Source organism: Salvelinus alpinus, chromosome 12, assembly GCF_045679555.1.
Source record: "Salvelinus alpinus chromosome 12, SLU_Salpinus.1, whole genome shotgun sequence".
NCBI lineage: Eukaryota > Metazoa > Chordata > Actinopteri > Salmoniformes > Salmonidae > Salvelinus > Salvelinus alpinus.
In genome coordinates this window covers 43,454,504-43,526,592 of record NC_092097.1, presented here as the reverse complement: position 1 = coordinate 43,526,592, position 72,089 = coordinate 43,454,504, and the positions used below count along the sequence as shown (strand labels likewise).

General features: G+C 44.8%; 3 protein-coding genes across 3 annotated transcripts; all 3 read left to right on the top strand.

Annotated features, from left to right (window-relative positions):
- The first annotated feature begins 30,769 nt into the window (after positions 1 to 30,769).
- On the top strand, positions 30,770 to 45,265 carry LOC139536196 (transmembrane protein 128-like). The gene is made up of 5 exons (XM_071336516.1): positions 30,770 to 30,957; positions 40,213 to 40,345; positions 40,793 to 40,954; positions 43,732 to 43,840; positions 44,487 to 45,265. The coding sequence occupies exons 1-4, from the start codon at positions 30,858 to 30,860 to the stop codon at positions 43,829 to 43,831; spliced, it is 495 nt and encodes a 164-aa protein (XP_071192617.1). The 5' UTR covers positions 30,770 to 30,857; the 3' UTR covers positions 43,832 to 43,840; positions 44,487 to 45,265.
- A 4,450-nt stretch (positions 45,266 to 49,715) lies between these two features.
- Positions 49,716 to 57,364, top strand: LOC139536195 (proton channel OTOP1-like). The gene is made up of 6 exons (XM_071336515.1): positions 49,716 to 50,828; positions 51,145 to 51,281; positions 52,081 to 52,139; positions 52,384 to 52,514; positions 54,034 to 54,944; positions 55,230 to 57,364. The coding sequence occupies exons 1-6, from the start codon at positions 50,450 to 50,452 to the stop codon at positions 55,398 to 55,400; spliced, it is 1,788 nt and encodes a 595-aa protein (XP_071192616.1). The 5' UTR covers positions 49,716 to 50,449; the 3' UTR covers positions 55,401 to 57,364.
- A 3,190-nt stretch (positions 57,365 to 60,554) lies between these two features.
- Positions 60,555 to 63,482, top strand: LOC139536194 (D(1B) dopamine receptor-like). Its single transcript, XM_071336514.1, has one exon. It carries the CDS (start codon positions 60,840 to 60,842, stop codon positions 62,217 to 62,219), a length of 1,380 nt encoding a protein of 459 aa, XP_071192615.1. The 5' UTR covers positions 60,555 to 60,839; the 3' UTR covers positions 62,220 to 63,482.
- Positions 63,483 to 72,089: the final 8,607 nt, after the last annotated feature.

The following is a 72,089-nucleotide window of genomic DNA, read 5'->3' as shown; positions in this document are numbered from 1 at the left end:
GAGATCAACATGCGAGCTGTATAAGTGAGAGAGAGAAAACATGCCCAGAGAAAGAGGGACAAGAAACAGATCCAGAGAGAGAAGGACAGCGAACAGATGCAGAGTGAGAGGGACAACAAACAGATCCAGAGAGAGAAGGACAGCGAACAGATCCAGAGTGAAAGGGACAACAGATCCAGAGAGAGAGGGACAACAGATCCAGAGAGAGAGGGACAACAGATCCAGAGAGAGAGGGACAACAGATCCAGAGTGAGAGGGACAAGAAACAGATCCAGAGAGAGAGGGACAACAAACAGATCCAGAGAGGGAGGGACAACAAACAGATCCAGAGAGGGACAACAGATCCAGAGAGAGAGGGACAACAAACAGATCCAGAGAGGGAGCGACAACAAACAGATCCAGAGAGAGAGGGACAGCGAACAGATCCAGAGAGAGAGGGACAGCAGATCCAGAGAGAGAGGGACAACAAACAGATCCAGAGAGGGAGGGACAACAAACAGATCCAGAGAGAGAGGGACAACAAACATATCCAGAGAGGGAGGGACAACAAACAGATCCAGACAGGGAGGGACAACACACAGATCCAGAGAGAGAGGGACAACAAACAGATCCAGAAAGAGAGGGTCAACAAACAGATCCAGAGAGGGAGGGTCAACAAACAGATCCAGAGAGAGAGGGACAACAAACAGATCCAGAGAGAGAGAGACAACAAACAGATCCAGAGAGAGAGGGACAACAGATCCAGAGAGAGAGGGACAACAAACATATCCAGAGAGGGAGGGACAACAAACAGATCCAGAGAGAGAGGGACAACAAACAGATCCAGAGAGAGAGGGACAACAGATCCAGAGAGAGAGGGACAACAGATCCAGAGAGGGAGGGTCAACAAACAGATCCAGAGAGAGAGAGACAACAAACAGATCCAGAGAGAGAGGGACAACAGATCCAGAGAGAGAGGGACAACAAACATATCCAGAGAGGGAGGGACAACAAACAGATCCAGAGAGAGAGGGTCAACAAACAGATCCAGAGAGAGAGGGACAACAGATCCAGAGAGAGAGGGACAACAGATCCAGAGAGGGAGGGTCAACAAACAGATCCAGAGAGAGAGGGACAACAGATCCAGAGAGGGAGGGACAACAAACAGATCCAGAGAGAGAGGGACAACAGATCCAGAGAGAGAGGGACAACAAACAGATCCAGAGAGAGACGGACAACAAACATATCCAGAGAGGGAGGGACAACAAACAGATCCAGAAAGAGAGGGTCAACAAACAGATCCAGAGAGGGAGGGTCAACAAACAGATCCAGAGAGAGAGGGACAACAAACAGATCCAGAGAGAGAGAGACAACAAACAGATCCAGAGAGAGAGGGACAACAAACAGATCCAGAGAGAGAGGGACAACAAACAGATCCAGAGAGAGAGGGACAACAAACAGATCCAGAGAGGGAGGGTCAACAAACAGATCCAGAGAGAGAGGGACAACAGATCCAGAGAGAGAGGGTCAACAAACAGATCCAGAGAGGGAGGGACAACAAACAGATCCAGAGAGGGAGGGTCAACAAACAGATCCAGAGAGAGAGGGACAACAGATCCAGAGAGAGAGGGACAACAAACAGATCCAGAGAGGGAGGGTCAACAAACAGATCCAGAGAGGGAGGGTCAGCAAACAGATCCAGACAGGGAGGGACAACAAACAGATCCAGAGAGGGAGGGTCAACAAACAGATCCAGAGAGATAGGGACAACAGATCCAGAGAGAGAGGGACAACAGATCCAGAGAGAGAGGGACAACAAAAAGATCCAGAGAGAGAGGGACAACAAACAGATCCAGAGAGGGAGGGACAACAAACAGATCCAGAGAGGGAGGGACAACAAACAGATCCAGAGAGGGAGGGACAACAAACAGATCCAGAGGGGGAGGGTCAACAAACAGATCCAGAGAGGGAGGGACAACAAACAGATCCAGAGAGAGAGGGACAACAAACAGATCCAGAGAGGGAGGGACAACAAACAGATCCAGAGAGGGAGGCACAACAAACAGATCCAGAGAGAGAGGGACAACAAACAGATCCAGAGAGGGAGGGTCAACAAACAGATCCAGCGAGAGAGGGACAACAGATCCAGAGAGAGAGGGACCACAAACAGATCCAAAGAGGGAGGGACAACAAACAGATCCAGAGAGGGAGGGTCAACAAACAGATCCAGAGAGGGAGGGACAACAAACAGATCCAGAGAGGGAGGCACAACAAACAGATCCAGAGAGGGAGGGACAACAAACAGATCCAGAGAGGGAGGGTCAACAAACAGATCCAGAGAGAGAGGGACAACAGATCCAGAGAGAGAGGGACAACAGATCCAGAGAGGGAGGGTCAACAAACAGATCCAGAGAGAGAGGGACAACAGATCCAGAGAGGGAGGGACAACAAACAGATCCAGAGAGAGAGGGACAACAGATCCAGAGAGAGAGGGACAACAAACAGATCCAGAGAGAGACGGACAACAAACATATCCAGAGAGGGAGGGACAACAAACAGATCCAGACAGGGAGGGACAACACACAGATCCAGAGAGAGAGGGACAACAAACAGATCCAGAAAGAGAGGGTCAACAAACAGATCCAGAGAGGGAGGGTCAACAAACAGATCCAGAGAGAGAGGGACAACAAACAGATCCAGAGAGAGAGAGACAACAAACAGATCCAGAGAGAGAGGGACAACAGATCCAGAGAGAGAGGGACAACAAACATATCCAGAGAGGGAGGGACAACAAACAGATCCAGAGAGAGAGGGACAACAAACAGATCCAGAGAGAGAGGGACAACAAACAGATCCAGAAAGAGAGGGTCAACAAACATATCCAGAGAGGGAGGGTCAACAAACAGATCCAGAGAGAGAGGGACAACAAACAGATCCAGAGAGAGAGAGACAACAAACAGATCCAGAGAGAGAGGGACAACAGATCCAGAGAGAGAGGGACAACAAACAGATCCAGAGAGAGAGGGACAACAAACAGATCCAGAGAGGGAGGGTCAACAAACAGATCCAGAGAGAGAGGGACAACAGATCCAGAGAGAGAGGGTCAACAAACAGATCCAGAGAGGGAGGGACAACAAACAGATCCAGAGAGGGAGGGTCAACAAACAGATCCAGAGAGAGAGGGACAACAGATCCAGAGAGAGAGGGACAACAAACAGATCCAGAGAGGGAGGGTCAACAAACAGATCCAGAGAGGGAGGGTCAGCAAACAGATCCAGACAGGGAGGGACAACAAACAGATCCAGAGAGGGAGGGTCAACAAACAGATCCAGAGAGATAGGGACAACAGATCCAGAGAGAGAGGGACAACAGATCCAGAGAGAGAGGGACAACAAAAAGATCCAGAGAGAGAGGGACAACAAACAGATCCAGAGAGGGAGGGACAACAAACAGATCCAGAGAGGGAGGGACAACAAACAGATCCAGAGAGGGAGGGACAACAAACAGATCCAGAGGGGGAGGGTCAACAAACAGATCCAGAGAGGGAGGGACAACAAACAGATCCAGAGAGGGAGGGACAACAAACAGATCCAGAGAGGGAGGGACAACAAACAGATCCAGAGAGGGAGGCACAACAAACAGATCCAGAGAGAGAGGGACAACAAACAGATCCAGAGAGGGAGGGTCAACAAACAGATCCAGAGAGAGAGGGACAACAGATCCAGAGAGAGAGGGACCACAAACAGATCCAAAGAGGGAGGGACAACAAACAGATCCAGAGAGGGAGGGTCAACAAACAGATCCAGAGAGGGAGGGACAACAAACAGATCCAGAGAGGGAGGCACAACAAACAGATCCAGAGAGGGAGGGACAACAAACAGATCCAGAGAGGGAGGGTCAACAAACAGATCCAGAGAGAGAGGGACAACAGATCCAGAGAGAGAGGGACAACAGATCCAGAGAGGGAGGGTCAACAAACAGATCCAGAGAGAGAGGGACAACAGATCCAGAGAGGGAGGGACAACAAACAGATCCAGAGAGAGAGGGACAACAGATCCAGAGAGAGAGGGACAACAAACAGATCCAGAGAGGGAGGGACAACAAACAGATCCAGAGAGGGAGGGTCAACAAACAGATCCAGAGAGAGAGGGACAACAGATCCAGAGAGGGAGGGACAACAAACAGATCCAGAGAGAGAGGGACAACAGATCCAGAGAGGGAGGGACAACAAACAGATCCAGAGAGGGAGGGACAACAAACAGATCCAGAGAGGGAGGGACAACAAACAGATCCAGAGAGGGAGGGTCAACAAACAGATCCAGAGAGAGAGGGACAACAAACAGATCCAGAGAGGGAGGGACAACAAACAGATCCAGAGAGGGAGGGACAACAAACAGATCCAGAGTGAGAGGGACAACAGATCCAGAGAGAGAGGGACAACAAACAGATCCCGAGAGGGAGGGACAACAGATCCAGAGAGAGAGGGACAACAAACAGATCCAGAGAGAGAGGGACAACAGATCCAGAGAGAGAGGGACAACAAACAGATCCAGAGAGGGAGGGACAACAAACAGATCCAGAGAGGGAAGGACAACAAACAGATCCAGAGAGAGAGGGACAACAAACAGATCCAGAGAGAGAGGGACAACAAACAGATCCAGAGAGAGAGGGACAACAGATCCAGAGAGAGAGGGACAACAAACAGATCCAGAGAGGGAGGGACAACAAACAGATCCAGAGAGGGAAGGACAACAAACAGATCCAGAGAGAGAGGGACAACAAACAGATCCAGAGAGAGAGGGACAACAAACAGATCCAGAGAGGGAGGGACAACAAACAGATCCAGAGAGGGAAGGACAACAGATCCAGAGAGAGAGGGACAACAAACAGATCCAGAGAGGGAGGGACAACAAACAGATCCAGAGAGGGAGGGACAACAGATCCAGAGAGAGAGGGACAACAAACAGATCCAGAGAGAGAGGGACAACAGATCCAGAGAGAGAGAGGGACAACAAACAGATCCAGAGAGGGAGGGACAACAAACAGATCCAGAGAGGGAAGGACAACAAACAGATCCAGAGAGGGAGGGTCAACAAACAGATCCAGAGTGAGAAGGACAACAAACAGATCCAGAGAGAGAGGGACAACAAACAGATCCAGAGAGGGAGGGACAACAAACAGATCCAGAGAGGGAGGGACAACAGATCCAGAGAGAGAGGGACAACAAACAGATCCAGAGAGAGAGGGACAACAGATCCAGAGAGAGAGGGACAACAAACAGATCCAGAGAGGGAGGGACAACAAACAGATCCAGAGAGGGAGGGACAACAGATCCAGAGAGAGAGGGACAACAAACAGATCCAGAGAGCGAGGGACAACAAACAGATCCAGAGAGAGAGGGACAACAGATCCAGAGAGAGAGGGACAACAAACAGATCCAGAGAGGGAGGGACAACAAACAGATCCAGAGAGGGAGGGACAACAAACAGATCCAGAGAGGGAGGGTCAACAAACAGATCCAGAGTGAGAGGGACAACAAACAGATCCAGAGAGAGAGGGACAACAAACAGATCCAGAGAGGGAGGGACAACAAACAGATCCAGAGAGGGAGGGACAACAGATCCAGAGAGAGAGGGACAACAAACAGATCCAGAGAGAGAGGGACAACAGATCCAGAGAGGGAGGGACAACAAACAGATCCAGAGAGGGAGGGACAACAAACAGATCCAGAGAGGGAGGGTCAACAAACAGATCCAGAGTGAGAGGGACAACAAACAGATCCAGAGAGAGGGACATCAAACAGATCCAGAGAGAGAGGGACAACAAACAGATCCAGAGAGAGAGGGACAACAAACAGATCCAGAGAGAGAGGGACAACAAACAGATCCAGAGAGAGAGGGACAACAAACAGATCCAGAGAGGGAGGGACAACAAACAGATCCAGACAGGGAGGGACAACAAACAGATCCAGAGAGAGAGGGACAACAAACAGATCCAGAGAGGGAGGGACAACAAACAGATCCAGAGAGAGAGGGACAACAAACAGATCCAGAGAGGGAGGGACAACAAACAGATCCAGAGAGGGAGGGACAACAAACAGATCCAGAGAGAGAGGGTCAACAAACAGATCCAGACAGGGAGGGACAACAAACAGATCCAGACAGGGAGGGACAACAAACAGATCCAGAGAGAGAGGGACAACAAACAGATCCAGAGAGGGAGGGACAACAAACAGATCCAGAGAGGGAGGGACAACAAACAGATCCAGAGAGAGAGGGACAACAAACAGATCCAGAGAGAGAGGGACAACAAACAGGTCCAGAGAGAGAGGAACAACAAACAGATCCAGAGAGAGAGGGACAACAAACAGATCCAGAGAGAGAGAGGGACAACAAACAGATCCAGAGAGAGAGAGGGACAAAGAACAGATCCAGAGAGAGAGACACAACAAACAGATCCAGAGAGAGAGGGACAACAAATCCAGAGAGAGAGGGACCACAAACAGATCCAAAGAGGGAGGGACAACAAACAGATCCAGAGAGGGAGGGTCAACAAACAGATCCAGAGAGGGAGGGACAACAAACAGATCCAGAGAGGGAGGGACAACAAACAGATCCAGAGAGGGAGGGACAACAAACAGATCCAGAGAGGGAGGGTCAACAAACAGATCCAGAGAGAGAGGGACAACAGATCCAGAGAGAGAGGGACAACAAACAGATCCAGAGAGGGAGGGTCAACAAACAGATCCAGAGAGAGAGGGACAACAGATCCAGAGAGGGAGGGACAACAAACAGATCCAGAGAGAGAGGGACAACAGATCCAGAGAGAGAGGGACAACAAACAGATCCAGAGAGGGAGGGACAACAAACAGATCCAGAGAGGGAGGGTCAACAAACAGATCCAGAGAGAGAGGGACAACAGATCCAGAGAGGGAGGGACAACAAACAGATCCAGAGAGAGAGGGACAACAGATCCAGAGAGGGAGGGACAACAAACAGATCCAGAAAGGGAGGGACAACAAACAGATCCAGAGAGGGAGGGACAACAAACAGATCCAGAGAGGGAGGGTCAACAAACAGATCCAGAGAGAGAGGGACAACAAACAGATCCAGAGAGGGAGGGACAACAAACAGATCCAGAGAGGGAGGGACAACAAACAGATCCAGAGTGAGAGGGACAACAGATCCAGAGAGAGAGGGACAACAAACAGATCCCGAGAGGGAGGGACAACAGATCCAGAGAGAGAGGGACAACAAACAGATCCAGAGAGAGAGGGACAACAGATCCAGAGAGAGAGGGACAACAAACAGATCCAGAGAGAGAGGGACAACAAACAGATCCAGAGAGAGAGGGACAACAAACAGATCCAGAGAGGGAGGGACAACAAACAGATCCAGAGAGAGAGGGACAACAAACAGATCCAGAGAGAGAGGGACAACAAACAGATCCAGAGAGAGAGGGACAACAAACAGATCCAGAGAGGGAGGGACAACAAACAGATCCAGAGAGGGAGGGACAACAGATCCAGAGAGAGAGGGACAACAAACAGATCCAGAGAGAGAGGGACAACAGATCCAGAGAGAGAGGGACAACAAACAGATCCAGAGAGGGAGGGACAACAAACAGATCCAGAGAGGGAAGGACAACAAACAGATCCAGAGAGGGAGGGTCAACAAACAGATCCAGAGTGAGAGGGACAACAAACAGATCCAGAGAGAGAGGGACAACAAACAGATCCAGAGAGGGAGGGACAACAAACAGATCCAGAGAGGGAGGGACAACAGATCCAGAGAGAGAGGGACAACAAACAGATCCAGAGAGAGAGGGACAACAGATCCAGAGAGAGAGGGACAACAAACAGATCCAGAGAGGGAGGGACAACAAACAGATCCAGAGAGGGAGGGACAACAGATCCAGAGAGAGAGGGACAACAAACAGATCCAGAGAGGGAGGGACAACAAACAGATCCAGAGAGAGAGGGACAACAGATCCAGAGAGAGAGGGACAACAAACAGATCCAGAGAGGGAGGGACAACAAACAGATCCAGAGAGGGAGGGACAACAAACAGATCCAGAGAGGGAGGGTCAACAAACAGATCCAGAGTGAGAGGGACAACAAACAGATCCAGAGAGAGAAGGACAACAAACAGATCCAGAGAGGGAGGGACAACAAACAGATCCAGAGAGGGAGGGACAACAGATCCAGAGAGAGAGGGACAACAAACAGATCCAGAGAGAGAGGGACAACAGATCCAGAGAGAGAGGGACAACAAACAGATCCAGAGAGGGAGGGACAACAAACAGATCCAGAGAGGGAGGGACAACAAACAGATCCAGAGAGGGAGGGACAACAAACAGATCCAGAGAGGGAGGGTCAACAAACAGATCCAGAGAGAGAGGGACAACAAACAGATCCAGAGAGGGAGGGACAACAAACAGATCCAGAGAGGGAGGGACAACAATCAGATCCAGAGTGAGAGGGACAACTGATCCAGAGAGAGAGGGACAACAAACAGATCCAGAGAGGGAGGGACAACAGATCCAGAGAGAGAGGGACAACAAACAGATCCAGAGAGGGAGGGACAACAAACAGATCCAGAGAGAGAGGGACAACAGATCCAGAGAGAGAGGGACAACAAACAGATCCAGAGAGGGAGGGACAACAAACAGATCCAGAGAGGGAGGGACAACAAACAGATCCAGAGAGGGAGGGTCAACAAACAGATCCAGAGTGAGAGGGACAACAAACAGATCCAGAGAGGGAGGGACAACAAACAGATCCAGAGAGGGAGGGACAACCGATCCAGAGAGAGAGGGACAACAAACAGATCCAGAGAGAGAGGGACAACAGATCCAGAGAGAGAGGGACAACAAACAGATCCAGAGAGGGAGGGACAACAAACAGATCCAGAGCGGGAGGGACAACAAACAGATGCAGAGAGGGAGGGTCAACAAACAGATCCAGAGTGAGAGGGACAACAAACAGATCCAGAGAGAGAGGGACAACAAACAGATCCAGAGAGGGAGGGACAACAAACAGATCCAGAGAGAGAGGGACAACAAACAGATCCAGAGAGAGAGGGACAACAAACAGATCCAGAGAGAGAGGGACAACAAACAGATCCAGAGAGAGAGGGACAACAAACAGATCCAGAGAGGGAGGGACAACAAACAGATCCAGACAGGGAGGGACAACAAACAGATCCAGAGAGAGAGGGTCAACAAACAGATCCAGAGAGGGAGGGACAACAAACAGATCCAGAGAGGGAGGGTCAACAAACAGATCCAGAGAGAGAGGGACAACAGATCCAGAGAGAGAGGGACAACAAACAGATCCAGAGAGGGAGGGTCAACAAACAGATCCAGAGAGAGAGGGACAACAGATCCAGAGAGAGAGGGACAACAAACAGATCCAGAGAGAGAGGGACAACAAACAGATCCAGAGAGGGAGGGACAACAAACAGATCCAGAGAGAGAGGGACAACAGATCCAGAGAGAGAGGGACAACAAACAGATCCAGAGAGAGAGGGACAACAAACAGATCCAGAGAGGGAGGGTCAACAAACAGATCCAGAGAGAGAGGGACAACAGATCCAGAGAGAGAGGGTCAACAAACAGATCCAGAGAGGGAGGGACAACAAACAGATCCAGAGAGGGAGGGTCAACAAACAGATCCAGAGAGAGAGGGACAACAGATCCAGAGAGAGAGGGACAACAAACAGATCCAGAGAGGGAGGGTCAACAAACAGATCCAGAGAGAGAGGGACAACAGATCCAGAGAGAGAGGGACAACAAACAGATCCAGAGAGAGAGGGACAACAAACAGATCCAGAGAGGGAGGGTCAGCAAACAGATCCAGACAGGGAGGGACAACAAACAGATCCAGAGAGAGAGGGACAACAGATCCAGAGAGAGAGGGACAACAGATCCAGAGAGAGAGGGACAACAAAAAGATCCAGAGAGAGAGGGACAACAAACAGATCCAGAGAGGGAGGGACAACAAACAGATCCAGAGAGGGAGGGTCAACAAACAGATCCAGAGAGAGAGGGACAACAGATCCAGAGAGAGAGGGACAACAAACAGATCCAGAGAGAGAGGGACAACAAACAGATCCAGAGAGGGAGGGACAACAAACAGATCCAGAGAGGGAGGGACAACAAAGAGATCCAGAGAGGGAGGGACAACAAACAGAGTGAGAGGGACAACAAACAGATCCAGAGAGAGAGGGACAACAAACAGATCCAGAGAGAGAGGGACAACAAACAGATCCAGAGAGGGAGGGACAACAAACAGATCCAGAGAGGGAGGGACAACAAACAGATCCAGAGACGGAGGGTCAACAAACAGATCCAGAGAGGGAGGGACAACAGATCCAGAGAGAGAGGGAAAACAAACAGATCCAGAGAGAGAGGGACAACAAACAGATCCAGAGAGGGAGGGTCCAAACAGATCCAGAGAGAGAGGGACAACAAACAGATCCAGAGAGAGAGGGACAACAGATCCAGAGAGAGAGGGAGGGACAAACAGATCCAGAGAGGGAGGGACAACAAACAGATCCAGAGAGGGAGGGACAACAAACAGATCCAGAGAGGGAGGCACAACAAACAGATCCAGAGAGGGAGGGACAACAAACAGATCCAGAGAGGGAGGGACAACAAACAGATCCAGAGAGGGAGGGTCAACAAACAGATCCAGAGTGAGAGGGACAACAAACAGATCCAGAGAGAGAGGGACAACAAACAGATCCAGAGAGGGAGGGACAACAAACAGATCCAGAGAGGGAGGGACAACAGATCCAGAGAGAGAGGGACAACAAACAGATCCAGAGAGAGAGGGACAACAGATCCAGAGAGAGAGGGACAACAAACAGATCCAGAGAGGGAGGGACAACAAACAGATCCAGAGAGGGAGGGACAACAAACAGATCCAGAGAGGGAGGGTCAACAAACAGATCCAGAGTGAGAGGGACAACAAACAGATCCAGAGAGAGAGGGACAACAAACAGATCCAGAGAGGGAGGGACAACAAACAGATCCAGAGAGGGAGGGACAACAGATCCAGAGAGAGAGGGACAACAGATCCAGAGAGGGAGGGACAACAAACAGATCCAGAAAGGGAGGGACAACAAACAGATCCAGAGAGGGAGGGACAACAAACAGATCCAGAGAGGGAGGGTCAACAAACAGATCCAGAGAGAGAGGGACAACAAACAGATCCAGAGAGGGAGGGACAACAAACAGATCCAGAGAGGGAGGGACAACAAACAGATCCAGAGTGAGAGGGACAACAGATCCAGAGAGAGAGGGACAACAAACAGATCCCGAGAGGGAGGGACAACAGATCCAGAGAGAGAGGGACAACAAACAGATCCAGAGAGAGAGGGACAACAGATCCAGAGAGAGAGGGACAACAAACAGATCCAGAGAGAGAGGGACAACAAACAGATCCAGAGAGAGAGGGACAACAAACAGATCCAGAGAGGGAGGGACAACAAACAGATCCAGAGAGAGAGGGACAACAAACAGATCCAGAGAGAGAGGGACAACAAACAGATCCAGAGAGAGAGGGACAACAAACAGATCCAGAGAGGGAGGGACAACAAACAGATCCAGAGAGGGAGGGACAACAGATCCAGAGAGAGAGGGACAACAAACAGATCCAGAGAGAGAGGGACAACAGATCCAGAGAGAGAGGGACAACAAACAGATCCAGAGAGGGAGGGACAACAAACAGATCCAGAGAGGGAAGGACAACAAACAGATCCAGAGAGGGAGGGTCAACAAACAGATCCAGAGTGAGAGGGACAACAAACAGATCCAGAGAGAGAGGGACAACAAACAGATCCAGAGAGGGAGGGACAACAAACAGATCCAGAGAGGGAGGGACAACAGATCCAGAGAGAGAGGGACAACAAACAGATCCAGAGAGAGAGGGACAACAGATCCAGAGAGAGAGGGACAACAAACAGATCCAGAGAGGGAGGGACAACAAACAGATCCAGAGAGGGAGGGACAACAGATCCAGAGAGAGAGGGACAACAAACAGATCCAGAGAGGGAGGGACAACAAACAGATCCAGAGAGAGAGGGACAACAGATCCAGAGAGAGAGGGACAACAAACAGATCCAGAGAGGGAGGGACAACAAACAGATCCAGAGAGGGAGGGACAACAAACAGATCCAGAGAGGGAGGGTCAACAAACAGATCCAGAGTGAGAGGGACAACAAACAGATCCAGAGAGAGAAGGACAACAAACAGATCCAGAGAGGGAGGGACAACAAACAGATCCAGAGAGGGAGGGACAACAGATCCAGAGAGAGAGGGACAACAAACAGATCCAGAGAGAGAGGGACAACAGATCCAGAGAGAGAGGGACAACAAACAGATCCAGAGAGGGAGGGACAACAAACAGATCCAGAGAGGGAGGGACAACAAACAGATCCAGAGAGGGAGGGACAACAAACAGATCCAGAGAGGGAGGGTCAACAAACAGATCCAGAGAGAGAGGGACAACAAACAGATCCAGAGAGGGAGGGACAACAAACAGATCCAGAGAGGGAGGGACAACAATCAGATCCAGAGTGAGAGGGACAACTGATCCAGAGAGAGAGGGACAACAAACAGATCCAGAGAGGGAGGGACAACAGATCCAGAGAGAGAGGGACAACAAACAGATCCAGAGAGGGAGGGACAACAAACAGATCCAGAGAGAGAGGGACAACAGATCCAGAGAGAGAGGGACAACAAACAGATCCAGAGAGGGAGGGACAACAAACAGATCCAGAGAGGGAGGGACAACAAACAGATCCAGAGAGGGAGGGTCAACAAACAGATCCAGAGTGAGAGGGACAACAAACAGATCCAGAGAGGGAGGGACAACAAACAGATCCAGAGAGGGAGGGACAACCGATCCAGAGAGAGAGGGACAACAAACAGATCCAGAGAGAGAGGGACAACAGATCCAGAGAGAGAGGGACAACAAACAGATCCAGAGAGGGAGGGACAACAAACAGATCCAGAGCGGGAGGGACAACAAACAGATGCAGAGAGGGAGGGTCAACAAACAGATCCAGAGTGAGAGGGACAACAAACAGATCCAGAGAGAGAGGGACAACAAACAGATCCAGAGAGGGAGGGACAACAAACAGATCCAGAGAGAGAGGGACAACAAACAGATCCAGAGAGAGAGGGACAACAAACAGATCCAGAGAGAGAGGGACAACAAACAGATCCAGAGAGAGAGGGACAACAAACAGATCCAGAGAGGGAGGGACAACAAACAGATCCAGACAGGGAGGGACAACAAACAGATCCAGAGAGAGAGGGTCAACAAACAGATCCAGAGAGGGAGGGACAACAAACAGATCCAGAGAGGGAGGGTCAACAAACAGATCCAGAGAGAGAGGGACAACAGATCCAGAGAGAGAGGGACAACAAACAGATCCAGAGAGGGAGGGTCAACAAACAGATCCAGAGAGAGAGGGACAACAGATCCAGAGAGAGAGGGACAACAAACAGATCCAGAGAGAGAGGGACAACAAACAGATCCAGAGAGGGAGGGACAACAAACAGATCCAGAGAGAGAGGGACAACAGATCCAGAGAGAGAGGGACAACAAACAGATCCAGAGAGAGAGGGACAACAAACAGATCCAGAGAGGGAGGGTCAACAAACAGATCCAGAGAGAGAGGGACAACAGATCCAGAGAGAGAGGGTCAACAAACAGATCCAGAGAGGGAGGGACAACAAACAGATCCAGAGAGGGAGGGTCAACAAACAGATCCAGAGAGAGAGGGACAACAGATCCAGAGAGAGAGGGACAACAAACAGATCCAGAGAGGGAGGGTCAACAAACAGATCCAGAGAGAGAGGGACAACAGATCCAGAGAGAGAGGGACAACAAACAGATCCAGAGAGAGAGGGACAACAAACAGATCCAGAGAGGGAGGGTCAGCAAACAGATCCAGACAGGGAGGGACAACAAACAGATCCAGAGAGAGAGGGACAACAGATCCAGAGAGAGAGGGACAACAGATCCAGAGAGAGAGGGACAACAAAAAGATCCAGAGAGAGAGGGACAACAAACAGATCCAGAGAGGGAGGGACAACAAACAGATCCAGAGAGGGAGGGTCAACAAACAGATCCAGAGAGAGAGGGACAACAGATCCAGAGAGAGAGGGACAACAAACAGATCCAGAGAGAGAGGGACAACAAACAGATCCAGAGAGGGAGGGACAACAAACAGATCCAGAGAGGGAGGGACAACAAAGAGATCCAGAGAGGGAGGGACAACAAACAGAGTGAGAGGGACAACAAACAGATCCAGAGAGAGAGGGACAACAAACAGATCCAGAGAGAGAGGGACAACAAACAGATCCAGAGAGGGAGGGACAACAAACAGATCCAGAGAGGGAGGGACAACAAACAGATCCAGAGACGGAGGGTCAACAAACAGATCCAGAGAGGGAGGGACAACAGATCCAGAGAGAGAGGGAAAACAAACAGATCCAGAGAGAGAGGGACAACAAACAGATCCAGAGAGGGAGGGTCCAAACAGATCCAGAGAGAGAGGGACAACAAACAGATCCAGAGAGAGAGGGACAACAGATCCAGAGAGAGAGGGAGGGACAAACAGATCCAGAGAGGGAGGGACAACAAACAGATCCAGAGAGGGAGGGACAACAAACAGATCCAGAGAGGGAGGCACAACAAACAGATCCAGAGAGGGAGGGACAACAAACAGATCCAGAGAGGGAGGGACAACAAACAGATCCAGAGAGGGAGGGTCAACAAACAGATCCAGAGTGAGAGGGACAACAAACAGATCCAGAGAGAGAGGGACAACAAACAGATCCAGAGAGGGAGGGACAACAAACAGATCCAGAGAGGGAGGGACAACAGATCCAGAGAGAGAGGGACAACAAACAGATCCAGAGAGAGAGGGACAACAGATCCAGAGAGAGAGGGACAACAAACAGATCCAGAGAGGGAGGGACAACAAACAGATCCAGAGAGGGAGGGACAACAAACAGATCCAGAGAGGGAGGGTCAACAAACAGATCCAGAGTGAGAGGGACAACAAACAGATCCAGAGAGAGAGGGACAACAAACAGATCCAGAGAGGGAGGGACAACAAACAGATCCAGAGAGAGAGGGACAACAAACAGATCCAGAGAGAGAGGGACAACAAACAGATCCAGAGAGAGAGGGACAACAAACAGATCCAGAGAGGGAGGGACAACAAACAGATCCAGACAGGGAGGGACAACAAACAGATCCAGAGAGAGAGGGACAACAAACAGATCCAGAGAGGGAGGGACAACAAACAGATCCAGAGAGGGAGGGACAACAAACAGATCCAGAGAGGGAGGGACAACAAACAGATCCAGAGAGAGAGGGACAACAAACAGATCCAGACAGGGAGGGACAACAAACAGATCCAGGGAGAGAGGGACAACAAACAGATCCAGAGAGGGAGGGACAACAAACAGATCCAGAGAGGGAGGGACAACAAACAGATCCAGAGAGGGAGGGTCAACAAACAGATCCAGAGAGAGAGGGACAACAGATCCAGAGAGAGAGGGAAAACAAACAGATCCAGAGAGAGAGGGACAACAAACAGATCCAGAGAGAGAGGGACAACAGATCCAGAGAGAGAGGGACAACAAACAGATCCAGAGAGGGAGGGACAACAAACAGATCCAGAGAGGGAGGGACAACAAACAGATCCAGAGAGGGAGGGACAACAAACAGATCCAGAGAGAGAGGGACAACAAACAGATCCAGAGAGAGAGGGACAACAAACAGATCCAGAGAGGGAGGGACAACAAACAGATCCAGAGAGGGAGGGACAACAAACAGATCCAGAGAGGGAGGGACAACAAACAGATCCAGAGAGGGAGGGTCAACAAACATATCCAGAGAGAGAGGGACAACAAACAGATCCAGAGAGAGAGGGACAACAAACAGATCCAGAGAGGGAGGGTCAACAAACAGATCCAGAGAGAGAGGGACAACAAACAGATCCAGAGAGAGAGGGACAACAAACAGATCCAGAGAGGGAGGGACAACAAACAGATCCAGAGAGGGAGGGACAACAAACAGATCCAGAGAGGGAGGGACAACAAACAGATCCAGAGAGGGAGGGTCAACAAACAGATCCAGAGAGAGAGGGACAACAGATCCAGAGAGAGAGGGAAAACAAACAGATCCAGAGAGAGAGGGACAACAAACAGATCCAGAGAGAGAGGGACAACATATCCAGAGAGAGAGGGACAACAAACAGATCCAGAGAGGGAGGGACAACAAACAGATCCAGAGAGGGAGGGACAACAAACAGATCCAGAGAGGGAGGGTCAACAAACAGATCCAGAGAGAGAGGGACAACAAACAGATCCAGAGAGAGAGGGACAACAAACAGATCCAGAGAGGGAGGGACAACAAACAGATCCAGAGAGGGAGGGACAACAAACAGATCCAGAGAGAGAGGGACAACAAACAGATCCAGAGAGAGAGGGACAACAGATCCAGAGAGAGAGGGACAACAAACAGATCCAGAGAGGGAGGGACAACAAACAGATCCAGAGAGGGAGGGACAACAAACAGATCCAGAGAGGGAGGGTCAACAAACAGATCCAGAGTGAGAGAGACAACAAACAGATCCAGAGAGAGAGGGACAACAAACAGATCCAGAGAGGGAGGGACAAGAAACAGATCCAGAGAGAGAGGGACAACAAACAGATCCAGAGAGAGGGACAACAAACAGATCCAGAGAGAGAGGGACAACAAACAGATCCAGAGAGAGAGGGACAACAAACAGATCCAGAGAGAGAGGGACAACAAACAGATCCAGAGAGGGAGGGACAACAAACAGATCCAGACAGGGAGGGACAACAAACAGATCCAGAGAGAGAGGGACAACAAACAGATCCAGAGAGGGAGGGACAACAAACAGATCCAGAGAGGGAGGGACAACAAACAGATCCAGAGAGGGAGGGACAACAAACAGATCCAGAGAGAGAGGGACAACAAACAGATCCAGACAGGGAGGGACAACAAACAGATCCAGGGAGAGAGGGACAACAAACAGATCCAGAGAGGGAGGGACAACAAACAGATCCAGAGAGGGAGGGACAACAAACAGATCCAGAGAGGGAGGGTCAACAAACAGATCCAGAGAGAGAGGGACAACAGATCCAGAGAGAGAGGGAAAACAAACAGATCCAGAGAGAGAGGGACAACAAACAGATCCAGAGAGAGAGGGACAACAGATCCAGAGAGAGAGGGACAACAAACAGATCCAGAGAGGGAGGGACAACAAACAGATCCAGAGAGGGAGGGTCAACAAACAGATCCAGAGAGAGAGGGACAACAAACAGATCCAGAGAGAGAGGGACAACAAACAGATCCAGAGAGGGAGGGACAACAAACAGATCCAGAGAGGGAGGGACAACAAACAGATCCAGAGAGGGAGGGACAACAAACAGATCCAGAGAGGGAGGGTCAACAAACATATCCAGAGAGGGAGGGACAACAAACAGATCCAGAGAGGGAGGGACAACAAACAGATCCAGAGAGGGAGGGTCAACAAACAGATCCAGAGAGAGAGGGACAACAAACAGATCCAGAGAGAGAGGGACAACAAACAGATCCAGAGAGGGAGGGACAACAAACAGATCCAGAGAGGGAGGGACAACAAACAGATCCAGAGAGGGAGGGTCAACAAACAGATCCAGAGAGAGAGGGACAACAAACAGATCCAGAGAGAGAGGGACAACAAACAGATCCAGAGAGGGAGGGACAACAAACAGATCCAGAGAGAGAGGGACAACAGATCCAGAGAGAGAGGGAACACAAACAGATCCAGAGAGGGAGGGACAACAAACAGATCCAGAGAGGGAGGGTCAACAAACAGATCCAGAGAGGGAGGGTCAACAAACAGATCCAGAGAGAGAGGGACAACAGATCCAGAGAGGGAGGGACAACAAACAGATCCAGAGAGAGAGGGACAACAGATCAAGAGAGGGAGGGACAACAAACAGATCCAGAGAGGGAGGGACAACAAACAGATCCAGAGAGGGAGGGACAACAAACAGATCCAGAGAGGGAGGGTCAACAAACAGATCCAGAGAGAGAGGGACAACAAACAGATCCAGAGAGGGAGGGACAACAAACAGATCCAGAGAGGGAGGGACAACAATCAGATCCAGAGTGAGAGGGACAACTGATCCAGAGAGAGAGGGACAACAAACAGATCCAGAGAGGGAGGGACAACAGATCCAGAGAGAGAGGGACAACAAACAGATCCAGAGAGGGAGGGACAACAAACAGATCCAGAGAGAGAGGGACAACAGATCCAGAGAGAGAGGGACAACAAACAGATCCAGAGAGGGAGGGACAACAAACAGATCCAGAGAGGGAGGGACAACAAACAGATCCAGAGAGGGAGGGTCAACAAACAGATCCAGAGTGAGAGGGACAACAAACAGATCCAGAGAGGGAGGGACAACAAACAGATCCAGAGAGGGAGGGACAACCGATCCAGAGAGAGAGGGACAACAAACAGATCCAGAGAGAGAGGGACAACAGATCCAGAGAGAGAGGGACAACAAACAGATCCAGAGAGGGAGGGACAACAAACAGATCCAGAGCGGGAGGGACAACAAACAGATCCAGAGAGGGAGGGTCAACAAACAGATCCAGAGTGAGAGGGACAACAAACAGATCCAGAGAGAGAGGGACAACAAACAGATCCAGAGAGGGAGGGACAACAAACAGATCCAGAGAGAGAGGGACAACAAACAGATCCAGAGAGAGAGGGACAACAAACAGATCCAGAGAGAGAGGGACAACAAACAGATCCAGAGAGAGAGGGACAACAAACAGATCCAGAGAGGGAGGGACAACAAACAGATCCAGACAGGGAGGGACAACAAACAGATCCAGAGAGAGAGGGTCAACAAACAGATCCAGAGAGGGAGGGACAACAAACAGATCCAGAGAGGGAGGGTCAACAAACAGATCCAGAGAGAGAGGGACAACAGATCCAGAGAGAGAGGGACAACAAACAGATCCAGAGAGGGAGGGTCAACAAACAGATCCAGAGAGAGAGGGACAACAGATCCAGAGAGAGAGGGACAACAAACAGATCCAGAGAGAGAGGGACAACAAACAGATCCAGAGAGGGAGGGTCAGCAAACAGATCCAGACAGGGAGGGACAACAAACAGATCCAGAGAGGGAGGGTCAACAAACAGATCCAGAGAGAGAGGGACAACAGATCCAGAGAGAGAGGGACAACAGATCCAGAGAGAGAGGGACAACAAAAAGATCCAGAGAGAGAGGGACAACAAACAGATCCAGAGAGGGAGGGACAACAAACAGATCCAGAGAGGGAGGGTCAACAAACAGATCCAGAGAGAGAGGGACAACAGATCCAGAGAGAGAGGGACAACAAACAGATCCAGAGAGAGAGGGACAACAAACAGATCCAGAGAGGGAGGGACAACAAACAGATCCAGAGAGGGAGGGACAACAAAGAGATCCAGAGAGGGAGGGACAACAAACAGATCCAGAGTGAGAGGGACAACAAACAGATCCAGAGAGAGAGGGACAACAAACAGATCCAGAGAGAGAGGGACAACAAACAGATCCAGAGAGGGAGGGACAACAAACAGATCCAGAGAGGGAGGGACAACAAACAGATCCAGAGAGGGAGGGACAACAAACAGATCCAGAGAGGGAGGGACAACAAAGAGATCCAGAGAGGGAGGGACAACAAACAGATCCAGAGTGAGAGGGACAACAAACAGATCCAGAGAGAGAGGGACAACAAACAGATCCAGAGAGAGAGGGACAACAAACAGATCCAGAGAGGGAGGGACAACAAACAGATCCAGAGAGGGAGGGACAACAAACAGATCCAGAGAGGGAGGGACAACAGATCCAGAGAGAGAGGGACAACAAACAGATCCAGAGAGGGAGGGACAACAAACAGATCCAGAGAGGGAGGGAAAACAAACAGATCCAGAGAGAGAGGGACAACAAACAGATCCAGAGAGGGAGGGTCCAAACAGATCCAGAGAGAGAGGGACAACAAACAGATCCAGAGAGAGAGGGACAACAGATCCAGAGAGAGAGGGACAACAAACAGATCCAGAGAGGGAGGGACAACAAACAGATCCAGAGAGGGAGGGACAACAAACAGATCCAGAGAGGGAGGGACAACAAACAGATCCAGAGAGGGAGGGACAACAAACAGATCCAGAGAGGGAGGGACAACAAACAGATCCAGAGAGGGAGGGTCAACAAACAGATCCAGAGTGAGAGGGACAACAAACAGATCCAGAGAGAGAGGGACAACAAACAGATCCAGAGAGGGAGGGACAACAAACAGATCCAGAGAGAGAGGGACAACAAACAGATCCAGAGAGAGAGGGACAACAAACAGATCCAGAGAGGGAGGGACAACAAACAGATCCAGAGAGGGAGGGACAACAAACAGATCCAGAGAGGGAGGGACAACAAACAGATCCAGAGAGGGAGGGTCAACAAACATATCCAGAGAGAGAGGGACAACAAACAGATCCAGAGAGAGAGGGACAACAAACAGATCCAGAGAGAGAGGGACAACAAACAGATCCAGAGAGGGAGGGACAACAAACAGATCCAGAGAGAGAGGGACAACAGATCCAGAGAGAGAGGGAAAACAAACAGATCCAGAGAGGGAGGGACAACAAACAGATCCAGAGAGGGAGGGTCAACAAACAGATCCAGAGAGGGAGGGTCAACAAACAGATCCAGAGAGAGAGGGACAACAGATCCAGAGAGGGAGGGACAACAAACAGATCCAGAGAGAGAGGGACAACAGATCAAGAGAGGGAGGGACAACAAACAGATCCAGAGAGGGAGGGACAACAAACAGATCCAGAGAGGGAGGGACAACAAACAGATCCAGAGAGGGAGGGTCAACAAACAGATCCAGAGAGAGAGGGACAACAAACAGATCCAGAGAGGGAGGGACAACAAACAGATCCAGAGAGGGAGGGACAACAATCAGATCCAGAGTGAGAGGGACAACTGATCCAGAGAGAGAGGGACAACAAACAGATCCAGAGAGGGAGGGACAACAGATCCAGAGAGAGAGGGACAACAAACAGATCCAGAGAGGGAGGGACAACAAACAGATCCAGAGAGAGAGGGACAACAGATCCAGAGAGAGAGGGACAACAAACAGATCCAGAGAGGGAGGGACAACAAACAGATCCAGAGAGGGAGGGACAACAAACAGATCCAGAGAGGGAGGGTCAACAAACAGATCCAGAGTGAGAGGGACAACAAACAGATCCAGAGAGGGAGGGACAACAAACAGATCCAGAGAGGGAGGGACAACCGATCCAGAGAGAGAGGGACAACAAACAGATCCAGAGAGAGAGGGACAACAGATCCAGAGAGAGAGGGACAACAAACAGATCCAGAGAGGGAGGGACAACAAACAGATCCAGAGCGGGAGGGACAACAAACAGATCCAGAGAGGGAGGGTCAACAAACAGATCCAGAGAGAGAGGGACAACAAACAGATCCAGAGAGAGAGGGACAACAAACAGATCCAGAGAGAGAGGGACAACAAACAGATCCAGAGAGAGAGGGACAACAAACAGATCCAGAGAGAGAGGGACAACAAACAGATCCAGAAAGGGAGGGACAACAAACAGATCCAGAGAGAGAGGGACAACAAACAGATCCAGAGAGGGAGGGACAACAAACAGATCCAGACAGGGAGGGACAACAAACAGATCCAGAGAGAGAGGGACAACAAACAGATCCAGAGAGGGAGGGACAACAAACAGATCCAGAGAGGGAGGGTCAACAAACAGATCCAGAGAGAGAGGGACAACAGATCCAGAGAGAGAGGGACAACAAACAGATCCAGAGAGGGAGGGTCAACAAACAGATCCAGAGAGAGAGGGACAACAGATCCAGAGAGAGAGGGACAACAAACAGATCCAGAGAGAGAGGGACAACAAACAGATCCAGAGAGGGAGGGTCAGCAAACAGATCCAGACAGGGAGGGACAACAAACAGATCCAGAGAGGGAGGGTCAACAAACAGATCCAGAGAGAGAGGGACAACAGATCCAGAGAGAGAGGGACAACAGATCCAGAGAGAGAGAGACAACAAAAAGATCCAGAGAGAGAGGGACAACAAACAGATCCAGAGAGGGAGGGACAACAAACAGATCCAGAGAGGGAGGGTCAACAAACAGATCCAGAGAGAGAGGGACAACAGATCCAGAGAGAGAGGGACAACAAACAGATCCAGAGAGAGAGGGACAACAAACAGATCCAGAGAGGGAGGGACAACAAACAGATCCAGAGAGGGAGGGACAACAAAGAGATCCAGAGAGGGAGGGACAACAAACAGATCCAGAGTGAGAGGGACAACAAACAGATCCAGAGAGAGAGGGACAACAAACAGATCCAGAGAGAGAGGGACAACAAACAGATCCAGAGAGGGAGGGACAACAAACAGATCCAGAGAGGGAGGGACAACAAACAGATCCAGAGAGGGAGGGTCAACAAACAGATCCAGAGAGGGAGGGACAACAGATCCAGAGAGAGAGGGAAAACAAACAGATCCAGAGAGAGAGGGACAACAAACAGATCCAGAGAGGGAGGGTCCAAACAGATCCAGAGAGAGAGGGACAACAAACAGATCCAGAGAGAGAGGGACAACAGATCCAGAGAGAGAGGGACAACAAACAGATCCAGAGAGGGAGGGACAACAAACAGATCCAGAGAGGGAGGGACAACAAACAGATCCAGAGAGGGAGGCACAACAAACAGATCCAGAGAGGGAGGGACAACAAACAGATCCAGAGAGGGAGGGACAACAAACAGATCCAGAGAGGGAGGGTCAACAAACAGATCCAGAGTGAGAGGGACAACAAACAGATCCAGAGAGAGAGGGACAACAAACAGATCCAGAGAGGGAGGGACAACAAACAGATCCAGAGAGGGAGGGACAACAGATCCAGAGAGAGAGGGACAACAAACAGATCCAGAGAGAGAGGGACAACAGATCCAGAGAGAGAGGGAAAACAAACAGATCCAGAGAGGGAGGGACAACAAACAGATCCAGAGAGGGAGGGACAACAAACAGATCCAGAGAGGGAGGGTCAACAAACAGATCCAGAGTGAGAGGGACAACAAACAGATCCAGAGAGAGAGGGACAACAAACAGATCCAGAGAGGGAGGGACAACAAACAGATCCAGAGAGAGAGGGACAACAAACAGATCCAGAGAGAGGGACAACAAACAGATCCAGAGAGAGAGGGACAACAAACAGATCCAGAGAGGGAGGGACAACAAACAGATCCAGACAGGGAGGAACAACAAACAGATCCAGAGAGAGAGGGACAACAAACAGATCCAGAGAGAGAGGGACAACAAACAGATCCAGAGAGAGAGGGACAACAAACAGATCCAGAGAGAGAGGGACAACAAACAGATCCAGAGAGGGAGGGACAACAAACAGATCCAGACAGGGAGGGACAACAAACAGATCCAGAGAGAGAGGGACAACAAACAGATCCAGAGAGGGAGGGACAACAAACAGATCCAGAGAGGGAGGGACAACAAACAGATCCAGAGAGGGAGGGACAACAAACAGATCCAGAGAGGGAGGGACAACAAACAGATCCAGAGAGGGAGGGACAACAAACAGATCCAGAGAGGGAGGGACAACAAACAGATCCAGAGAGAGAGGGACAACAAACAGATCCAGACAGGGAGGGACAACAAACAGATCCAGAGAGAGAGGGACAACAAACAGATCCAGAGAGAGAGGGACAACAAACAGATCCAGAGAGGGAGGGACAACAAACAGATCCAGAGAGGGAGGGACAACAAACAGATCCAGAGAGGGAGGGTCAACAAACAGATCCAGAGAGAGAGGGACAACAGATCCAGAGAGAGAGGGAAAACAAACAGATCCAGAGAGAGAGGGACAACAAACAGATCCAGAGAGAGAGGGACAACAGATACAGAGAGAGAGGGACAACAAACAGATCCAGAGAGGGAGGGACAACAAACAGATCCAGAGAGGGAGGGACAACAAACAGATCCAGAGAGGGAGGGTCAACAAACAGATCCAGAGAGAGAGGGACAACAAACAGATCCAGAGAGGGAGGGACAACAAACAGATCCAGAGAGGGAGGGACAACAAACAGATCCAGAGAGGGAGGGACAACAAACAGATCCAGAGAGGGAGGGTCAATAAACAGATCCAGAGAGAGAGGGACAACAAACAGATCCAGAGAGAGAGGGACAACAAACAGATCCAGAGAGGGAGGGTCAACAAACAGATCCAGAGAGAGAGGGACAACAAACAGATCCAGAGAGAGAGGGACAACAAACAGATCCAGAGAGGGAGGGACAACAAACAGATCCAGAGAGGGAGGCACAACAAACAGATCCAGAGAGGGAGGGTCAACAAACAGATCCAGAGAGAGAGGGACAACAAACAGATCCAGAGAGAGAGGGACAACAAACAGATCCAGAGAGGGAGGGACAACAAACAGATCCAGAGAGAGAGGGACAACAGATCCAGAGAGAGAGGGAACACAAACAGATCCAGAGAGGGAGGGACAACAAACAGATCCAGAGAGGGAGGGTCAACAAACAGATCCAGAGAGGGAGGGTCAACAAACAGATCCAGAGAGAGAGGGACAACAGATCCAGAGAGGGAGGGACAACAAACAGATCCAGAGAGAGAGGGACAACAGATCCAGAGAGGGAGGGACAACAAACAGATCCAGAGAGGGAGGGACAACAAACAGATCCAGAGAGGGAGGGACAACAAACAGATCCAGAGAGGGAGGGTCAACAAACAGATCCAGAGAGAGAGGGACAACAAACAGATCCAGAGAGGGAGGGACAACAAACAGATCCAGAGAGGGAGGGACAACAATCAGATCCAGAGTGAGAGGGACAACTGATCCAGAGAGAGAGGGACAACAAACAGATCCAGAGAGGGAGGGACAACAGATCCAGAGAGAGAGGGACAACAAACAGATCCAGAGAGGGAGGGACAACAAACAGATCCAGAGAGAGAGGGACAACAGATCCAGAGAGAGAGGGACAACAAACAGATCCAGAGAGGGAGGGACAACAAACAGATCCAGAGAGGGAGGGACAACAAACAGATCCAGAGAGGGAGGGTCAACAAACAGATCCAGAGTGAGAGGGACAACAAACAGATCCAGAGAGGGAGGGACAACAAACAGATCCAGAGAGGGAGGGACAACAGATCCAGAGAGAGAGGGACAACAAACAGATCCAGAGAGAGAGGGACAACAGATCCAGAGAGAGAGGGACAACAAACAGATCCAGAGAGGGAGGGACAACAAACAGATCCAGAGAGGGAGGGACAACAAACAGATCCAGAGAGGGAGGGTCAACAAACAGATCCAGAGTGAGAGGGACAACAAACAGATCCAGAGAGAGAGGGACAACAAACAGATCCAGAGAGGGAGGGACAACAAACAGATCCAGAGAGAGTGGGACAACAAACAGATCCAGAGAGAGAGGGACAACAAACAGATCCAGAGAGAGAGGGACAACAAACAGATCCAGAGAGAGAGGGACAACAAACAGATCCAGAGAGGGAGGGACAACAAACAGATCCAGACAGGGAGGGACAACAAACAGATCCAGAGAGGGAGGGACAACAAACAGATCCAGAGAGGGAGGGACAACAAACAGATCCAGAGAGAGAGGGACAACAAACAGATCCAGAGAGGGAGGGACAACAAACAGATCCAGAGAGGGAGGGACAACAAACAGATCCAGAGAGAGAGGGACAACAAACAGATCCAGAGAGGGAGGGACAACAAACAGATCCAGAGAGAGAGGGACAAAAAACAGATCCAGAGAGAGAGGGACAACAAACAGATCCAGAGAGAGAGGGACAACAAACAGATCCAGAGAGAGAGGGACAACAAACAGATCCAGAGAGGGAGGGACAACAAACAGATCCAGAGAGAGAGGAACAACAAACAGATCCAGAGAGAGAGGGACAACAAACAGATCCAGAGAGAGAGGGACAACAAACAGATCCAGAGAGAGAGGGACAACAAACAGATCCAGAGAGAGAGGGACAACAAACAGATCCAGAGAGAGAGGGACAACAAACAGATCCAGAGAGAGAGGGACAACAAACTGATCCAGAGAGAGAGGGACAACAGATCCAGAGAGAGAGGGACAACAAACAGATCCAGAGAGAGAGCGACAACAAACAGATCCAGAGAGAGAGCGACAACAAACAGATCCAGAGAGAGAGGGACAACAAACAGGTCCAGAGAGAGAGGGACAACAAACAGGTCCAGAGAGGGAGGGACAACAAACAGATCCAGAGAGGGAGGGACAACAAACAGATCCAGAGAGAGAGGGACAACAAGAGAGGGACAACAAACAGAGAGGGAGGGACAACAAACAGAGAGGGAGGGACAACAAACAGGTCCAGAGAGGGAGGGACAACAAACAGATCCAGAGAGAGAGGGACAACAAACAGATCCAGAGAGAGAGGGACAACAAGAGAGGGACAACCAGAGAGGGAGGGACAACAAACAGAGAGGGAGGGACAACAAACAGATCCAGAGAGGGAGGGACAACAAACAGATCCAGAGAGAGAGGGACAACAAGAGAGGGACAACCAGAGAGGGAGGGACAACAAACAGAGAGGGAGGGACAACAAACAGAGAGGGAGGGACAACAAACAGATCCAGAGAGGGAGGGACAACAAACAGATCCAGAGAGAGAGGGACAACAAACAGATCCAGAGAGGGAGGGACAACAAACAGATCCAGAGAGGGAGGGACAACAAACAGATCCAGACAGGGAGGGACAACAAACAGATCCAGAGAGAGAGGGACAACAAACAGATCCAGAGAGGGAGGGACAACAAACAGATCCAGAGAGAGAGGGACAACAAACAGATCCAGACAGGGAGGGACAACAAACAGATCCAGAGAGAGAGGGACAACAAACAGATCCAGAGAGGGAGGGACAACAAACAGATCCAGAGAGAGAGGGACAACAAACAGATCCAGAGAGAGAGGGACAACAAACAGATCCAGAGAGAGAGGGAGGGACAACAAACAGATCCAGAGAGAGAGGGACAACAAACAGATCCAGAGAGGGAGGGACAACAAACAGATCCAGAGAGAGAGGGACAACAAACAGATCCAGAGAGAGAGGGACAACAAACACATCCAGAGAGAGAGGGACAACAAACAGATCCAGAGAGAGAGGGACAACAAACAGATCCAGAGAGGGAGGGACAACAAACAGATCCAGAGAGAGAGGGTCAACAAACAGATCCAGAGAGGGAGGGACAACAAACAGATCCAGAGAGAGAGGGTCAACAAACAGATCCAGAGAGAGAGGGACAACAAACAGATCCAGAGAGGGAGGGACAACAAACAGATCCAGAGAGAGAGGGACAACAAACAGATCCAGAGAGGGAGGGACAACAAACAGATCCAGAGAGAGAGGAACAACAAACAGATCCAGAGAAAGAAAATAATCAAGCCGCTGCAGCAACTCCTTCCAGTAATGAGAACGATTTAGGTGACAAAGACACTGGGTCCAGACAAGTGAAGCTGAATAGCTACCCACAAGACAGTTTTGGTACACAGAAAAGGGCATTTCAGCACTAATGGTTTGAGAAATGCAATTGGGTAGAGTACTCTGTCCACAAAAACTCAGCTTTCTGCTTTCCATTTGAAGTTTTTGGCAAAAACATGACATTTTATTCTTTTGTTAGTAATGGCTGCAAAAATTTGAAAAAAGCTTTGTTGATCTTCGGTAAACATGAGATGGCACAAACACAGAGAGACAGTGTTGTGGCATGGCAAAGCTACCAGGCAACTAGCAGTCATGGGAACATTGCTCAGATTTTAACATCTGCCTATGCTAGTGATATTGCAGAGAGAAGGGAGTATCTGAGGAGAATTGTTGCGGTCACCTCAGTGTTAGGAAGACAGGGACTCTCTTTTCATGCCAATGATGAATCTAGTGAAAGCACAAATAGAGGGAACTTTATTGAATGTATGTAGCTTTTGAAGTTTGACCCTTCCCTGCAAAGGTACAATACTCCATTAAATGTGACGTATCTCTCTCCAGAATCTCAGAATGACATGATCGAATGCAGTGCTCAAGAGATTACGGACACCATAGTCTCTAAGATGTCAAAGTCTGGAATGTATGCCATTATGATGGATGAGGCCAGGGATGGGCAGTCTGAACAGTTGGCTCTGTGTGTTAGGTATGTGACAGAGGGGACAGTTAAGGAGCTTAATTTGGCGTTGTGTCATACTTGCAGGGCTATTGTGGAGACTGCTGAGTTTTTCAGTTTCTTGGAGAATGTGTATTCGTTTTTCAGTACATCCCTAGTTAACCACCACAAGTTCAAAGAAGCTCAGTCCAAACTTGGAATAGCATCAGCTGAACTTGTACAGCTCTCAAACACTCGCTGGGCATGCCAGCTGCGGTCTATGAATGCAGTCCTTGAAACTTTAACTGCTATTTTTGATTGTCTATTTGCCATTCTATACCCCATGGCTGTTGGTCTGAGAGAAGTTCTCCACCATGTATTTGCTACTGATGTTTCAGTCCCTTTCTATAACTGAGGGACCACACAAGTTCCTCCAGAAAGAGACTGTAGACCTGGCAGAAGCTTGTTTCAGCAAACAAGCTGTATGTGACACACTGATAGGCAAATGCACAGATGCATTTGCCATAGAACTTTATGACAGACCCTAAACACTCTGTGAAATTCACAATATTCCAGAGGCAGATGCAGCAAGAAAGCGCAAACAAAGGAAAATGGGAGATTTTGTGGTGGGGACCCCCTGGGTTTAGGGACAGAATTGTCATGTTCCCAAACAATGAAAACAGAGTTGCTGCTCCCCTACTTGGACACGATGGTTTGTGAGCTTGACCAGCGATACAGGCATGCAGCCCCAACTCAAAAAACTTCCTAGATACATCATGCTTAACTGAGTTTGCCAAGCACCACAGTATTGATGTTAAAACAGAAGAGATGTCGGTGGCCAGAAACGTTCTTGCCCGGAAAAGAGAGGCTGGACGTCCTCCCAAAGATATGCTTTCTGTGCTTAACCACCTGGATGATGATATGTTTCCTTCTCGGAAGGAAATCCTTCAGGTTGCCCTCACAATTATTGTGAGCATCTGCTCCTGTGAAAGGTCCTTCAGTGCACTGCGCCGGCTGCACTCCTGGTTGCGTAAGAAAATGGGCCAGAAAAGGCTTGCAAGTCTTGCAGCCATGTCAATTGAGGGTGAAGTGCTTGGGCCACTAAGCCACAATAGTGTCATTGACCGCTTTGCCACCTTTAAAAATAGGTACACTTTGATGCGTCCACCCACAAAATAAGCATCAAAAGAGAGAAGCAGGAGGAGCAGTTCTGTAATATAGGTTGTAATATTTGTTTGGGATCTTACTTTGTTGTCAGATTTTATTCATAATTATTTTTCTTACTTAAATTCTATCCAAATAAAGAAAATAAAGTCCACTCTGTCCCCATCCATCCAACACCAACAAAAGGAACAAAAATGGCTGTACTATGTAGCCAAAATACTTTTGGGATTTTATTTTGAAAGAGAGAAAGAGAGACAATTGAGAAGACATATTATACCATTAGAAAAAAATATGTATTTAAGTTTCACCCTTTTGTTAATTGTTGCTAAAAATTAACCTAATAATTCAGACACATGGAACATCTTAAACAGTATCTTCCACAATGGGGCAAAACTAAATTAAACTAATGAGCTAAATAAAATAAAATAAACTGAAAAATAATTAGGAATAAAATCTGACAACAAAGTAAAAATACTTTTGGGATTTTATTTTGAAAGAGAGAAAGAGAGACAATTGAGAAGACATATTATACCATTAGAAAAAAATATGTATTTAAGTTTCACCCTTTTGTTAATTGTTGCTAAAAATGTACCCAATAATTCAGATACCTGTCTCACACAAACTATGAGACAGGTATACTTTTAGCCAACCTTGACCAAATACAACCTTATTTTGATAGATTTTACACCCGTTGTCACTCTAAAAATACATGATGCAAAGACGTTTTGGGGACTTTAAAAAAGAAATCTGGGGGAGTATGCCCAGACCCCCCTAAAAGAGGCTTAGCCCCCCTATCCATTAATTTCTAGTGACATCCCTGATCAGAAGTATCCGGTGCGAGAGAGGCGGATTTAGGTTGCCAGGGTCAGAGTTGTACAGAAGGTGTCATATGCTGAGGCAGTGAAGAAAGTACAGGAAAATGGGTTAAGGGGGAGGGATCCTGAGAGGCCAGTACAGTACAGGGCCTACGAATTAAATGTGCTTCAGTAAGGTTGGCTTTTTAGCGTTCATTGCCATGGTTATCAACTGTACAGTAGGAATGGAATGCAAATCACATAAAATATTTGTTTTTGCAGCAGCAGCAGAGAAGTACTTCGGGTTACGAGATTTTACTGCTGCATTGCAGGGGGTGTTGAATGGTGTGACCCATCGCCTGGTGTAGGATTTCGATGGGGTTAAAATAGTGGAATGTGGTGGTGTTTTTTAAATAAGTGTAGGGTCAATAATTAGCAGGGTCATTTTTCATTTCGTTTTTCCCATTTTTGTATCACAAAGTGTAATGGATTGTATTATCCGGTCCAGTTGGTGGCGATAATGTAACATTATATTAAATGCCAACCGCCGTTAAGCACCGAATAATAAGAATAAGTCAGTGGACGAGGGACCAGGAAGCTTTAGCCACAGCTAGCTAGCCAGTCAGCTAAGACTAACATCAAACATGCTTGCTGATAGTCAATTTTTAAATCTACGAAATAGATTTAAGAAAGACGCTGAACTTCTCATGCAAAGGGTTTCAGCAGGTGACAGCAACGAAAAGAGTAAGTCAACGGTATACTTTATCCATGAACATTCCTTCGTTTGCTGCCCTCAGTTGCTAGCACAAAGAACTGAATTTCAAAAATAGTGAACATATCAATGAATGAGACGTAAATAACTTATTTGGTCTGTGTCGTTGCTTATCATTCAATTTCTTATTGCTATTCATATAAAGTTAACTAGCTAGCTTGCTAAATTTGAGGCTTTACGCCTCTACAGAACTGTAAGGAAAATCCTCTAGTTAACGTCAGCTAACGTTAATGATTGTCTCGAATGTAACGGTAGCTACATTTCTGCCTGCATTTATTTTACAGCTGGCACATGAAGTATAGGCTGATATAGCCAACATTGTGCCATCAAACAGGGGGTCCAGTAGGCAGATTTGACAACAGAACACTTGTCTTAACTTTTGGGCTTAAACTGGGCAGTATGCCACTTATTCTTGATTGTTGATTGTCTTCAAAAGCTGTGTCAGCACTGCAGCAACAGGATAGTTTCAGACTATACTTCTGTACTGGAGACTTAACCCAGTGTCTCCCTAAACCGATATGCCTTAATTGACCGATTCAGACTTAGGAAATGTACACCTTTCCTAAGCGCTTCTCAGTAGTTGGTATTCAGACTTACCTTCTTCTTCTTTAAGATTTTATGTCATACTACACCTATTGGTGTATTGCCGCCCCCTACTGTACGGGGTATTGAAACAAAAAATATTCCATTGCAGGAAGAGGGGGTTGACCCGACAATATACAAAAAATTAATCAAAATCCATGACACCCCTTCAACCACAGTTCACATCATATCCCTAAACAGGCTCAGGTGCCTGTGAGGATGGAGCATTCATCAACAGGATTACTTGTAATGCCTCTGTAAAATCGCTGAGTTCCCTAAAAAAACGTAGCCGTACTCACAATGATGCCTATTTCCGATTTCCTCTTTGTTTGCGCTGTGTAGTTAATAACCAATGCAATTAAAGTCCACCTTAACATGCAACATGTCAGGATCCCTCTGTTGACAAGGAATATTATCTAATGTCTCTACTCCTACTACCATTAGTTCTTCAACTTCACTCCTTTCTTCCATTCTTCTCACCGCCTCCACATAGGAGACATGCGGGAAAGCCCTTATACTTACCACCTCAGTCTTCTTCACCCTAACATGTTCCACGACCACAATTGCAGCATTTAGGCTCAGCTGGCATGCGATACCTCTCCCGTCTACATACAATTGATACATTACCAAATATTTTGCATTTATAACACTGCATGGGTTTGGGCACGAAGGCTCTCACAGGGTATCTCATAAAACCCAAATACATGTGAGAAGGAAGAGACTCTTCATCAAAAAACTATAGAATGGACCATGCGGGTCAGTCGGTGTGCATCAACCACTTGATGCAATTCTTCACGTATATCCTTTGCTTTTACTTCTAGTGCCACCCCAGAGAGAACACCCTTGATAGGCGCCCTGCTTCGAAGATTCACATGCGACACAATCCAATCTGATATATTTTCTTGAGGCCCAGAGTACACTCCTTCTGTCTCATAGATACACAAAAAATGTAAATAATTACTCTGATCGTTACTCTGATCAACAACCTGTTTATAGATACTTCAATCGGATCTCACAGGTAACAACATTGATCCAAAACCCTTACTCCGACTGAAAAATAATCATAACTAGGTTTGGATTTACTAGATTCCACTACCACTTTACTTCTCTTATTTCCTTTTGCATTCACCACTGTAATCCAATCCTCACTCTCATCTCCAGTCGACAAGCCATCGGATTCAAACAAACATCAACTTCTGCCAATTTCCTGCTGCTCCCAGTATTGGTCCCTTCTTCCCTCTCCAGACTTACCTTATGCAAGTGTGTAACGGGATTTGCAGGTGTGGGTCCCTTGCTTGTGCTGAATACATTTAATTAAACTCTCGTGGAGTTTTTATTCAGTAGTGTTTTAAGTACATTTATCTAAAGCCATCCATTTCAATTTGGTGTACCTTTTTTAATTAGAATTTTCTCGACAGACTCCGTAGAATATATGGAGAGAACGTTCAGAATATTAGGGATCAATGAAAGAAAGCCATGTAAATACACACATATTGGTCTCCTTTTCAACACCAATTGGTAGATTGAAAAATACTCTCTTGTATATTTTTTGGAGAGCCTTTACGCACAAAATATATTGGTGAATCAAACATAGTTGTTTGATTCATCCTGAAAGTTGCCATGTTCAATTGTTTAATCCATGAAATATTGGAAGGTGAGGAAAGTGTACAATAGGGGTTGAACAGTAGTCCTATAAAGCTACCCTAACAATCCTCACTAATCATGGAACTGTGATGACAACGATCCAGTCGTCATGAGTGCTCCAGGTTTAAACTGCTACATATGGTCTGCGTTCCATAATGTTTCAAATAGGCTACATGTCCCAAATGATTTCACAACTTGTAATACGTTAGTCTATGATCTACTTTTGCTCGCGATCATCAGGAACAACCACAGGAACGTGACAGGAAAGAAAGGTAAATTATGTAATGGAATTATGGAAACTAACACTAAAGTCAGTGATATTTATAAATGTATGTGGTTATAACTGACGGTGGCTACCGATAGTGGCTAATATTTAACACGATACAAAAATACAGTGAAAAGTCTGGGCATATAATTAAAACATTCTAGAAGTCATAAGTCAACTCGGTAGGTTTGGCACTATACTGTCAGTTGTGCATGGCTAAAGAAACCAAAAAGTTCTCGGGCAAAAAAAAAGAAGAAAAAGAAAACAGACATAAACAAAAAAAGTTCTGGGACACTGTAAAGTCCATGGAGAATGAGAGCACCTCTTCCCAGCTGCTCACTGCACTGAGGCTAGGAAACACTGTCACCACCGATAAATCTACGATAATCGAGAATTTCAATAAGCATTTTTCTACGGCTGGCCATGCTTTCCACCTGGCTACCCTTACCCCGGTCAACAGCTCTGCACCCCCAACAGCAACTTGCCCAAGCCTCCCCATTTCTCCTTCACCCAAATCCAGATTGCAGCTCCATCAGAACATCAGCTAAATCTGGACCCCTACAAATCAGCTGAGCTAGACAATCTGGACCCTTTCTTTCTAAAAAATTATCTGCCGCAATTGTTGCAACCCCTATTACTAGCCTGTTCAAGCTCTCTTTCGTATCGTCTGAGATCCCTAAAGATTGGAAAGCTGCCGCGGTCATCCCCCTCTTCAAAGGGGGAGACACTCTAGACCCAAACTGTTATAGACCTATATCCATCCTGCCTTGCCTTTCTCTAAAATCTTCAAAAGCCAAGTTAACAAACAGATCACCGACCATTTCAAATCCCACCGTACCTTCTCCGCTATGCAATCTGGTTTCCGAGCTGGTGGGTGCACCTCAGCCACGCTCAAGGGCCTAAATGATATCATAACCGCCATTGATAAAATACAATACTGTGCAGCCGTCTTCATCGACCTGGCCAAGGCTTTCGACTCTGTCAATCACCCTATTCTTATTGTCAGACTCAATAGCCTTGGTTTCTCAAATGACTGCCTCGCCTGGTTCACCAACTATTTCTCAGATAGAGTTCAGTGTGTCAAATCGGAGGCCCTGTTGTCCGGACCTCTGGCAGTCTCTGTGGGGGTGCCACAGGGTTCAATTCTCGGGCCGACTCTTTTCTCTGTATACGTCAATGATGTCGCTCTTGCTGCTGTTGATTCTCTGATCCTTCTCTATGCAGACGACACCATTCTGTATACTCAAATCAAATCAAATCAAATTTTATTAGTCACATACACATGGTTAGCAGATGTTAATGCGAGTGTAGCGAAATGCTTGTGCTTCTAGTTCCAACAATGCAGTAATAACCAACAGTAATCTAACCTAACAATTCCACAACTACTACCTTACACACACACACAAGTGTAAAGGGATAAAGAATATGTACATAAAGATATATGAATGAGTGGTGGTACAGAACGGCATGGCAGATGCAGTAGATGGTATAGAGTACGGTATATACATATGAGATGAGTACTGTAGGGTATGTAAACATAAAGTGGCATAGTTTAAAGTGGCTAGTGGTACATGTATTACATAAAGATGGCAAGATGCAGTAGATGATATAGAGTACAGTATATACATATGAGATGGGTAATGTAGGGTATGTAAACATTGTATTAAGTGGCATTGTTTAAAGTGGCTAGTGGTAAATTTTTACATAATTTCCATCAATTCCCATTTTTAAAGTGGCTGGAGTTGAGTCAGTATGTTGGCAGCGGCCGCTAAATGTTAGTGGTGGCTGTTTAACAGTCTGATGGCCTTGAGATAGAAGCTGTTTTTCAGTCTCTCGGTCCCTGCTTTGATGCACCTGTACTGACCTCGCCTTCTGGATGATAGCGGGGTGAACAGGCAGTGGCTTGGGTGGTTGTTGTCCTTGATGATCTTTATGGCCTTCCTGTGACATCGGGTGGTGTAGGTGTCCTGGAGGGCAGGTAGTTTGCCCCTGGTGATGCGTTCTGCAGACCTCACTACCCTCTGGAGAGCCTTACGGTTGTGGGCGGAGCAGTTGCCGTACCAGGCGGTGATACAGCCCGACAGGATGCTCTCGATTGTGCATCTGTAGAAGTTTGTGAGTGCTTTTGGTGCTGCGCCTTCTTCACAACGCTGTCTGTGTGGGTGGACCAATTCAGTTTGTCCGTGATGTGTACACCGAGGAACTTAAAACCTTCCACCTTCTCCACTACTGACCCGTCGATGTGGATAGGGGGGTGCTCCCTCTGCTGTTTCCTGAAGTCCACAATCATCTCCTTTGTTTTGTTGACGTTGAGTGTGAGGTTATTTTCCTGACACCACACTCCGAGGGCCCTCACCTCCTCCCTGTAGGCCGTCTCGTTGTTGTTGGTAATCAAGCCTACCACTGTAGTGTCATCCGCAAACTTGATGATTGAGTTGGAGGCGTGCATGCCCACGCAGTCGTGGGTGAACAGGGAGTACAGGAGAGGGCTCAGAACGCACCCTTGTGGGGCCCCAGTGTTGAGGATCAGCGGGGTGGAGATGTTGTTACCTACCCTCACCACCTGGGGGCGGCCCGTCAGGAAGTCCAGGACCCAGTTGCACAGGGCGGGGTCGAGACCCAGGGTCTCGAGCTTGATGACGAGTTTGGAGGGTACTATGGTGTTAAATGCTGAGCTGTAATCGATGAACAGCATTCTCACATGGGTATTCCTCTTGTCCAGATGGGTTAGGGCAGTGTGCAGTGTGGTTGCGATTGCGTCGTCTGTGGACCTATTGGGTCGGTAAGCAAATTGGAGTGGGTCTAGGGTGTCCGGTAGGGTGGAGGTGATATGGTCCTTGACTAGTCTCTCAAAGCACTTCATGATGACGGAAGTGAGTGCTACGGGGCGGTAGTCGTTTAGCTCAGTTACCTTAGCTTTCTTGGGAACAGGAACAATGGTGGCCCTCTTGAAGCATGTGGGAACAGCAGACTGGGATAAGGATTGATTGAATATGTCCGTAAACACACCAGCCAGCTGGTCTGCGCATGCTCTGAGGACGCGGCTGGGAATGCCGTCTGGGCCTGCAGCCTTGCGAGGGTTAACACGTTTAAATGTTTTACTCACCTCGGCTGCAGTGAAGGAGAGCCCGCAGGTTTTGGTAGGGGGCCGTGTCAGTGGCACTGTATTGTCCTCAAAGCGGGCAAAAAAGTTGTTTAGCCTGTCTGGGAGCAAGACATCCTGGTCCGCGACGGGGCTGGTTTTCTTTTTGTAATCCGTGATTGACTGTAGACCCTGCCACATACCTCTTGTGTCTGAGCTGTTGAATTGCGACTCGATTTTGTCTCTGTACTGAGACTTAGCCTGTTTGATTGCCTTGCGGAGAGAATAGCTACACTGTTTGTATTCGGTCATGCTTCCGGTCACCTTGCCCTGGTTAAAAGCAGTGGTTCGCGCTTTCAGTTTCACGCGAATGCTGCCGTCAATCCACGGTTTCTGGTTTGGGAATGTTTTTATCGTTGCTGTGGGTACGACATCGTCAATGCACTTCCTAATGAACTCGCTCACCGAATCAGCATATTCGTCAATATTGTTGTTGGACGCGATGCGGAACATATTCCAATCCGCGTGATCGAAGCAGTCTTGAAGCGTGGATTCAGATTGGTCGGACCAGCGTTGAACAGACCTGAGCGCGGGAGCTTGTTGTTTGAGTTTCTGTTTGTAGGCTGGAATCAACAAAATGGAGTCGTGGTCAGCTTTTCCGAAAGGGGGGCGGGGGAGGGCCTTATAAGCGTCGCGGAAATTAGTATAACAATGGTCTAGTGTTTTTCCAGCCCTGGTAGCACAATCGATATGCTGATAGAATTTAGGGAGTTTTGTTTTTAGATTAGCCTTGTTAAAATCCCCAGCTACGATGAATGCAGCCTCAGGGTGTGTGGTTTCCAGTTTACAGAGAGTCAGATAAAGTTCGTTCAGGGCCATCGATGTGTCTGCTTGGGGGGGAATATATACGGCTGTGATTATGATTGAAGAGAATTCCCTTGGTAGATAATGCGGTCGACATTTGATTGTGAGGAGTTCTAGATCAGGTGAACAGAATGACTTGAGTTCCTGTGTGTTGTTATGATGATCACACCACTTCTCGTTAATCATAAGGCATACCCCCCCGCCCCTCTTCTTACCGGAAAGATGTTTGTTTCTGTCGGCGCGATGCATGAAGAAACCAGCTGGCTGCACCGACTCCGTTAGCGTCCCTTGAGTTAGCCATGTTTCCGTGAAGCAGAGCACGTTGCAATCCCTGATGTCTCTCTGGAATGCTACCCGTGCTCGGATTTCATCAACCTTATTGTCAAGAGACTGGACATTGGCGAGTAGTATGCTAGGGAGTGGAGCGCGATGTGCCCGTCTCCGAAGCCTGACCACGAGACCGCCTCGTTTTCCCCTTTTTCGGCGTCGCACAGGGTCGCCGGCTGGGATCAGATCCATTGTATTGGGTGGAAGGCAAAACACTGGATCCGTTTCGGGAAAGTCATATTCCTGGTAGGAACGATGATGAGTTGACGTTAATCGTATATTCAGTAGTTCCTCCCGACTGTATGTAATGAAACCTAAGATTACCTGGGGTACCGATGTAAGAAATAACACGTAAAAAAACAAAATACTGCATATTTTCCAAGGAACGCGAAGCGAGGCGGCCATCTCTTTTCGGCGCCGGAAGTTATTGCTACTTCTGGCCCTTCTTTGGACATTGTGTTAACAAACCTCCAGACGAGCTTCAGTGCCATACAACACTCCTTCCGTGGCCTCCAACTGCTCTTAAATGCAAATAAAACTAAAAGCATGCTCTTCAACTGATCGCTGCCGGCACCTGCCCGCCCGTCTAGCATCACTACTCTGGACGGCTCTGACTTAGAATATGTGGACAACTACAAATACCTAGGTGTTTGGCTAGACTGTAAACTCTCCTTCCAGACTCACATTAAGCATCTCTAATCCAAAATTAAATCTAGATTCGGCTTCTTATTTCGCAACAAAGCATCCTTCACTCATGCTGCCAAACATACCTTCGTAACACTGACTATCCTACCCATCCTTGACATCGGCGATGTCATTTACAAAATGGCCTCCAACACTCTACTCAGCAAACTGGATGTAGTCTATCACAGTGCCATCTGTTTTGTCACCAAAGCCCCATATTCTACCCACCACTGTGACCTGTATGCTCTCGTTGGCTGGCCCTCACTTCATATTTGTTGCCAAACCCACTGGCTCCAGGTCATCTATAAGTCTTTGCTAGGTGACGCCCCTCCTTATCTCAGCTGACTGGTCTCCATAGCAGCACCCACCCACAGCATGCGCTCCAGCAGGTATATTTCACTGGGTATCTCCAAAGCCAACTCCCAATTGGCTGCCTTTCCTTCCAGTTCTCTGCTGCCAATGACTGGAAAGAATTGCAAAAATCACTGAAGCTGGAGACTCATAGCTTCCTTACTAACTTTAAGCATCAGCTGTCAGAGCAGCTTACCGATCATTGCACCTGTACACAGCCCATCTGTAAATAGCCCACCCAACTACCTCATCCCCTTATTGTTGTTTATTTTTTTGCTCCTTTGCACCCCAGTATCTCTACTTGCACATGCATCTTCTGCACATCTTCTGCACATGCGAAGGTCGAGAGCCATGCATCCTCCGAAACACGACCCCGCCAAGCCGCACTGCTTCTTGACACACTGCTTGCTTAACCCGGAAGCCAGCCGGACCAATGTGTCGGAGGAAACACCGTACCCTTGCGACAAAAGTTAGCATGTATTCGCCCGGCCGCCACAAGGAGTCGCTATAAAGCAAAGGGTCAAGGATAAACCGTCCCCTAACCAGAACGATGCTGGGCCAATTGTGTGCCGCCTCATGGGTGTCGCTGCCGGCTGTGACAGATGGGATCGAACCCGGATCTGTAGTGATGCTTCTCCCACTTGGGAGGCCCGTAGCATGCTATTCTCATTCCTAAGTTCAAGGTCAGAATATGCGTAGGGAGAAAAGTGCATAAAAAGGGAATTACGTTCCATTTACTGTATGTGCGCTTTACTCGTCGGAGTGCCCCCCTAAAAGAAACAGCAGACTCATCATTGGCTGGCTGGATGATCCAGTCCAGGCTATTCTTTTACGCTGACAATATTTTTTGCTAAATTATTATTATTTGTTATACTATTAAATGACCTTTTAAATTGCTATTTTAATTGTCTAGTAATCTGACAGCTGCAGCTTGGTGGGTCTGATTTCAACTAGAGTACATTTTTGTAAATTAGAGATGAATAAATAGGCTTTTTAAAAAGTATGTTTATAGCATGAGGGGCAGTTTAATACTGAAATGTATTGAACCTTAAAAGGTGCGGCGGATTGGGCACCTTCTGTTCTCATATTCTGGTGTAAATTCTATCAGGTTTCATAGCCTCTTTGTACACTTTTGTCTTGTTGCATTAGTGGTGATCAGGTCTTTGGCAGGCAGACAATATTCAGTATTTAACTCAATGATGCAGATTAGTAGGCTGTAGCCTAGGCTATCATCATACATAGGCCTAGCTAGATTGTGTAGCGCCCTTCAACAAATCCCAAAACATTAAAATGTGTGGGAGCAAATAATCACACAGGCCTTTTGTGTTTCTTTTGAAATGAAAAATCTACTCATTGTGAACAAGTGATGATTTAGGATCAGGCCTACTGCATTCCCAATGACCATGGAATTTTGTCTCAAACTTGCAGGTCAAGAAGAGAAAGATGCCAAACCACTTCCTCGGATCAACCGCCATTCCGTCTTCTGGATTGTGGCTTCTGTCGGATTGACTTACTATTTCGACTTCCTCCACGTCATCACGGAGAATGGCGATATCAGAAGGTGTTGTAATGATGAAAAAACCTTTTGTACTCAAACTAATCCAGCTAAATTGAAGATAAAAGGGGACAAGTGTGTGTGTGTGTGTATAGGTCTTTGCAGTAGGTCAACTGTGATTAGTAATCAAAAGGGGTCGTCAGCCTGGATCCAGAATTGATTATTTTATTTTATTGTAGTCTTGAATTGCTCCTATTGAAGTGAATTCCACTGGCCAGAAAAGAACTAACATTCTGTTTGGTCTTAGGTTACTAAAGGGTAGATTGGTCACTGTAATTGGAAAAGTACCAAATATTGTGCGTATTTGTTCCTTTTTGGTTAGGCAGGTTTTTATTCATGCAGGATTATCTATTATCTGCTTGCAGAAAAGTATTTATGATGGCATTTCATGAAAGAACCAAACCACAAGTTCCTGTCATATTTGCTGCTTATGTGTTTTGTATTGTTTTCCAGCTGGTGGTTCAATGTTGGTGTGATACTGCTGGGAATATGCCTAGCTTTGGCCATGTTTTGCATTGTATACCTGGAGTGGTTTAAGGGAATACAGCACTATGATCATGAGTACCCTGCTATTCCCCCTATCACCACAGCAGCCTTCCTCGCTGCGTCATGCAGGTAATACATGGATACATGCTAACACATTCATAGACGCTAACTACAGCGCCTTCAGAAAGTATTCACGCCCCTTGACTTGTTCCACATGTTGTTACAGCCTAAATTGAAAATTTATTAAATTGAGATTGTGTGTCACTGGCCTAGACACCATACCCTATATTGTTAAAGTGGAATTTTTGTTGTTGACATTTTTACAAATTAATACAAAAGGGAAAGCTGAAATGTCTTTAGTCAATAAGCATTCAACCCTGAATAAATTCAGGAGAAAAATGTATAAGTTAACATGATTTTTGAATGACTACCTCGTCTATGTACCCCACACATACAATTATCTGTAAGATCCCTCAGTCGAGAAGTGAATTTCAAACACAGATTCAACCACAAAGATCAGGGAGGTTTTCCAATGCCTCGCTAAGAAGAGCACCTATTGGTAGATGGGTAAAAATAATAATAAAGCAGACATTGAATATCCCTTTGAGCATGGTAAAGTTATTAATTACACTTTGGATGGTGTATCAATACACCCAGTCACTGTAAAGATACAGGCATCGTCCCTAACTCAGTTGCCAGAGAGGAATGTATCAGGGATTTCACAATGAGGCCAATGGGGATTTTAAAACAGTTACAGAGTTTAATGGCTGTGATAGGAGAAAACTGAGGATGGATCAACAACATTGTAGTTACATCACAATACTATCTTAAATGACAGAGTGAAAAGATGGAAGCCTGTACAGAATAAAATATTCCAAAACATGCATCCTGTTTGCAATATGCCACTAAAGTAAAACTGTCAAATGTGGCAAAGAAATTAGCTTCATGTTCTGAATACAAAGCGTTAGGTTTGGGGCAAATCCAATACAACACATCACTGAGTACCACTCTTCATATTTTCAAGCATGGTGGTGGCTGCATCATGTTATGGGAATGCTTTTCATCTGCAAAGACTAGGGAGTTTTTTGGGGGGGGATAAAAATAAACAGAATAGAGCTAAGCACAGGCAAATCCTAGAAAACCTGGTTCAGTCTGCTTTCCAAGAGACACTGGCAGACATTCACCTTCCAGCAGGACAACCTGAAACACAAGGCCAAATATACGCTGGAGTTGCTTACCAAAACGACAATGAATGCTCCTTCGTGGCCTAAAAAAATCTAATGCAAGACTTGAGAATGGCTGTCAGTAAATGTTAGAATCACTTTTTTCAGAGAATACAGTTGTGAGTCTTTCTGGATAAGTCTCGAAGAGCTTGAATAATTTTTTTAAATAATAATGTGCAAATATTGTACAATCCAGGTGTGCAAAGCTCTTAGACTTATCCAGAAAGACTCACAGCTGTAATCGCTGCCAAAAGTGATTCTAACATTTATTGATTGACTCAGGGGTGTGAACACTTAGAAATTAGATATTTCTGTATTTCATTTTCAAAAAAATTCAAAAAACATGTTTTCATTTTGTCATTATAGTAAAATACTTTGTCACCTGGTAAAATAAGACATCTGGGGTTTTGTGTGTAGATGGGCGAGAAAAAAAATAAATTTAATAAATATTTTTATTCCAGCTGTAACATAATTCTTAATAGCCACTACTCTTATACCTTTGGATGCAGTCTACCATAGCGGCCTTTGCTTTATCACAAGTGATGTTTTAATACGCATCACTGCATTCCATATCAAAAGGTTGGCCAGTCCTCTTTAAAATCCCGTAGATCACTTCATTGCTGCCTTTTTGTTTACACCGCTCTACAAGCTTCCGACTTACCTAACTTCATTGTTAAATTGTAAGAGCATGAAATACCAAACCCGTTCACAGGGTTGGTTAACTCTTTCTCTAGTCTCCGCTGACTCTTTCTCTAGTCTCCACTGAACTAGGTAAATCTGGTTTTCGTTTAAACACTCCACATTTTTGTAATCACAAGGGCAGTTTAAAACCCTGATGAGAAATGAGTTCACCGAGGTGTGCAATTGTTTTGATTGACTTTAATAATTTGTTTATGATGCCTGTGATGTTTGGTTTTCTTATGTACTTGTTATTTTATTTTATGTCCTCAACACACCATTGAAAATAAGTCAAGGGGTATGGATACTTTCTGAAAGCACTGTACCTTTAACGCCTATTGACAATAGTATATTCTGGCCAGTGGAGTTTTGTTAAGACCCCGGCGCTCGTTCTGAACATTAAAACACATTGCTTGCGGTACGGTTTTGGAAACATAAAGAACGTAACTTTCATGTCAGTGATAAATCATTTTCAAAAAACAAAAGGTTACGTTACACACCTTAATAGGTTGAGGGATAGTGTTCCCGCACGGCAATATCTCCAGGTTACAGCGCTTGTTTACGGAAGACAAACAGAAGACATAGGCGGCTGCCTGTGCTAATGAACTATCTAGGGTGCTCCGAACACCTGTGAGCGTAACTGTGGAGGAAGTGTAGTTCATCAACTGGAGGCACACAGCTTGTGGATCTGTGTAAAGCTGCTACAGAAAGTGTATCTTTTTTATTTGGAAGATTCTTTCTCATTGATATGAAAGATAAAGGGGCATATGCAAACAATGATTATTGACGCTTCTAAACGTTAAAACAGCGCTGGAATTGTAGCTCACACGCAGCCACCTGTGGGTGACGCTAACCGCTGAAAACCCTACTGATAATAAGGGTTTTAGAGTTAATATCTAGCTAATTACATAATGCTTTCGGTTAGTAAGTTGTAAGCCTATTTTACAATCTCTCCAATGCAGAATGATCTTGATCTCAAGCACATTTGTTTTTTCTTCTCCCCAGTTTTAATATAGCACTGTGGCCTGTGTGGTCGTTCCTCACCCCCGTCCTCCTGTTTACCCAGTTCATGGGAGTTGTTATGCTCATATCAATGCTTGGGTGAGATGTTAAGGTAAGATGCCAACATTTAAATAAAGATGCTCTTATGAACCAACAATATAGATTGTGTAAGAATTGTAATTATAAACAATATTGTTAATTGTTAAATCCCAATACCTTCTATCTCTCCATAATGCAAATCCAGATGGAATAAAACATGTTTGAATCCTATGAATCTCAATGTAGTTTTATTATGTAAGAATTGGTATTGTTAGTATTTGTTAATTCCAATACTTATCCCTAATTTCAAAATTATATTATTATACTGAACAAAAATATAAACGCAACATGTAAAGTGTTGGTCCCATGTTTCATGAGCTGAAATAAAAGATCCCATACATTTTCCATATGCAATAAAAGCTTATTTCTCAAATTTTGTGCACATATTTGGTTATATCTCAGTTAGTGAGCATTTCTCCTTTGCCAAGATAATCCATCCATCTGACATCAAGAAGCTGATTAAACAGCATGATCATTACACAGGTGCACCTTGTGCTAGTGACAATAAAAGGCCACTAAAATATGAAGTTTTGTCACAACACAATGTCTCGTTTTGATTTTGAGGGAGTGTGCAATTGGCATGCTGACTGCAGGAATGTCCACCAGAGCTGTTGCCAGAGAATGTAATGTTAATTTCTTTACTATACTTTATTTTAAAGAATTTGGCAGTACTTCTAACCGGCCTCACAACTGCAGACCACATGTAACCATGCCAGCCCAGGACCTCCACATCCGGCCTCTTCACCTGCGGGATTGTCTGAGACCAGCCACCTAGACAACTGATGAAACTGTGGAGTATTTATTTTTGTAATAAAGCCCTTGTGTGGGGAAAACTCATTCTGATTGGGTGGGACCTGGCTCCTCAAGTGTGTGGGCCGATGCCCTCCCAGGCCCACCCGTAGCTGCACCCCTGCCCAGTCGTGAAATCCATCGATTAGGGACAAATTCATTTCAATTGAATGATTTCCTTATATGAACTGTAACTCAGTAAAATCGTTGAATTAGACCATGTTGCGTTCATATGTTTGTTCAGAGAGCTTAAGTATCAATAATAACTTAAGTACCTACTTCGGAATGCAATTATTTTTGTTTATTTTACAGTACTAAAGCCTCAACATAAAGTGAATGACTACAGTTTGACTGATTTTAAAAAACATTTTTTTACATGCATATATTATATTTAATTAACAAAGCATTTTAAGTGCTTTAATAGTTTTTGTATATGTTTTTGAATAAATGTTTGGTTTTCTTGGTGATTCAGAAAGCTTTTGTGCTATGAACAGTGTAAATGTGTCTGCTTAAATTCTGTAAAATATTTTTACAACTTTTTGTTATATAAGTGCATTGTTGCTAATGTCAACCTTGTTTTCCTCTATTGTTGGCAAAAAGACTAACCTTCAAAGTCATTGATATGAATTAAAGTCTCTTTCTTTGGTAACATTGTGTTTATAATGGGTCTGAACAAACTTCTTTCCCACCAGTGGTGTTTCCACCAAACTGATTTATTGTGGATTTTTTTTTTTTTTTTTTTTTACCTTTATTTAACAAGTCAAGTCAGTTAAGAACAAATAATTTTTTTCAATGACGGCCTAGGAACAGTGGGTAAACTGCCTTGTTCAGGGGCAGAATGACAGATTGGTACCTTGTCAGCTCGGGGATTCAAACTTGCAACATTTCGGTTACTAGCCCAACGCTCTAACCACTAGGCTACCCTGCTACCCTACTGCCTTTTTATCATTAAAAATCAGTGCGTGTCAAGGTAGTGCACACAAAATGTACTTTGACGCCTAAGTTTTCATATAGGCTTACTGAACAAACATCTAAAGTTCAATGTGTTTCCATTGCATTTTCAAATCAAGCGATAGTTTTGTCACACAAATGTGCGTTAAATAGCAAATGTGCCTCCTCCTGGCACATGCGATCTAACCAACAGTTAGCATATACAGTGTGGGTAGGCTAGTCTACATGATGAGATTATTATGGATAAAAGCGATAATATTTTTATTTGTCGAACTGCAGTCAAGCATCGATCATCATGTCACCAGAATAAGACCCTCGGAATGGAGCATCAAGATCACCATGCACTTTCACCACCCAGTGAAGTTCAACAGAATTAATTTAATCTGTAGCCTAATAAACTGCATGGTTTTCCGAGTCGTAGTGGGACTCCAAATTTACTTTGATATGATGGCTATTATATCAATAATTAGTTGTAATACATTTTACAGACAAAAATAACCCACCATGTCGAAATAACAAATTATTAATGAATTTATGACATTCCGTCACAGCTGTCCAGGTTTGTGTTTGTTATACAGTATAACTTTACTCGTATAAAAACTGGATGGAAACGTGTTTTTTAATGTACAACTTTTGTTGGCCTTCAATCGAAAACACTCAAACGTCAATCCAAGGGAAATTTCAATATATATATCCCTAATCTTTGGTTTAATATTGTTGGCATACAATGACGAAAGGGAAGTTGGAACCCCACCATGCATGCCCAACAAAATAGTTTGGCAATATGAATAGTTTGGCGATATGAACAATGAGCAAAATGACTGCTTCCAATCGAATCTAAATGTTCAGAAACATTTTCCATATGCACAAAAAACTTATTTCTCCAATTTTTGGCACATATTTGGTTACAGATGTTGCTCTCTGGTTTTGTGATGAAACAAAGGTGTGGTTGCATTTATTCTGCCACTGTGTCTTCTTGTTTTCTCGGCATTAGGCTTATATATCATGGTGTAAAGGCATATGAACTAACAGGTTATAAAGCAAATGTCACACCTGTTCCAGCTCCCTCTCCAGCGCTCGTCTGCTAACCACTGGCCCTGGAAACCATTATTACGCACACCTGGACTTCATCACCTTGATTACCTTCCCTTTATTTAGCCCTCAGTAGCCTCAGTCATCAGGCAGTATTGGTTTGTGTTTACGTTCAGTACGCGGCTCCTGTTTTGTTTATTTGCCTTTTTATCATTAAATACTCACCTTCTGCACGCACCTGTCTCCCAGTGTCTTCGTTACAGCAAACAATGCAATTATCACAACACATAGGTTGTAATATGGCTTTTTTCCCTGGCTTGGCTTCCCCAGTGATTTTACTCACGCACCGCTACTGCAGCAAACATGCTAGGAACGTCTTTCCCCCAACGTTATAATGAAAAAGGACCTTTAGGAACACTATTTTTATGCCATGTTCCCCGGTGGGAGGTTCCCTGAGGATCCTTTAGGATAATATAAGGTTAAAAAAGGAACCTTTAAAGGGAAACTGCACCATTTTTCAACTTCATATTCATCTCCAGCACCACCCCAACATCAACATACTGTATGTGAAAATGGTGTCTTTCTATTTGTACTAAAAAATATAGAGGAAGATCAGTGTTTCCAATTATGTGCATTGTGATTTTGACCAATTGTGAGTAGGCATTACCTACTAATTGTCTACTAATTGGTTGTTGATGTATAAACTCAGCAAAAAAGAAACATACTCTCACTGTCAACTGCGTTTATTTTCAGCAAACTTAACATGTGTAAATATTTATATGAACTTAACAAGATTCAACAACTGAGACATAAAATGAACAAGTTCCACAGACATGTGACTAACAGAAATTGAATAATGTGTCCCTGAACAAAGGGGGGGTCAAAATCAAAAGTAACAGTCAGTATCTGGTGTGGCCACCAGCTGCATTAAGTACTGCAGTGCATCTCCTCATGAACTGCACCAGATTTGCCAGTTCTTGCTGTGAGATGTTACCCCGCTCTTCCACCAAGGCACCTGCAAGTTCCCGGACATTTCTGGGAGGAATGGCCCTAGCCCTCACCCTCCGATCCAACAGGACCCATACATGCTCAATGGGATTGAGATGGCCATGGCAGAACACTGACATTCCTGTCTTGCAGGAATTCACACACAGGACGAGCAGTATGGCTGGTGGCATTGTCATGCTGGAGGGTCATGTCAGGATGAGCATTGTGACATGTTTAATTGAAACAGGTATAGGAGACATTTTTTAAAGATCGACAACATTTTTATCTGTTCGACAGGGGTGGATTTTTCTTTGGTCGAACTTTCTTCATTGTGACATATGCTAATGGTAATGGTGTTTATTTTATATAAATGTCGATTGCCGAATGTACGTGGGGCACATGATGTCACGAGTAACTATACAACTCCATTTCACATGTATTTCTAAATTCCTACTGCTTGCAACATAAAACATTTTCAACTATAAAAATAATGTTTCTGCAGGACAAGGATTGTCCTGACTTTCAAGAATGCCTGAATTGCTTCGCCTTGAATTTTCTGGTTCGCAAGTTTCACCATCCAATTTCAGATCTGAAGGAGAATGGAGAGGAGAGGAACCAGGCTCTGAGGGGTGGCCAGTCCTCTTCTTGCTTTGTTTTTTTCCATTTACCTTTCTGTGTTTTATCATTTTCCTTCAATTCACAAGAAGCTGAATGTCTCAGCGGAGAAAGCAGGCGAGTGAGCGAAACGGCGCCTCTCTGTCTCTGTCTCTGTATGTGTCTCTGTCTCTGTCTCTGTATGTGTCTCTGTATGTGTAGGCCATTTATCTGATGCTGTCTGGTCAAAAAGAGTAGGACATTTTTGCTGCCCATAGAAGTGAATGCAAGGGAAGCCAGCAAGCATTTGGCCTCCTTTGATTAAAAAAATGAATAAAATAATAGCCAACCAGCGTAGAGCTAAACTTAATGAGGTCAACTTTGAATGGTCCTGACTCACCAAAAAAATGTGTCAACAGAAGCCAGTTTGTATTTCGATTCCCTCCAATCATATCACATGAGAGCAATACACAATTAACAAAAACAGCTTGAATTGTTGCATCTTGTTGTGTTGTTGTCCTCCGGTGGTAAGCTAGCTTGCTAAAAATGGCCTTTTCCTAAATTAGCCATGGATGGAGATAGGGATTTGGACTTGTGCTTTTACTTTATTCTCAGTACTTGCCAATGATTATAATGGCGATTCTGATCCAATCATAAATTCATACATTGTGCCACTGGCATGAGAAGATGGTAGTTCAATATGTAGCTAGATGTAGAACGCTAATGTTAAGTAGCTAACGTTGCCCATGAAAGGAAGTTAGGCTAGCGAGCAAGCATTTTAGCCAGGTAGCCTAGGACAACAAAAAATAAAAGGGTGTATAGTGTGACAGAGTCATAGACCGTTTCATCAACATGAGAGAGAGGAGGATGGCATTGAAGTTTCCTTACAAGTAGGGTGAGTCGACATGTTTTTCTACTTGCAAGCACATAAACAGAAATCAGAACTATAAACAGCCACATATTTATCTTACATCGATTGGACTAAATTGTTTTTGTTATCTTTTAGATGTCACTGTATTAGACTAAGAATAGGTGATTTTATGATGTTGAAATATTGAAGTTGAAATGGTGCTGGAGTAGTGGAGGCAGCTCCTGATTTCTTTGAGGCTTGTGATAACTGTGATTCTAAATCATTCGTTTTTTGTAGTCCAAAACATTAATTAACTTGCTTGACCTTGCTGTAGGTCATGTAACATGCAATGTGCTTTGTGGTCACAGGCAGAGAAACCTGGTTGCAGTCTGCTGTTCAGCAATTTTATTCCACTCGTTGTACTCCATGTCATTTGCCAAAGACATGGTAAATGACCAGGACTAACTTTTTGGCAAATGACAGGAGTGGCAAGGAGGGTAATGTTAGCTAAAACGACTTGTAACCATGCTACAGGAGGAGGGTTATAGGTTGAACGTGGACGTGTATCGCACTTTGAAACCCACGCCCACCGTGACATATAGTACCTCCCACCAGGCAAAATACTGTGAAAAGAGTGTCCCATAATAAAAGGGAAGGTGCCTCTCGCTCCATAACACACGTTTTCTGGAGACTTGTGGGCAGAGATCTGATGAAATCGCGCGCTGTATGCGCTTTCGGTAGCCTGTTTGCATCCAGACTGAGGAGAAATACGCAGACTATCCACCCACGTCCTGTGGTCAACCAGATCTGATCACAATCAGAACACAATGGGACTTTTGTGCGTCTAGACTTGTCTTTTCTATGCGATATTCGTATCCTGATAGCGAGAGGTCGCATGTAGACACTTCCAGATCGAAACCAGTGCTAGTCGCAAAGACCATGGAAACGAGGATCCGTGGAAGAAAAAGCTTTTTTGGAGATTAAGCTATTACATGATCAAGTAGATTATGTGAATGATAGGCACTTTTAGTTCACCAATTTCGCAAAAAATAAAAATGTATGGCGGGTTCAACTGAACTACGGATGTGGGTCGCCGATGGCTGGAATTCAATCTATTCCTCTGAATTCACCCAGCATGCGGTTATATAAGGTGATATAAAGTAATTTCTTCTAAATGGTCCAGGATGACAATAATAGGTCAAACACACCATGTTAGTAAAGCTGGACACTGAATGAAAGCATGAAACAAGTGAGACCGTCTTTGGACTGAATCAACTTGCAGTTGGCAAAGTTCGTATCCATTTGCGTCCCCACCTTATTGCTACAGGTTGAGCACTTGGCTTTTCACAAATTTACTTACTGCACACAGTGTTGACATTGCTCTTCCTTTCAGACTCGAATGTTACATATTTAGGCGCCATGGCTGAGCACGGTGGCCTTCATAGTATGTGTTTAAATAAGGTAGACTGTCACAGTTCCTCCACCTTGTCCTCCAGCTCAGAGCAAGAGGGTGAAATATTCACCAAGTTGAAAGTCAGTTTGACTGAGGACTATCCGCAGAAGAATGCAGAGATTCTGAGCGGCCAGTATGGGACTAATTTACTTTTGATAGGCGTGTCCTTGATGCTGGTTATTGGGAACAATGGCGCATCCGTGAAGGAAGAGCACCTGCTGTCGTTTATCACGACCCTCATAATCGTCCAGCTGCTATGGATGATGTGGTACATCGTGAGGAGAGGCATGCAGAGTAACTTACAGGCAGAAAAGGATGTGCATGCTACTACCTCGTGGATAAAAGGTACAGATGACGCACGGTCATATTTGGAAGATTAGGTTTCCAGTGTGTAAAATGGTGTTGTGAATGTAAATCTCGAGGCTGTTATCAATCCATAATAAGAATAATATGGTATTAAAGGATTTTCAATGTTTTGTATAGTTAAATGCTTCTCAAGTAGCTGATGGGACTTTTCCAAAAATATTTGTTTTTGGTTTATAAAACTTTGGAGGAGAAACAAGCAAACATTGAATTAACATCAAAAGCAATTAAAGGATATTTTTGCATACTTTTTCGTTTCAATGCAGCCTCTTAACAACGAATGTTTCATTGATTATAGGTGGTTTAACTCTTCTTGCGCTCCTCTCGTTGATCATGGATGCCTTCAATATTGGATATTTTGTGGGCTATCGATCATGCCTGTCGGCTGTTCTCGTGGTATACCCCATCATCCACGCAACTCACACAATAGCACAGGTAAGATACAACCCCCATTCTATGTTGATTTGATAACGCTTTTCATTATGATATGGCCTATACTTACAAGGAGTTATAAAGTGGTTTGTAATTTCTAAACGGATTATTATATTTATAGATGGTATATAAATCTGTAATAAACAGTTATAACACATAAGTAAAACATGTGTTATTTTTGAGCTTGCTTAATAATGTGCTTATTATATATGGATGTCCTGTTATTGATATTACTGTTATTATTGACAGTGCAGCCATAACCTCAGAATTTGGCAAGCAGCTAAATGACAAGCACACAGTTCAAACCAATTTATTATTAGAGCCTTCAATTATAATGTACATAATGTAACTATTTATTTTAGATTTATAAAGTAATAATTAACAACTTACTTACCATGTATAAACCCCTTATACATTTTCTTAAATATGTAAAGTGTTAACATTATAGGTAAGCTGGCAGCTCTGTTCAAAAGTTTTTCAGTAAAGGTATCGAAATACCACTTAAGCAGGTAATGTATAGAGCTTTATCTTGAAGTGGAATAATGTACACTTTGTTTCTCAGGCAAGAAAAAGAGTTGTCTGTACAAAATAATCCTGTCATTGTCCATGTTATTGGAGTAAAACATAGTGCAGGCGGAGGTAATCCTTCAGTCGAGAGGTCATTTGATATGTTCTCACATTCTGGTGATTCATTTTCACAGTCCAAATGAAATACTTCACCAGAAACGTTTTTTTAGACTGATATAGTGAGTGTCTTGTCAGTGCTAGTTTGGTACAAATGTTAATTTGAGTTTTGTTTTAGGTGCATTTCCTTTGGTTTCACATCAAAGACGTCATCAAGTCCTTTGAGACCTTTGAAAGGTATTGTGAAATATAATAAATCTGTATTTTGAGATTGTCACAAGCCATGTGAGCCTCAGGCCAATTGTATGTTTATGTTATCCTCATGTACATTTTTCAGTTTAATAAAACAGTTGATGAGTTTATTTATCCTGTTATAACTATTGTACTCACAAAGTTGAATCTACAGCCTATTATTTATCTAACCAACAACGACTATTGTGACAATCAATTTCTATTTTGATTCATGGATGTTTGCCGTCAGGTTTGGCGTCATCCATGCAGTCTTCACCAACCTGCTGCTGTGGTGCAGCGGTGTGATGTCTGAGGCCAATCACTTGCTAAACCACCACAACACAAGGCTGACTGCCCTGGGCTTTGAAAACCTCACCATGGGTAAGGGGACCAGGGTCGAGTGGCTGCTTGAAAAAAGGACAATAGTTCACTTGAGAAGCTCACTTAATTGGATGAAAGACGGGTGGAGGGGGGTTGAAGGCGAGGGGATGGATTAGGCAGCCCAGCAGGTCTTGTTTGTGTTGAACGTCTACTCTTTTAGGTTTCACAACACACGTACGGTTGCTGGCCCCGAACACCCGCCCTCCAGCTCGCGTTACCTCAGACGCCATTGTCCCAGGCCAGGCTACTCCCAAGGGCGTTGCAATTACAGTGACTGATACATCTTAAGCCAGGGCTGCTCCACCGGCCCCTTCATATCAGTCTGATTGTGAGGCTGACTGTGTTCCCTATGGAGCACCACCATAGTGGTACCTTTTTGGGAGGAGTGGGGGTAGTGAGTACAGTAGGTAGAGGTACAGGGTTGAGTTAAGAAGCTGTCTTTAGAGGGCAGCACTAGGAAATGGTAGGACTTCAACATGGAAAGCATTATTTTGAGGAAAAACTGAAAGTTATTTTAGTCCATTGTGCTGAATTGTGTTTATTGGTGTTGAGAAAGTTGGTTGATACACTTGATCCACCAATCTGATATTCTCATCACACGTGTGAAGAGCAGTTTGTGCTGATATTGATCACACCACCCACTGCTACATGAAGATTGTCATAGCTGAAATTTTTTATTTATTTTTATTTTTCCGTTATTTTACCAGGTAAGTTGACTGAGAACACGTTCTCATTTGCAGCCACGACCTGGGGAATAGTTACAGGGGAGAGGAGGGGGATGAATGAGCCAATTGTAAACTGGGGATTATTAGGTGACCATGATGGTTTGAGGGCCAGATTGGGAATTTAGCCAGGACACCAGGGTTAACACCCCTACTCTTACGATAAGTGCCATGGGATCTTTAATGACCTCAGAGAGTCAGGACACCCGTTTAACGTCCCATCCGAAAGACGGCACCCTACACAGGGCAGTGTCCCCAATCACTGCCCTGGGGCATTGGGATATTTTTTTTTTTTTAGACCAGAGGAAAGAGTGCCTCCTACTGGCCCTCCAACACCACTTCCAGCAGCATCTGGTCTCCCATCCAGGGACTGACCAGGACCAACCCTGCTTAGCTTCAGAAGCAAGCCAGCAGTGGTATGCAGGGTGGTATGCTATGACTAGGACATTGAGCTGTGAGGCCCAAACAGCACAAGGTCAGTTCATTTGGTAAATAACTAGACTCTAAATTCCCTTCCTACCACCCTTGTTGCTTTAGACTGATGGCAAAGGATTGTTTAATTCTGTTACATAAGACCCAAAGAAACAACTAGCCTCATGCAAAAAACATTGAAATATACCTTATTGCCATAAATATTTGAATAACTTGAGAGTTTATAACCTCTGTGTAGTATACTTGTATACACAAATTGGAGGTCACTGTTTTGTAAAGTACATAAAGTTACATATGGTGGCAGAAGTGGGAATGCACTGGGCTTGAAATTGACACAATATTTTGTTTTTTAATGTGTGTTTCAGTGGATATGGAACCTCATTGTAATTGCACTATCAGTGCCTGCTCCGTGTTCGTCAACGGCCTCTACTACCTTTCTCCCTTCAACATCGAGTACCACATCTTTGTCTCAGTAATGCTCTTCGTCATGTGGAAGAACATAGGGCGCACCATTGACCTCCAGCACAACCAGAAACGGCTGGCTACCAAGACCCAGGGGCTGGTAGTTGGCCCCATCCTGGGTCTCGCTGCCCTGGCCAGCACCATCGGCGTACTGGTGGTATACATCATCCACGTGGAAGAGTCGCTGGACATCCGGGAGTCAACCATTGCAATTTTCTACTACTACGGCATCGTCATGCTGGTGCTCATGTGCTCGGCCGGGGTCACGGGTCTGCTCATCTACCGTGCCGACCCCATGCCCATGGACACCACCAAGAACCCCTCGCGGAAGCTGGACACAGAGCTCCTGTTTGGTTCGTCGGTGGGCTCCTGGCTCATTTCCTGGTGCAGCGTGGTGGCCGTGTCAGCCTCACGCAGCAGCCCGAGCTACCGCTGGACCAACCTGATGTACTCGCTGCTCAGCATCCTGGAGAAGTACATCCAGAACCTGTTCATCATTGAGTCCCTCTACCGCCAGCCGGAGGACGCTGAGAGGGAGGACGCTGAGGTGGCGGGGCCTGCGCCAGAGATATTATCCATGACCTCCTCCTTGTCTCCACCCAACAACGGAATCATCAACCAGGGGTACGAGAATCCGGACAACGGCTGCGTCACGCTGGAGAATGTGCAGAAGGAGAGCGGACAGGTGAATGGGTGCCCACAGAAACATTTGGAAGTGCCCCGTCAGGTGGAGAACAACGTGGAGGTGACCCCGAGCAAGAAGAGTCAGATCCTGAAGAACATCGCCGTCTTCCTTTTCATGTGCAACATCTCAGTAAGCTTGCTGTTCTTTACTTATTATTTATTACTTATTATTTATTGATAATAGTCAGCAGTGGTGTTATTGTCATAGGGTATAGCTAGCTCTCAAGCACACATACTGTATGATTCGCCCCCTTTTCTTACCCTACTAGCTACTTTTACTATCTACCTTTCATTCAATGTCCAAGTTGGGAAATATATTGCGCAGCTAGGAGTTTATGAAATACAACATGCATTTACCACACAAAAAAACAATACCAAGTCAAGTTTAACCTTATTTGGTGTCTCCTTACTGCAGCTCTGGATCCTTCCTGCCTTTGGCTGCAGACCCCAGTATGACAACGGCCTAGAGGAGGAGACGTTTGGCTTCACCACATGGACCACAGTTCTCAACTTCGCCATGCCGATTACCCTCTTCTACCGCATGCACTCTGTGGCCTGCCTCTTCGAAGTGTTCCGGAGTGTGTGACAAGACGAAGAGGGACCAACGAGACAAGGCAACATGCACAATAACACTTGTCACCAAGGGCTCCATATAGGCAATTAATAGCAATACAGGTCAACCATTCAGGAGGCCGTCTTGTCATGTACTTTGACTTCCAAACAAGCATGGAAACACATTTGTCACTTTAGGGGGCTTATACTAGATAAGATGTCCCTTGTAGCGATGCATCTTTAGAAGCATTTTATAGCACCTGGTCTAAACAACAAATTACATTGATATGAGACCTTGTGTTCAAATAGTATTTTGGAATCTTTCAAATACTTTAGCTTTGCATGATTGAGCTGGCCAGGCACAATGTAACCAATGGATTAGCCCTAAACGTGCAAAGTATTTGAATGATTTCAAATAGTATTTATACCCAGGTCTGATATCACTTTGTTGTGTGTTACTGCACTAAAAAGATAAAATTACATTTAGATTTAGGTCTATCGTAAGTGTTTGGGTTTGTCCTTTGATTTTCATCCTAGTGTCGTTGAAGTCAAGTGTTATTGGACGCATATGTAAATAGTTAAATGTTTTGATCTAGAACAGATGTAAGCCAGGCTATGTGGGAATGCATTATGAGGGCATAACATGATTATACCAAGCAAAGTGCTATACCACATTCCTTTTTCAAATCAACCACTGTGTTCACAGCAGTATGCTACTCCAACATCATTAAGAAGCCAAAGCAGCTCTCGCTTTGGTTATTTAATGTCACTAAAGAACTGTACTATGATTTGAAAAGCCATAAAGTTTTTTTTTGTTCTGACATTTTTAGGATGTTCTCATTGGTCAGAAGAAAAAACAGGAAACTCAAAACACTGCTGTGTCAGACACTTGAACTACTTGGCTGGTGACAGTCTAGAGTCCTACATGTACTGTAGTATACAGTAAGCCAGCACTAGACTGTGAATGCTCTTCTGTGTAGTATTGGACTGTAGTTCTCACAATCTCTCGCAAACGTTCATTGGACTGTTGGAAATACTTTCCTTTTAGGCTTTGTACTAATGTACCTAAACAATACAGACGTGGTTTTATAAAATATATTTAACAATTTCAATTATGGAACAATATTTGACTAAAAAAACAAACAGCGTGGTGTATGTGGAGCTTCCCACAATCCACACTGATTTTTCCCCTGGACCCATATTAAGCTTAGCATGGTGGAACCAGCCTATTTGCTGCGTTCACACAAAGCAGACACCACTTTTTTGGTAGACAGCTGAAGGATGGGCCTGTTGTGTTATTGAAAAGGGAAACAATACAATATTTGCACAGATGTACAGCATATACAGCATTGACTGGCATTCATTTTCCAAAAAGCAATATGTTTGTTCAAACTGAAACAATTCTGAAACTGAACCATTTATCTTGATTGATGTCGTTTTGAAAAGTGAGCATTGAAAATAATCATATCCTGTGAAGTTGTTGATTTATGTTGTGAGGAATTACTCAAATGTAGCGCTACTGCATAGTTAAATGTAGAACAACATATTGAGGCTGTGGTGGAATATCAAAAAACAGAGTTCTACATTGGTGGTAACTGTACATTGTTCTCAGTTGTATGTGCCAATCTGTGGTCAATGCTTATTGGTAAACCTGCACCAATACCACATCCTCTGTGTACATATCTGAATGTACTAGATTAAAGCTACTGTAGCCTACATAGCCTCTGATAAAAATGATTGTGAAATTATGACAAATATTTTAAGTTAACTTAAATTCATACTGTAGGTCAGGGGTCAATCATTATTTATTCAGCCTCGGCACAATTTATTTTCTTAAGCGGATGGTCAGGGGGTCAGAACATAATTATACAGTGCCTTCAAAGTATTCACACATCTTGACTTTTTGCACATTTTGTTGTGTTACAGCCTGAGTTTGAAACAATGTCAAGTGGAATTATGTTTTTTGACATTTTTACTAATTAATAAAAAATGAAAATCTGAAAAGTCTTGAGTCAATAAGTATTCAACCCCTATGTTATGGCAAGTCTAAATAAGTTAAGGAGTAAAAATGTGCTTAACAAGTTGCATGGTGTTTAATAGTGTTTAACATATTTTTTTTAATGACTACCTTGTCTCTGCACCCCACACATATAATAATCTGTAAGGTCCCTCATTTGAGCAGTGAATTTCAAACACAAGTTCAACCACAAAGACCAGGGAGGTTTTCCAATGCCTCGCAAAGAAGGGCACCTATTGGTATAAGGGTAAAAAAATTAAAAAGCAGATATTGAATATCCCTTTGAGCATGGTGAAGTTATTAATTACACTTTGGATGGTGACTCAATACACCCAGTCACTACAAAGATACAGGAGTCCTTCCTAACTCAGTTGCCGGAGAGGAAGGATTTCACCATGAGGCCAATGGTGACTTTAAAACAGTTACAGAGTTTAATGACTGTGGTAGGAAAAAACTGAGGATAAATCAAAACAAATTGTAGTTACTCCACAATACTAACCTAATTGACAGAGTGAAAAGAAGGAAGCCTATAAAGAGTAGGAATATTCCTAAAAATGCATCCTGTTTACAACAAGGCACTAAAGTAATACTGGAAAAAAATGTGGCAAATCAATTCACATTTTGTCCTGAATATGTTTGGGGCAAATCCAATACATTACTGAGTACTACTCTGCCATATGTTCAAGCATAGTGGTGGCTGCATCATGTTATGGGTATGCTTGCAAACGGTAAGGACAGGGGAGTGTTTAGGGATAAACAATAAATGCAATGGAGCTAAGCACAGGCAAAATCCTAGAGGAAAACCTGGTTCAGTCTGCTTTCCACCAGACACTGGGAGATGAATTGACCTTTCAGTAATAGAATACTATAAAATATAAGGCCAAATACACTGGAATTGCTTACCGAGATGACATTGAATGTTCCTGAGTGGCCTAGTAAAAGTGTTGATTTAAATCGGATTGAAAATCTATGGAAATACTTTAAAATGGTTGTCTAGCAATGATCAACAACCAATTTGACAGAGCTTGAAGTAATTTGAAAATAATAATGGGCAAGTATTGTACAATCCAGGTGTGCAAAGCTCTTAGAGTCTTACCCAAAACAACTCACAGCTGTAAATCCTGCCAAAGGTGATTCTAACGTGCATTGACTCAGGGGTGTGAATACTTGTGTAAATGATTCCTGTATTTAATTTTCAAGGGCTATTAGGGCTATTATCTTCAATGAAGTTGAAGACATGACACACATAAACAGTAAAGACATTGCTCACATAAAACACATTATAGATGTAGGCCCACTGTTTGTAGGGGCTCCTGGTCTCTCTCATTCGATAGCAGAAAGTTCATAACTTCACTCTGGGCCTTCACCAGAGCGTAGGCCTATATCATAGTTCAAATCATCTTCTTTCACCACAAGTGCCTAGAGTTGAAACCATATTTTGACAAGAATCAATTTGTCTAGAAGTCAGACAATATACAGCTCTCACCCCCAGTCTCAGTTTATCCTGCTAATTATGTGAATTTGCTTACCATTCCTTAATTGTAGTTGCTGAGATACCGCCTTGATGCGTTAGCTCGCCACAATGGCCACCTGGTGGCGACCAATGTTACCTTTCTAGCAGACTATGCGTTAGTGCATAAAAACCCTATCAGAATGAGATACGTTGCAAAGGTTGTTGCCCAATTCAGAGCTTGCTATATTCAACTCTTCAATAAAGGTCAGCCAAATTAAACTTTACGCATTTTTGTCATATAGCCTAGTCCCATCGTTTGTTGAAATGGAATTCCCAAATTATTCCAAACCGTTTGTGACTATATTCCCTAAATATTTGACAAATTATACGCATATAGCCTATTAATTATCGGAATTATAACGTCGATCAATTTCAAATGCAGGGTATTATCTGAATGTATTTCATGCTTTATATTAGACTATTCGCATATGCTAGCCTATTGTAAATAGTAGACATTTTAATTTACAATTTGTATAAATCTTTGTCACTGATGACTTTGTATGCCTACAGGTAGGGGATAGGGTCTAACAAATGCATTTGTATATAGGCTATATAAACGCTTACTCACTATTCAGGGAAGGTGCTAGTCAGTCAAAAAGAAAGATGACCATAGACACGATATTTCATGAATAAAATCAGTAAATAATGTCAGAATTTAACATAACATAGCCTAGATTGTACTCGATTGAATTTGGCAGGACACAGAGATTATTTTGATGGTGCGTCAAAACGATTTGACAGGCATGTTTTCGACGCATCTAAAAATAAATGTGACGTTTAAATGCCGGAAACTGCCAAGAGGATATACTGCACATGCAGATGTTAAAGCGAATTGTGTTATTGTGTCTATACTTACACGTAACGATTGTGAGAGTGACTCACCTAGGATGTTATTCTGGCCTACCTGCTGCAGTCTGCAGAAACCTGAAATTGAAATTAAACTGAAAACATTCCACGCTCATTCCAAACGCGTGCATAATTTGAGAGCTTGCTCAATTGCTCACAACGTAGGCTAGTGATGACCTTTATAAATGCAGAACTTCCTCACGTGAAATGTTTATTTTAACACAGAAAACGTCTATTAACAATATAATTTCAGCCACAAAAGAAGACTTCATTCTCAAACATAGTGTCGTGCATAAAATTCGCATTCCTGAGGGAGAGTTGTTCCGAGCGCAATTTCAGCACCACGGACAGCACCACTTGATATACAGTAGTGATTCATTTTCCCCACAGCAATAAAATGCTCTATAATTTGTTCACTGTTTATAGAAAAGTGTAGATTATATAAAACATTAATAAAAAATTGCAATCAGGCTTAATGTTTGCTAATTAAATGGTTGCTTTTGAAGGACCCGTGACTGTTTTTTTTTATATAGAATAGAAGCCCACAACTGGAGTAGGCTATGAGGGTGCAAACTATAAATCAAATAGAATGCTCATTGTTAGCTTTCTACCTAGACAAGTAGATCCTCCATCCTTGAATGAGGTTATAGTTTGTAATTTAACACATACATTTTTTCACATCACTGTGATGGGGTGCAAGTGCGTGTTTCCACAACCGATGTATGTGTGTGGGTACAAGTGCGTGTATGCGCGTTGGCTCAGGGGACTCCCTCCCTTCTCAAAACACTCACGAACTCAAAATATCTCCGACCAACAGTTTCAGTGCGGCTGCCTTACTTTGGCCAGGGAGGTCAGACACGAGAGGTAATAACATCGCGCTTCAATTTTGGGGATTTCGCGCACCGAACGCCCAGTTCTGCTCAGCGTTGACGCAACACGCTTGTTGCAAATTCACTAAGCAATCTCAAATCTTTCGTTTGTATATTATTTTAAATAGAATGGCAGTTGAGGAGACGACAGAGCCCCGTGAGTTGGTTACTACTGTGTCCCCAGACGCGCATGAAGCCATGGACTGGCTATCCACTTGAGGAGGACACATGGAGAACCCCGCGAAATACCTCTCAGTGCACGAGAGCCACTCCGTCCCGTTACCTCTTGGGGAGATTATGTGGAACTCGACCGAATCGGAGGCAACATCCAACGGTGGAAAGGAATTGGTCATCCGGACAGTGACGGGCTGTTTGCTCTCCCTGCTCATCCTGTGGACACTACTGGGAAACATTATGGTGTGCTCCGCCGTACTCCGAATTCGGCACTTGCGAAGTAAAGTGACCAACATTTTCATCGTTTCTTTGGCTGTGTCGGATTTATTCGTTGCAGTTCTGGTGATGCCATGGAAAGCTGTGGCCGAGGTGGCGGGGTATTGGCCGTTTGGTACTTTTTGTAATTACTGGGTGGCTTTTGATATCATGTGCTCAACTGCGTCCATCCTCAACCTCTGCATTATCAGCGTGGATAGATATTGGGCCATATCAAGTCCGTTCCGGTACGAGAGAAAAATGACCCAACGAGTTGCCTTCGTTATGATAAGCGTCACGTGGACGTTGTCTGTACTCATTTCATTCATACCAGTCCAACTGAACTGGCACAAAGCCAGCGAAGACGAAATAGTTGGAGTCCATAACGCCTCCTTGGGTAAAGTAGAAGAAAACTGTGACTCTAGCCTCAACAGAGAATACGCCATATCTTCATCTTTAATAAGTTTCTACATACCCGTAGCAATTATGATTGTGACATACACGAGAATATATCGGATTGCTCAGATCCAAATCAGGAGGATAGCTTCCCTAGAGCGCGCCGCGGAGCACGCGACAAGTTGCAGGACCAACAACAGACTCGAGTGCCAACACCACAATACCTTGAAAACATCTATTAAAAGGGAAACCAAAGTTTTAAAAACGTTATCGATCATTATGGGCGTCTTTGTGTGTTGTTGGTTACCTTTCTTTATTTTGAACTGCATAGTTCCATTTTGTGATAAACCACCGACTGACAAAGACGCAGGTCTCCCTTGCGTGAGCGAGACAACTTTTGACGTTTTTGTTTGGTTCGGCTGGACTAATTCATCCATGAATCCTATTATTTACGCTTTTAACGCAGAGTTCAGAAAAGCATTTGCCAGTCTGCTGGGTTGTCGTAATTTCTGCTCCAGAACACCCGTTGAAACTGTAAACATTAGCAACGAGCTGGTCTCTTACAACCAGGACACCCTTGTCCACAAAGAAATCGTGAATGCCTACGTCAATATGATCCCCAACGTAGTGGAATGCATTGAGCACGAGGACACGTTTGACAGGATATCACAGTTATCTCACAACAATGAAAATGTCACCGACTCTGTTTGTGACTTGGAAGACTGTGAGGCAGATATTAGCCTCGACAGGATGACACCATTCACCCCCAATGGTTTACATTGAATACACTTGTAACACCTCGTGCGTAAAAGGATGTATTGCTTCAATCAGATATTTGAGATGTGGTGTTGTTGTCCCATGCTGAAAAGTGACGTAAATTGGTGTCTTATTACATAAGAAAAGTCTATATTTATTAATTTATACTAAGGTTATGGCTTCTAAGTTCTATGTATTCGGAGCAGCAGGTGTAATGCAACCAGTTGCTCTTATTGACACAGTGGGCTCTATTTGCGGTGAGGTACCCATTATTGAGTTCAGATATTATACTGCTTATCATTATCACGCTCAATGACAGCGTGCCAGACTTTTACAGACTATGGAAAAGGAGCAAAGCCTTACAAGGCAGTGTAACCACGCACGTTCATCACATGCAGTTGTTTAAAACGCCTTATTTATTCTGGGAAAGAGTGCAATATAGTTTTGAAACAAGGGAAATGTTACAGGATTGTAATGTGTTTAATTTAAATGAGGCCAAAATATTTAAAGTGCTGAATCATTCTCTCGTTCTCTCTCTCTCTCCCCCTCTCTCTGTGTGTATCTGTCTCTCTTTCTCTATCTATCCTGCTCTCTATGTGTCCGTCTCTGTCTCTCTGTCTCTCTGTCTGTCTGTCTACTTTCTCCCTCTCTCCCCGCTCTGCTCGTACACAGACATAACTGCGCAGCACATTTGCCCACACACATTAGACAAAGCCTTCTCAATCGAATTATGCACATAGAGCAGGCTTGCTTGACTTTACCCATAATAAATCCACACCGATTCAAAACGAATTAGGAACTGTTGGAAACTTTAATTTGACTGATTATGGTGAACACCTGCTAAGTATGATACGCTTAATTATTACTTAGCGGATGTTCTATTCTCTGTGTGATATTCTACCTCTCTATTTGGTGATAAAATGGCCAAGATGCACAAATCCAACCGTCTCCATGCACCAAAGTATGGCATACATATTAGGAAGTACACCAGACACCATCCATTAAGTTAATTGACTTTATGCATCTCCCTCATAGCCAGTTAATGATAAATTTTAAGATCACATATGTCTACAAATGAATCAACAATTCAGATGATGTGCAATGAGGTAATACAGAAACTTGGTGTGAAACTCCACAGTGGGACCACGGTCAGCTGGATGTAGCCTACATTTCACCTCAGCTAATGTCCATCTTTTGATAATGTACAAATGACAATGATATTGAATGTATACTGTCATTCAAACAGTGAAGTGTGTCATCATTTTGTAATAAAATGCTATCTAGCAGAGATTCCAGTTTATTCTAATGGTTCTTGTAGAATGAAAAGGGACACATCTACAGTGACCATATTAGGACAGCCTCAGAGTCACAAGTAGTTAGTCAAGGAACTGCTTCCTGTGTTTGTCCCTAGCGAGAAAACAATGCTGTACTTGATATTTGCAATCTCTAATTTCATACATTCTTAGTTAATAAGGAGAATACCATGAAATAATTTCATATGATACTGCTAATAGACCTACACCGATGTAGATGGATAATTATCTTAAGTTTAGAGCTTAAATACTCTTTTGGTATTTAGGAATAAAGAAAGTTGCACCTTTATGTTGTTCAAGGTCTCAAAATTGTTGGACATGCCACCATCACAGGCCAACCAACCATTAATGTCTTAACTGTCAGAAGTACAATTCCTTTCTAAAAAAGACAGACTTTGCTCAGACAAAATCACCCAGAGGGAAATCTTCCAGACTTTTGTCTCAGCGTGCATCTGCAGAGTTTTTGAGTCCTCAGCTGTCCCTTTTTCCTTCCCATAAAACAGAGTTTAGTTATACTGTGAATTGTCCTCATTTTGTCTCTGAGGTGTGCCATACTCTCGCCTTGATGAAACCATATGGGCTTAGCACTGTGCTGGAGCTCATCCTTTCCTTCCCCGTGGTGAGCAGATGTGAAAGGTAGTTGGTCTTGATGTTCTGCAATGACAGGTTTGGAGAAGAAGCGGAGGCAGGCTCAAGGGGGTTTCTCTATCCGTCACTACAAATCCGTCAAAAGCATCTCTCTATTCCCACAGAGATGCATCTCTCTCTCTCTCTCTCTCTCTCTCTCTCTCTCTCTCTCTCTCTCTCTCTCAATTCAATTCAATTCAAGGGGCTTTATTGGCATGGGAAACATGTGTTAACATTGCCAAAGCAAGTGAGGTAGATAATATACAAAAGTGAAATAAACAATACAAATTAACAGTAAACATTACACATCTCTCTCTCTCTCTCTCTCTCTCTCTCTCTCTCTCTCTCTCTCTCTCTCTCTCTCTCTCTCTCTCTCTCTCTCTCTCTCTCTCTCTCTCTCTCTCTCTCTCTCTCTCTCTCTCTCTCTCTCTCTCTCTCTCTCTCTCTCTCTCTCTCTCTCTCTCTCTCTCTCTCTCTCTCTCTCAGACCTGGGATAACTATAGTTTGCTGTGTAGAAATTAACTATTTTTACAGGGGAACAAATAGTTACTTTGAGGTGACTACAACTATTTGAATACAAATCCCGAAAAAGGAAATCTTTTAAAAACAATTTCAATATAGATCTCAGAAAGTGACTACTTGAATACAGATCTCAGAAAGTAATTACTTTTTTTAACCTATTTTAATACAGATCTTTGTATTATTGGAAACTATTGGATTGTTGCCTTTAATTAATGGCAGGGTTGTATATTAAGTAACTGCATGTTGAAGATAGAAATAGAATGAATAGATCACTCGTAAAATCATGTACTGTTCCAATCTATCTGACAGTCATATTTGATCTACACAATACATTTTTCGGAACATTTTGTAAATGTCCATTCTCCTGAATGTCCATTGCCCCATGTGTACATAATCAAGTCAAACCATTTAACCAATTATGTTGTGCACAGATATAAGTATAAGTTGTGATGCTCAACTACTCCATGACTCTTTCAACATGCCAATGAAAAGGTTGAAAGCTCAATAAAATTGATGATATCTGAGCATACTGCAAAGTAAATCAAAGCCATTTGCAAACATTGCAAACAGAAAGTTGGATGCAAAAACAATTTCAAACCTCTCTGTCCATCTGAGGGTTAGGGCTCTATTCAATCCACATATCGGAGGTTCAGCTTTACAGCGTGCATGCAATTTAAAGGCAATGTTCCCGCTTTAGCTGCGTATGTTGGCTCAATCAGAAATGAGCGCGGAATCTGTAACGGTTCAGCTTTACGAATTGAATACAGCCCTAGGTGTTCTTGTTTCAAACACATCCTATACCATATTTAAAGGGATAGTTTACTCAGAATACAAAACAATATGATTTTCTACCTAGCTTGGATGTAGATGATTCAAGAAGGCAGTTTTGGGATATTTAGTTTCCTTTCAACACTTAATAGCCATATTTTGTTACTGTTAGCATTCTCAGCATTCTCAGTGACACCAGTGATGTACTGTGCCATACGCACTACCCTCTGTAGCGCCTTACGGTCAGATGCCAAGCAGTTGCCATACCAGGCGGTGGGTGAACAGGGAGTACAGGAGTACAGGAGGGGACTAAGCACTACACATGTATAAGAACTTGATGTCAAGTGTTACTGTATTACTTTGTGTCACTCATTATAAAATATATATTTTTTAGTTATTTTGAAGCTGCGAAAGTGGTCTACTCTAAGGTGATTCCATGTCTCTCATGTATTTATTCTAGGCTATAGGGAAAATGTTTCTTGTCGTGATGTGTGTTTTGTCCTATACTTGTCGTGATGTGTGTTTTGTCCTATATTTTAATTTAATTTTAATGTTATTTTTATCCCAGCCCCCATCCCTGCAGGAGGCCTTTTTCCTTGTAAATAAGAATTTGTTCTTAACTGACTTGCCTATTTAAATAAAGGTTAAAATAAATATATATATACAGTGGGGAGAACAAGTATTTGATACACTGCCGATTTTGCAGGTTTTCCTACTTACAAAGCATGTAGAGGTCTGTAATTGTTATCATAGATACACTTCAACTGTGAGAGACGGAATCTAAAACAAAAATCCAGAAAATCACATTGTATGATTTTTAAGTAATTAATTTGCATTAATTACTTAATCACTTAGTTCCAGTGAAGGGAATCTTAACGCTACAGCATACAATGACATTCTAGAAGATTCTGTACTTCCAACTTTGTGGCAACAGTTTGGGGAAGGCCCTTTCCTGTTTCAGCATGACAATGCACCCGTGCACAAAGCAAGGTCCATACATTCATTTTTTGTTGAGATCAGTGTGGAAGAACTTGACTGGCCTGCACAGAGCCCTAACCTCAACCCCTTTGGGATGAATTGGAACTAATCGCCAAACATCATCAGTGCCTGACCTCACTAATGCTAGTGGCTAAATGGATGCAAGTCCCTGCAGCAATTTTCAACATCTAGTGGAAAGCCTTCCCAGAAGAGTAGAGGCTGTTATAGCAGCAAAGGGGGGACCAACTCCATATTAATGCCCATGATTTTGGAATGAGATGTTCGACGAGCAGGTGACCACATACTTTTGGTCATGTAGTGTGTATATATATATACATGCAAAGATTTATGTAGTCACTGTATTGGCTTATTATTTGGATAACATTTCTAATTATTTGGAGAAAAGGGTTATTATGTTTTGTTTAGTTACTCATGGTAAGTATTTACCTGTTGAAATTCAAAGGAGCTGGATTGAACATGACAGTTAAAAGTTAGACCTGCAGCACAACGAAAGACGGCTGTAGTCAGTTTCCTCACTTACTTATTCCTTCATCTTCTCTCTCTCTCCTTTTGCTTTTCCTCTCCCCTGCACTGTGATTCATTCAAATGTTTATACCTCTCCGTGCGTCTCTCCTCTCTGTCTCTACCAGCCTCGTGATTCGCAAGGCTGCAGGCCCAGACGGCATTCCCAGCCGCGTCCTCAGAGCATGCGCAGACCAGCTGGCTGGTGTGTTTACGGACATATTCAATCAATCCTTATCCCAGTCTGCTGTTCCCACATGCTTCAAGAGGGCCACCATTGTTCCTGTTCCCAAGAAAGCTAAGGTAACTGAGCTAAACGACTACCGCCCCGTAGCACTCACTTCCGTCATCATGAAGTGCTTTGAGAGACTAGTCAAGGACCATATCACCTCCACCCTACCGGACACCCTAGACCCACTCCAATTTGCTTACCGACCCAATAGGTCCACAGACGACGCAATCGCAACCACACTGCACACTGCCCTAACCCATCTGGACAAGAGGAATACCCATGTGAGAATGCTGTTCATCGATTACAGCTCAGCATTTAACACCATAGTACCCTCCAAACTCGTCATCAAGCTCGAGACCCTGGGTCTCGACCCCGCCCTGTGCAACTGGGTCCTGGACTTCCTGACGGGCCGCCCCCAGGTGGTGAGGGTAGGTAACAACATCTCCACCCCGCTGATCCTCAACACTGGGGCCCCACAAGGGTGCGTTCTGAGCCCTCTCCTGTACTCCCTGTTCACCCACGACTGCGTGGCCATGCACGCCTCCAACTCAATCATCAAGTTTGCGGATGACACTACAGTGGTAGGCTTGATCACCAACAACGACGAGACGGCCTACAGGGAGGAGGTGAGGGCCCTCGGAGTGTGGTGTCAGGAAAATAACCTCATACTCAACGTCAACAAAACAAAGGAGATGATTGTGGACTTCAGGAAACAGCAGAGGGAGCACCCCCCTATCCACATCGACGGGTCAGTAGTGGAGAAGGTGGAAAGTTTTAAGTTCCTCGGTGTACACATCACGGACAAACTGAACTGGTCCACCCACACAGACAGCGTTGTGAAGAAGGCGCAGCAGCGCCTCTTCAACCTCAGGAGGCTGAAGAAATTCGGCTTGTCACTAAAAGCACTCACAAACTTCTACAGATGCACAATCGAGAGCATCCTGTCGGGCTGTATCACCGCCTGGTACGGCAACTGCTCCGCCCACAACCGTAAGGCTCTCCAGAGGGTAGTGAGGTCTGCAGAACGCATCACCAGGGGCAAACTACCTGCCCTCCAGGACACCTACACCACCCGATGTCACAGGAAGGCCATAAAGATCATCAAGGACAACAACCACCCAAGCCACTGCCTGTTCACCCCGCTATCATCCAGAAGGCGAGGTCAGTACAGGTGCATCAAAGCAGGGACCGAGAGACTGAAAAACAGCTTCTATCTCAAGGCCATCAGACTGTTAAACAGCCACCACTAACATTTAGCGGCCGCTGCCAACATACTGACTCAACTCCAGCCACTTTAAAAATGGGAATTGATGGAAATTATGTAAAAATGTACCACTAGCCACTTTAAGCAATGCCACTTAATACAATGTTTACATACCCTACATTACCCATCTCATATGTATATATACTCTACTCTATATCATCTACTGCATCTTGCCATCTTTATGCAATACATGTACCACTAGCCACTTTAAACTATGCCACTTTATGTTTACATACCCTACAGTACTCATCTCATATGTATATACCGTACTCTATACCATCTACTGCATCTGCCATGCCGTTCTGTACCACCACTCATCCATATATCTTTATGTACATATTCTTTATCCCTTACACTTGTGTGTGTGTGTAAGGTAGTAGTGTGGAATTGTTAGGTTAGATTACTGTTGGTTATTACTGCATTGTCGGAACTAGAAGCACAAGCATTTCGCTACACTCGCATTAACATCTGCTAACCATGTGTATGTGACTAATAAAATTTGATTTGATTTGATTTGATTTGATTTGATTCACTCAAGCATTTCCAGTGGTCATTAACGGTATGAAATTGCCGTCCACTTTCCCAGAGGCAGTTGGACCACTCCATTACATCTCTTCTAGCTCTAAGCTTTGTTGTGGGTAGGAACTGGGAAGCCCAGGAAAATAATAATAATTGAATGTCTCACACAGTGAACTTTTTAATAGGTTCCTTCACCAAAGTTTTGGCTCAGAAATCTTCATGAGGATTTGGAAGCCATCCTCACAACCCTGATACATGCTGTGGATGATTTCCACTACGAAAAATCTATTTTTTGCAAATGACAGAATTCAATGCAAAGTTAACTCATAGGCCTTCAAAGACACTGCATTACATTTCAAAATTTAAAAAATCATCTGAACACACTGCTAAGGAATATTCTATTGTTGTGGGTCGTGCACATTAAACATCCTCAAAGAAGCTGTGTACTTCGAGATTGAAAACATTTGCAAATTGTTGTACATCCCATGGTCCACATAACGGTTTTGGACAGAGTGAACATATCATCAATGAGTTGTCATATCCTCAATACATCTGATTGCTGACATTTTTAACCTCAACCCAGCAAGGTGTCTAAAGAAATGGCCTGGCCTCTAGCGTTTCCAACAACACCATCATTCAACTAACATGTTTTGAAATGCTTGAATGGATTGAGCAATGTCTAATCAACAATGAAAACATTTGCGACCATACACATTCACAACCATTGTACACTACCTCCTGGATGTGGTGTCACAATACAAACAGCATGTTGCTCCCTCAAAAGGTCAAGGGTCAGCGACCACCTTTAAGGAAGAAATGTAGGATGACCCTTATTTCTTATAGTTGTAATGGAAGGTTCTTGTTTTACATTGATCATGAGTTGGCCTCTTGTTTTCTATGATGTCACAGGCCTATATTTTAAATTCCAATATATGGTGTCATATATGGTGTCATTACCTCCTGCAATGTGCTCACTGATCTTAAGCCTTTTAGGGCAGGGGTGGGCAACTCCAGTTCTCGAGGGCCTGATTGGTGTCACACTTTTTCTCCATCCCTGGCAAACACAGCTGATTAATCAAATTGCATTCTAAACTGAAGATCATGATTAGGTGATTATTAGAGTCAGGTGTATTAGCTGGGCCTGGGGAAAAACTGTGACACCAAACAAGCCCTCGAGGACTGGAAATGTCCACCCCAGTTTTAGGGGATCATCGGGCTTCTGGGGTATGCTGACCATTAACCACGATACACTCCATTCACAACAGTCGTACTAATTAGACACCAACTGGAAGGAAATGACCGGAAACTGTGAGGGACTTTCGTGATCATCAAACATTGATCATCAAAGGTAAGGCATTTATTATATCGCTATTTCTGACTTTCGTGTCGCACCTGCCTGGTTGAAATATGTTTTTCATAGTTTTGTATGCGGGGCGCTGTCCTCAGATAATCGCATGGTGTGCTTTCGCCGTAAAGCCTTTTTGAAATCTGACACAGCGGCTGGATTAACAAGAAGTTAAGCTTTATTTTGATGTATTACACTTGGGATTTTATGAAAGTTAAATATTTATAATACTGTAGTTTGAATTTCACGCTCTGCAATTTCACCGGATGTTGTCGAGGTGTCCCGCTAGCGGCACGCCTTTCCCAAACAGGTTTTAAGCAGAAAAGTACAAAAGTCAGAACATGGCTGGCAGTTATTTGATGTTGTTTTACATCATACTCTTGTGCCATAATTGAAAATAAAATATTCTCATGCCAGTGTCACATTGACATAAAAGTGGTGATTAGTATATTTTCAGCCTTGCATGCCACACCACTCAACAATAGATGTACTCCCTGACGAAGGCCATTAGCCGAAACGCGTCGGTTTTTAAAAACTTTGTTTCTATTGAACATGCCGTACTAATAAAGGCATTTTAATTAATTATATGAAGGGTGCCTTGGTCCTCCTTTCTTTTTAAAGTCCATCCATTTAATTAAGGTCGTATTCAGATGTCACTCTTATTGACATGCATCTCTAACTGATGCACATGAAATGAAGGCCACTGTTAAACACATTCTTAGTGATTTTAAAGTAGAATTGTAATGCATAAGTTAGGGATGCCATCAGGATACACAATGCTTTGTTGCTGGCACTGTTTCAGTTCCCTTTGATTCCGTTTGAACCCCTGACTCAGGCTATGATCAATACATATTTATCCAACTCAACTGTCAACAATAAAGAACACATACTTATTTATATATAGTGTATGTGGACACCACTTCAAATTAGTGGATTTGGCAATTTCATCCACACCCGTTGCTGAAATGTGTATAAAATCGAGCACACAGCCATGCAATCTCCCATAGACAAATATTATAGTAGAATGGCCTTACTCTGAAGAGCTCAGTGATTTTCAATGTGGCACCATCATAGGATGCCACCTTTCCAACAAGTCAGTAGAGCTGCCCCAGCCAACTGTAAGTGCTATTACTGTGAAGTTGAAACATCTAGGAGAAACAACAGCTTAGTTGCGAAGTGGTAGCTCACACAGAACGGGACCGCCAAGTGCTGAAGCGTAGTGTAGCGGATAGTCCTGACACACATTCCGTAAATTCACCAAAGTTACAGTAATTGTCTGTAATTTTGGTAAATAACAGGTAATCAATGTCAATGTATGGTAATTTTGGTAATTTATACTTGACTATCTTAAAAATATATATTCATATAAAGTATTCATTTTTGAATATCTGTGTCCATATTTCCCTTAGTTTTTAGTGGATAAACCATATGGTTCAATATAAAATAGCCTAATTAATGTAGAAAAACATCTAATCCACAAAGCCATTATTTTCTATAAACTCTGCAACTATTGACTTTTTTTCTTAACTGCCGTCAGCTTGGTGCAGAAACATTTACAACAAAGACATATTGACATAGTAAAATAAGTTAAAGTGTGTAAAATATAAAGGACATTTCATGCTGAAACCCTCATATTAAACACCAACGGTGTTCACTAAATTGATGGGTTAAATGTGGGATAATGCTTATAGCTTTGTCATTCTATTTTGTATTTTATATACATTAATTTATTTACATGTGACAACAATTCCATGTAGATATTAGGCAGAATCTACCGCACACCAAACAACGATTAGTGAAGGTGCTG

What these genes read in the sequence shown, in the direction of transcription:
- LOC139536196 (XM_071336516.1), top strand. Translation starts at nt 30,858, where the DNA reads ATGCTTGCTGATAGTCAATTTTTAAATCTACGAAATAGATTTAAGAAA. An exon ending in AGGTGACAGCAACGAAAAGA is followed by an intron (nt 30,958 to 40,212) that starts GTAAGTCAACGG and finishes TCAAACTTGCAG; the next exon opens with GTCAAGAAGAGAAAGATGCC. An exon ending in TTCCTCGCTGCGTCATGCAG is followed by an intron (nt 40,955 to 43,731) that starts GTAATACATGGA and finishes TCTTCTCCCCAG; the next exon opens with TTTTAATATAGCACTGTGGC.
- LOC139536195 (XM_071336515.1), top strand. Translation starts at nt 50,450, where the DNA reads ATGGCTGAGCACGGTGGCCTTCATAGTATGTGTTTAAATAAGGTAGAC. An exon ending in CAACTCACACAATAGCACAG is followed by an intron (nt 51,282 to 52,080) that starts GTAAGATACAAC and finishes GTTTTGTTTTAG; the next exon opens with GTGCATTTCCTTTGGTTTCA. An exon ending in CTTTGAAAACCTCACCATGG is followed by an intron (nt 52,515 to 54,033) that starts GTAAGGGGACCA and finishes TGTGTGTTTCAG; the next exon opens with TGGATATGGAACCTCATTGT.
- LOC139536194 (XM_071336514.1), top strand. Translation starts at nt 60,840, where the DNA reads ATGGAGAACCCCGCGAAATACCTCTCAGTGCACGAGAGCCACTCCGTC.